This window comes from Kogia breviceps, chromosome 5, assembly GCF_026419965.1.
Source record: "Kogia breviceps isolate mKogBre1 chromosome 5, mKogBre1 haplotype 1, whole genome shotgun sequence".
NCBI lineage: Eukaryota > Metazoa > Chordata > Mammalia > Artiodactyla > Physeteridae > Kogia > Kogia breviceps.
In genome coordinates, this window is record NC_081314.1 from 24928102 (window position 1) to 24998216 (window position 70115).

Sequence of the window (70115 nt, forward strand, 5' to 3'; positions counted from 1 at the left end):
CTTCTGACAGCTTGTCTTTCCGTTTGAGAAACCATGAGCCCTTTTCCTGCAGGGAAAAATGTCCGTTTTCTGTTCTTCTTTTGCACACGGTGACGTGCCTTCACGGCTGGTGTTAGGCCTTTACCCACTCGAGGGAGGGCAGCTTCCCATTCACTTTGGAGATGGCACTCCTGCAGCGCTGTGGGCCATGACTGTGCTTCGCAGAGTGCAAACTACCATCTCCATTCGAAGAGAACACGCACGTATTGGGAAGTCTCTGTTCTCTGGGAGATGTGTGTGGTGCTACTGCCCCGGTGTATGGGGTGGCTCACTGGCCACTAGCAATGTTTCTGTTCACCACTGTGGGGCAAACGTCGGGCAGCTAAGCTCACTTGGGAAGTACAAGTGCCAGAGTTCCTTTCTGGGGCACCATCAAGAGATCACATTCGTAGCATGCAGGTACTGCTCTCCTCCTAAGCTGTGCATTCGCAGCCAGCTTCAAGGTGTTAAGTTTGTGGATAGACTCTGGGGGAGAGGCCGCTGGAGAAGGCCTCTGCTTCTATGCCCTTTGAGAAGGCTGCTTTGAGGAACCTCTTACCCTAGCCTCTGCCAAGTACATCCTTCTGCCTCTCTCCAATACTGACTTACTTCTGACAGCTTGTCTTTCCGTTTGAGAAAACAAGAGCCCTTTTCCTGCAGGGAAAAATGTCCGTTTTCTGTTCTTCTTTTGCACACGGTGACGTGCCATCAGGGCTGGTGTTAGGCCTTTACCCACTCGAGGGAGGGCAGCTTTCCATTCACTTTGGAGATGGCACTCCTGCAGCGCTGTGGGTCATGACTGTGCTTCGCACACTGCAAACTACCCTCTCCATTCGAAGAGAACACGCACGGATTGGGAAGTCTCTGTTCTCTGGGAGATGTGTGTGGTGCTACTGCCCCGGTGTATGGGGTGGCTCACTGGCCACTAGCAATGTTTCTGCTCGCCACTGTGGGTCAAACTTTGTGCAGCTAAGCTCACTTGGGAAGTACAAGTGCCAGAGTTCCTTTCTGGGGCACCATCAAGAGATCACATTCGTAGCATGCAGGTACTGCTCTCCTCCTAAGCTGTGCATTCGCTGCCAGCTTCAAGGTGTTCCTTTTGTGTATAGACTCTGGGGGAGAGGCCGCTGGAGAAGGCCTCTGCTTCTATGCCCTTTGAGAAGTCTGCTTTGAGGAACCTCTTACCCTAGCCTCTGCCAAGTACAGCCTTCTGCCACTCTCCAATACTGACTTACTTCTGACAGCTTGTCTTTCCTTTTGAGAAAACAAGAGCCCTTTTCCTGCAGGGACAAATGTCCGATTTCTGTTCTTCTTTTGAACACGGTGACGTGCCTTCACGGCTGATGTTAGGCCTTTTCCCACTCTAGGGAGGGCAGCTTCCCGCTCACTTTGGAGATGGCACTCCTGCAGCGCTGTGGGCCATGACTGTCCTTCGCAGACTGCAAACTACCATCTCCATTCGAAGAGAACACGCACGGATTGGGAAGTCTCTGTTCTCTGGGAGATGTTTGTGGTGCTACTGCCCCGGTGTATGGGGTGGCTCACTGGCCACTAGCAATGTTTCTGCTCGCCACTGTGCGGCAAACGTCGGGCAGCTAAGCTCACTTGGGAAGTACAAGTGCCAGAGTTCCTTTCTGGGGCACCATCAAGAGATCACATTCGTAGCATGCGGGTACTGCTCTCCTCCTAAGCTGTGCATTCGCAGCCAGCTTCAAGGTGTTCCTTTGGTGGATAGACTCTGATGGAGAGTCCGCTGGAGAAGGCCTCTGCTTCTATGCCCTTTGGGAAGGCTGCTTTGAGGAACCTCTTACCCTAGCCTCTGCCAAGTACAGCCTTCTGCCTCTCTCCAATACTGACTTACTTCTGACAGCTTGTCTTTCCGTTTGAGAAACCGAGAGCCCTTTTCCTGCAGGGAAAAATGTTCGTTTTCTGTTCTTCTTTTGCACACGGTGACGTGCCATCAGGGCTGCTGTTAGGCCTTTACCCACTCGAGGGACGGCAGCTTCCCATTCTCTTTGGAGATGGCACTCCTGCAGCGCTGTGGGCCATGACTGTGCTTCGCAGACTGCAAACTACCCTCTCCATTTGAAGAGAACACGCACGGATAGGGAAGTCTCTGTTCGCTGGGAGATGTGTGTGCTGCTACTGCCCCGGTATATGGGGTGGCTCACTGGCCACTAGAAATGTTTCTGCTCGCCACTGAGGGGCAAACTCTGTTCAGCTAAGCTCACTTGGGAAGTACAAGTGCCAGAGTTCCTTTCTGGGGCACCATCAAGAGATCACATTCGTAGCATGCGGGTACTGCTCTCCTCCTAAGCTGTGCATTCGCAGCCAGCTTCAAGGTGTTCCTTTGGTGGATAGACTCTGGTGGAGAGGCCGCTGGAGAAGGCCTCTGCTTCTATGCCCTTTGAGAAGGCTGCTTTGAGGAACCTCTTACCCTAGCCTCTGCCAAGTACAGCCTTCTGCCTCTCTCCAATACTGACTTACTTCTGACAGCTTGTCTTTCCGTTTGAGAAACCGAGAGCCCTTTTCCTGCAGGGAAAAATGTTCGTTTTCTGTTCTTCTTTTGCACACGGTGACGTGCCATCAGGGCCGGTGTTAGGCCTTTACCCACTCGAGGGACGGCAGCTTCCCATTCACTTTGGAGATGGCACTCCTGCAGCGCTGTGGGCCATGACTGTGCTTCGCAGACTGCAAACTACCCTCTCCATTCGAAGAGAACACGCACGGATTGGGAAGTCTCTGTTCTCTGGGAGATGTGTGTGGTGCTACTGCCCCGGTGTATCCGGTGGCTCACTGGCCACTAGCAATGTTTCTGCTCGCCACTGTGGGGCAAACGTTGTGCAGCTAAGCTCACTTGGGAAGTACAAGTGCCAGAGTTCCTTTCTGGGGCACCATCAAGAGATCAAATTCGTAGCATGCGGGTACTGCTTTCTTCCTAAGCTGTGCATTCGCAGCCAGCTTCAAGGTGTTCCTTTTGTGGACTCTGGTGGAGAGGCCGCTGGAGAAGGCCTCTGCTTCTATGCCCTTTGAGACGGCTGCTTTGAGGAACCTCTTACCCTAGCCTCTGCCAAGTACAACCTTCTGCCTCGCTCCAATACTGACTTACTTCTGACAGCTTGTCTTTCCGTTTGAGAAACCGAGAGCCCTTTTCCTGCAGGGAAAAATGTTCGTTTTCTGTTCTTCTTTTGCACACGGTGACGTGCCATCAGGGCTGGTGTTAGGCCTTTACCCACTCGAGGGAGGGCAGCTTCCCATTCACTTTGGAGATGGCACTCCTGCAGCGCTGTGGGTCATGACTGTGCTTCGCAGACTGCAAACTACCCTCTCCATTCGAAGAGAACACGCACGGATAGGGAAGTCTCTGTTCTCTGGGAGATGTGTGTGGTGCTACTGCCCCGGTGTATCGGGTGGCTCACTGGCCACTAGCAATGTTTCTGTTCGCCACTGTGGGGCAAACGTCGGGCAGCTAAGCTCACTTGGGAAGTACAAGTGCCAGAGTTCCTTTCTGGGGCACCATCAAGAGATCACATTCGTAGCATGCGGGTACTGCTCTCCTCCTAAGCTGTGCATTCGCAGCCAGCTTCAAGGTGTTCCTTTGGTGGATAGACTCTGGTGGAGAGGCCTCTGGAGAAGGCCTCTGCTTCTATGCCCATTGAGAAGGCTGCTTTGAGGAAACTCTTACCCTAGCCTCTGCCAAGTACAGCCTTCTGCCTCTCTCCAATACTGACTTACTTCTGACAGCTTGTCTTTCCGTTTGAGAAACCGAGAGCCCTTTTCCTGCAGGGAAAAATGTTCGTTTTCTGTTCTTCTTTTGCACACGGTGACGTGCCATCAGGGCTGGTGTTAGGCCTTTACCCACTCGAGGGACGGCAGCTTCCCATTCACTTTGGAGATGGCACTCCTGCAGCGCTGTGGGCCATGACTGTGCTTCGCAGACTGCAAACTACCCTCTCCATTCGAAGAGAACACGCACGGATTGGGAAGTCTCTGTTCTCTGGGAGATGTGTGTGGTGCTACTGCACCGGTGTATGGGGTGGCTCACTGGCCACTAGCAATGTTTCTGTTCGCCACTGTGGGGCAAACGTCGGGCAGCTAAGCTCACTTGGGAAGTACAAGTGCCAGAGTTCCTTTCCGGGGGGGCCATCAAGAGATCACATTCGTAGCATGCGGGTACTGCTCTCCTCCTAAGCTGTGCATTCGCAGCCAGCTTCAAGGTGTTCCTTTTGTGGACTCTGGTGGAGAGGCCGCTGGAGAAGGCCTCTGCTTCTATGCCCTTTGAGAAGGCTGCTTTGAGGAACCTCTTACCCTAGCCTCTGCCAAGTACAACCTTCTGCCTCTCTCCAATACTGACTTACTTCTGACAGCTTGTCTTTCCGTTTGAGAAACCAAGAGCCCTTTTCGTGCAGGGAAAAATGTCCGTTTTCTGTTCTTCTTTTGCACACGGTGACGTGCCATCAGGGCTGGTGTTAGGCCTTTACCCACTCGAGGGAGGGCAGCTTCCCATTCACTTTGGAGATGGCACTCCTGCAGCGCTGTGGGCCATGACTGTGCTTCGCAGACTGCAAACTACCCTCTCCATTTGAAGAGAACACGCACGGATAGGGAAGTCTCTGTTCGCTGGGAGATGTGTGTGCTGCTACTGCCCCGGTATATGGGGTGGCTCACTGGCCACTAGCAATGTTTCTGCTCGCCACTGAGGGGCAAACTCTGTTCAGCTAAGCTCACTTGGGAAGTACAAGTGCCAGAGTTCCTTTCTGGGGCACCATCAAGAGATCACATTCGTAGCATGCGGGTACTGCTCTCCTCCTAAGCTGTGCATTCGCAGCCAGCTTCAAGGTGTTCCTTTGGTGGATAGACTCTGGTGGAGAGGCCGCTGGAGAAGGCCTCTGCTTCTATGCCCTTTGAGAAGGCTGCTTTGAGGAACCTCTTACCCTAGCCTCTGCCAAGTACAGCCTTCTACCTCTCTCCAATACTGACTTACTTCTGACAGCTTGTCTTTCCGTTTGAGAAACCGAGAGCCCTTTTCCTGCAGGGAAAAATGTCCGTTTTCTGTTCTTCTTTTGCACACGGTGACGTGCCATCAGGGCTGGTGTTAGGCCTTTACCCACTCGAGGGAGGGCAGCTTCCCATTCACTTTGGAGATGGCACTCCTGCAGCGCTGTGGGCCATGACTGTGCTTCGCAGACTGCAAACTACCCTCTCCATTCGAAGAGAACACGCACGGATTGGGAAGTCTCTGTTCTCTGGGAGATGTGTGTGGTGCTACTGCCCCGGTGTATGGGGTGGCTCACTGGCCACTAGCAATGTTTCTGTTCGCCACTGTGGGGCAAACGTCGGGCAGCTAAGCTCACTTGGGAAGTACAAGTGCCAGAGTTCCTTTCTTGGGCACCATCAAGAGATCACATTCGTAGCATGCGGGTACTGCTCTCCTCCTAAGCTGTGCATTCGCAGCCAGCTTCAAGGTGTTCCTTTGGTGGATAGAAGCTGGTGGAGAGGCCGCTGGAGAAGGCCTCTGATTTTATGCCCTTTGAGAAGGCTGCTTTGAGGAAACTCTTACCCTAGCCTCTGCCAAGTACAGCCTTCTGCCTCTCTCCAATACTGACTTACTTCTGACAGCTTGTCTTTCCGTTTGAGAAACCGAGAGCCCTTTTCCTGCAGGGAAAAATGTCCGTTTTCTGTTCTTCTTTTGCACACGGTGACGTGCCATCAGGGCTGGTGTTAGGCCTTTACCCACTCGAGGGAGGGCAGCTTCCCATTCACTTTGGAGATGGCACTCCTGCAGCGCTGTGGGCCATGACTGTGCTTCGCAGACTGCAAACTACCATCTCCATTCGAAGAGAACACGCACGGATTGGGAAGTCTCTGTTCTCTGGGAGATGTGTGTGCTGCTACTGCCCCGGGGTATGGGGTGGCTCACTGGCCACTAGCAATGTTTCTGTTCGCCACTGTGGGGCAAACGTTGGGCAGCTAAGCTCACTTGGGAAGTACAAGTGCCAGAGTTCCTTTCTGGGGCACCATCAAGAGATCACATTCGTAGCATGCGGGTACTGCTCTCCTCCTAAGCTGTGCATTCGCAGCCAGCTTCAAGGTGTTCCTTTGGTGGATAGACTCTGATGGAGAGTCCGCTGGAGAAGGCCTCTGCTTCTATGCCCTTTGGGAAGGCTGCTTTGAGGAACCTCTTACCCTAGCCTCTGCCAAGTACAGCCTTCTGCCTCTCTCCAATACTGACTTACTTCTGACAGCTTGTCTTTCCATTTGAGAAACCGAGAGCCCTTTTCCTGCAGGGAAAAATGTTCGTTTTCTGTTCTTCTTTTGCACACGGTGACGTGCCATCAGGGCTGGTGTTAGGCCCTTACCCACTCGAGGGACGGCAGCTTCCCATTCTCTTTGGAGATGGCACTCCTGCAGCGCTGTGGGCCATGACTGTGCTTCGCAGACTGCAAACTACCCTCTCCATTTGAAGAGAACACGCACGGATAGGGAAGTCTCTGTTCGCTGGGAGATGTGTGTGGTGCTACTGCCCCGGTGTATCCGGTGGCTCACTGGCCACTAGCAATGTTTCTGCTCGCCACTGTGGGGCAAACGTTGTGCAGCTAAGCTCACTTGGGAAGTACAAGTGCCAGAGTTCCTTTCTGGGGCACCATCAAGAGATCACATTCGTAGCATGCGGGTACTGCTCTCCTCCTAAGCTGTGCATTCGCAGCCAGCTTCAAGTTGTTCCTTTGGTGGATAGACTCTGGTGGAGAGGCCGCTGGAGAAGGCCTCTGATTTTATGCCCTTTGAGAAGGCTGCTTTGAGGAAACTCTTACCCTAGCCTCTGCCAAGTACAGCCTTCTGCCTCTCTCCAATACTGACTTACTTCTGACAGCTTGTCTTTCCGTTTGAGAAACCGAGAGCCCTTTTCCTGCAGGGAAAAATGTCCGTTTTCTGTTCTTCTTTTGCACACGGTGACGTGCCATCAGGGCTGGTGTTAGGCCTTTACCCACTCGAGGGAGGGCAGCTTCCCATTCACTTTGGAGATGGCACTCCTGCAGCGCTGTGGGCCATGACTGTGCTTCGCAGACTGCAAACTACCATCTCCATTCGAAGAGAACACGCACGGATTGGGAAGTCTCTGTTCTCTGGGAGATGTGTGTGCTGCTACTGCCCCGGGGTATGGGGTGGCTCACTGGCCACTAGCAATGTTTCTGTTCGCCACTGTCGGGCAAACGTCGGGCAGCTAAGCTCACTTGGGAAGTACAAGTGCCAGAGTTCCTTTCTGGGGCACCATCAAGAGATCACATTCGTAGCATGCGGGTACTGCTCTCCTCCTAAGCTGTGCATTCGCAGCCAGCTTCAAGGTGTTCCTTTGGTGGATAGACTCTGATGGAGAGGCCGCTGGAGAAGGCCTCTGCTTCTATGCCCTTTGGGAAGGCTGCTTTGAGGAACCTCTTACCCTAGCCTCTGCCAAGTACAGCCTTCTGCCTCTCTCCAATACTGACTTACTTCTGACAGCTTGTCTTTCCGTTTGAGAAACCGAGAGCCCTTTTCCTGCAGGGAAAAATGTTCGTTTTCTGTTCTTCTTTTGCACACGGTTACGTGCCATCAGGGCTGGTGTTAGGCCTTTACCCACTCGAGGGACGGCAGCTTCCCATTCACTTTGGAGATGGCACTCCTGCAGCGCTGTGGGCCATGACTGTGCTTCGCAGACTGCAAACTACCCTCTCCATTTGAAGAGAACACGCACGGATAGGGAAGTCTCTGTTCGCTGGGAGATGTGTGTGCTGCTACTGCCCCGGTATATGGGGTGGCTCACTGGCCACTAGCAATGTTTCTGCTCGCCACTGAGGGGCAAACTGTGTTCAGCTAAGCTCACTTGGGAAGTACAAGTGCCAGAGTTCCTTTCTGGGGCACCATCAAGAGATCACATTCGTAGCATGCGGGTACTGCTCTCCTCCTAAGCTGTGCATTCGCAGCCAGCTTCAAGGTGTTCCTTTGGTGGATAGACTCTGGTGGAGAGGCCGCTGGAGAAGGCCTCTGCTTCTATGCCCTTTGAGAAGGCTGCTTTGAGGAACCTCTTACCCTAGCCTCTGCCAAGTACAGCCTTCTGCCTCTCTCCAATACTGACTTACTTCTGACAGCTTGTCTTTCCGTTTGAGAAACCGAGAGCCCTTTTCCTGCAGGGAAAAATGTTCGTTTTCTGTTCTTCTTTTGCACACGGTGACGTGCCATCAGGGCTGGTGTTAGGCCTTTACCCACTCGAGGGAGGGCAGCTTCCCATTCACTTTGGAGATGGCACTCCTGCAGCGCTGTGGGCCATGACTGTGCTTCGCAGACTGCAAACTACCCTCTCCATTCGAAGAGAACACGCACGGATTGGGAAGTCTCTGTTCTCTGGGAGATGTGTGTGGTGCTACTGCCCCGGTGTATGGGGTGGCTCACTGGCCACTAGCAATGTTTCTGTTCGCCACTGTGGGGCAAACGTCGGGCAGCTAAGCTCACTTGGGAAGTACAAGTGCCAGAGTTCCTTTCCGGGGGGGCCATCAAGAGATCACATTCGTAGCATGCGGGTACTGCCCTCCTCCTAAGCTGTGCATTCGCAGCCAGCTTCAAGGTGTTCCTTTTGTGGACTCTGGTGGAGAGGCCGCTGGAGAAGGCCTCTGCTTCTATGCCCTTGAGAAGGCTGCTTTGAGGAACCTCTTACCCCAGCCTCTGCCAAGTACAACCTTCTGCCTCTCTACAATACTGACTAACTTCTGACAGCTTGTCTTTCCGTTTGAGAAACCAAGAGCCCTTTTCGTGCAGGGAAAAGTGTCCGTTTTCTGTTCTTCTTTTGCACACGGTGACGTGCCATCAGGGCTGGTGTTAGGCCTTTACCCACTCGAGGGAGGGCAGCTTCCCATTCACTTTGGAGATGGCACTCCTGCAGCGCTGTGGGTCATGACTGTGCTTCGCAGACTGCAAACTACCCTCTCCATTCGAAGAGAACACGCACGGATTGGGAAGTCTCTGTTCTCTGGGAGATGTGTGTGGTGCTACTGCCCCGGTGTATCGGGTGGCTCACTGGCCACTAGCATTGTTTCTGTTCACCACTGTGGGGCAAACGTCGGGCAGCTAAGCTCACTTGGGAAGTACAAGTGCCAGAGTTCCTTTCTGGGACACCATCAAGAGATCACATTCGTAGCATGCAGGTACTGCTCTCCTCCTAAGCTGTGCATTTGCAGCCAGCTTCAAGGTGTTCCTTTGGTGGATAGACTCTGGTGGAGAGGCCGCTGGAGAAGGACTCTGCTTCTATGCCCTTTGAGAAGGCTGCTTTGAGGAACCTCTTACCCTAGCCTCTGCCAAGTACAGCCTTCTGCCTCTCTCCAATACTGACTTACTTCTGACAGCTTGTCTTTCCGTTTGAGAAACCGAGAGCCCTTTTCCTGCAGGGAAAAATGTTCGTTTTCTGTTCTTCTTTTGCACACGGTGACGTGCCATCAGGGCTGGTGTTAGGCCTGTACCCACTCGAGCGACGGCAGCTTCCAATTCACTTTGGAGATGGCACTCCTGCAGCGCTGTGGGCCACGACTGTGCTTCGCAGACTGCAAACTACCCTCTCCATTCGAAGAGAACACGCACGGATTGGGAAGTCTCTGTTCTCTGGGAGATGTGTGTGGTGCTACTGCCCCGGTGTATGGGGTGGCTCACTGGCCACTAGCAATGTTTCTGTTCGCCACTGTGGGGCAAACGTCGGGCAGCTAAGCTCACTTGGGAAGTACAAGTGCCAGAGTTCCTTTCTGGGGCACCATCAAGAGATCACATTCGTAGCATGCGGGTACTGCTCTCTTCCTAAGCTGTGCATTCGCAGCCAGCTTCAAGGTGTTCCTTTTGTGGACTCTGGTGGAGAGGCCGCTGGAGAAGGCCTCTGCTTCTATGCCCTTTGAGAAGGCTGCTTTGAGGAACCTCTTACCCTAGCCTCTGCCAAGTACATCCTTCTGCCTCTCTCCAATACTGACTTACTTCTGACAGCTTGTCTTTCCGTTTGAGAAACCAAGAGCCCTTTTCGTGCAGGGAAAAATGTCCGTTTTCTGTTCTTCTTTTGCACACGGTGACGTGCCATCAGGGCTGGTGTTAGACCTTTCCCCACTCGAAGGAGGGCAGCTTCCCATTCACTTTGGAGATGGCACTCCTGCAGCGCTGTGGGTCATGACTGTGCTTCGCAGACTGCAAACTACCCTCTCCATTCGAAGAGAACACGCACGGATTGGGAAGTCTCTGTTCTCTGGGAGATGTGTGTGGTGCTACTGCCCCGGTGTATCGGGTGGCTCACTGGCCACTAGCAATGTTTCTGCTCGCCACTGAGGGGCAAACTCTGTTCAGCTAAGCTCACTTGGGAAGTACAAGTGCCAGAGTTCCTTTCTGGGGCACCATCAAGAGATCACATTCGTAGCATGCGGGTACTGCTTTCCTCCTAAGCTGTGCATTTGCAGCCAGCTTCAAGGTGTTCCTTTTGTGGACTCTGGTGGAGAGGCCGCTGGAGAAGGCCTCTGCTTCTATGCCCTTTGAGAAGGCTGCTTTGAGGAACCTCTTACCCTAGCCTCTGCCAAGTACAACCTTCTGCCTCTCTCCAATACTGACTTACTTCTGACAGCTTGTCTTTCCGTTTGAGAAACCATGAGCCCTTTTCCTGCAGGGAAAAATGTCCGTTTTCTGTTCTTCTTTTGCACACGGTGACGTGCCATCAGGGCTGGTGTTAGGCCTTTACCCACTCGAGGGAGGGCAGCTTCCCATTCACTTTGGAGATGGCACTCCTGCAGCGCTGTGGGCCATGACTGTGCTTCGCAGACTGCAAACTACCATCTCCATTCGAAGAGAACACGCACGGATTGGGAAGTCTCTGTTCTCTGGGAGATGTGTGTGCTGCTACTGCCCCGGTGTATGGGGTGGCTCACTGGCCACTAGCAATGTTTCTGTTCGCCACTGTGGGGCTAACGTCGGGCAGCTAAGCTCACTTGGGAAGTACAAGTGCCAGAGTTCCTTTCTTGGGCACCATCAAGAGATCACATTCGTAGCATGCGGGTACTGCTCTCCTCCTAAGCTGTGCATTCGCAGCCAGCTTCAAGGTGTTCCTTTGGTGGATAGAAGCTGGTGGAGAGGCCGCTGGAGAAGGCCTCTGATTTTATGCCCTTTGAGAAGGCTGCTTTGAGGAAACTCTTACCCTAGCCTCTGCCAAGTACAGCCTTCTGCCTCTCTCCAATACTGACTTACTTCTGACAGCTTGTCTTTCCGTTTGAGAAACCGAGAGCCCTTTTCCTGCAGGGAAAAATGTCCGTTTTCTGTTCTTCTTTTGCACCCGGTGACGTGCCTTCACGGCTGGTGTTAGGCCTTTACCCACTCGAGGGAGGGCAGCTTCCCATTCACTTTGGAGATGGCACTCCTGCAGCGCTGTGGGCCATGACTGTGCTTCGCAGACTGCAAACTACCCTCTTCATTCGAAGAGAACACGCACGGATTGGGAAGTCTCTGTTCTCTGGGAGATGTGTGTGTTGCTACTGCCCCGGTGTATGGGGTGGCTCACTGGCCACTAGCAATGTTTCTGTTCGCCACTGTGGGGCAAACGTCGGGCAGCTAAGCTCACTTGGGAAGTACAAGTGCCAGAGTTCCTTTCTTGGGCACCATCAAGAGATCACATTCGTAGCATGCGGGTACTGCTCTCCTCCTAAGCTGTGCATTCGCAGCCAGCTTCAAGGTGTTCCTTTGGTGGATAGAAGCTGGTGGAGAGGCCGCTGGAGAAGGCCTCTGATTTTATGCCCTTTGAGAAGGCTGCTTTGAGGAAACTCTTACCCTAGCCTCTGCCAAGTACAGCCTTCTGCCTCTCTCCAATACTGACTTACTTCTGACAGCTTGTCTTTCCGTTTGAGAAACCGAGAGCCCTTTTCCTGCAGGGAAAAATGTCCGTTTTCTGTTCTTCTTTTGCACCCGGTGACGTGCCTTCACGGCTGGTGTTCGGCCTTTACCCACTCGAGGGAGGGCAGCTTCCCATTCACTTTGGAGATGGCACTCCTGCAGCGCTGTGGGCCATGACTGTGCTTCGCAGACTGCAAACTACCATCTCCATTCGAAGAGAACACGCACGGATTGGGAAGTCTCTGTTCTCTGGGAGATGTGTGTGCTGCTACTGCCCCGGGGTATGGGGTGGCTCACTGGCCACTAGCAATGTTTCTGTTCGCCACTGTGGGGCAAACGTCGGGCAGCTAAGCTCACTTGGGAAGTACAAGTGCCAGAGTTCCTTTCTGGGGCACCATCAAGAGATCACATTCGTAGCATGCGGGTACTGCTCTCCTCCTAAGCTGTGCATTCGCAGCCAGCTTCAAGGTGTTCCTTTGGTGGATAGACTCTGATGGAGAGTCCGCTGGAGAAGGCCTCTGCTTCTATGCCCTTTGGGAAGGCTGCTTTGAGGAACCTCTTAACCTAGCCTCTGCCAAGTACAGCCTTCTGCCTCTCTCCAATACTGACTTACTTCTGACAGCTTGTCTTTCCGTTTGAGAAACCGAGAGCCCTTTTCCTGCAGGGAAAAATGTTCGTTTTCTGTTCTTCTTTTGCACACGGTGACGTGCCATCAGGGCTGGTGTTAGGCCTTTACCCACTCGAGGGACGGCAGCTTCCCATTCACTTTGGAGATGGCACTCCTGCAGCGCTGTGGGCCATGACTGTGCTTCGCAGACTGCAAACTACCCTCTCCATTTGAAGAGAACACGCACGGATAGGGAAGTCTCTGTTCGCTGGGAGATGTGTGTGCTGCTAATGCCCCGGTATATGGGGTGGCTCACTGGCCACTAGCAATGTTTCTGCTCGCCACTGAGGGGCAAACTCTGTTCAGCTAAGCTCACTTGGGAAGTACAAGTGCCAGAGTTCCTTTCTGGGGCACCATCAAGAGATCACATTCGTAGCATGCGGGTACTGCTCTCCTCCTAAGCTGTGCATTCGCAGCCAGCTTCAAGGTGTTCCTTTGGTGGATAGACTCTGGTGGAGAGGCCGCTGGAGAAGGCCTCTGCTTCTATGCCCTTTGAGAAGGCTGCTTTGAGGAACCTCTTACCCTAGCCTCTGCCAAGTACAGCCTTCTGCCTCTCTCCAATACTGACTTACTTCTGACAGCTTGCCTTTCCGTTTGAGAAACCGAGAGCCCTTTTCCTGCAGGGAAAAATGTTCGTTTTCTGTTCTTCTTTTGCACACGGTGACGTGCCATCAGGGCTGGTGTTATGCCTTTACCCACTCGAGGGAGGGCAGCTTCCCATTCACTTTGGAGATGGCACTCCTGCAGCGCTGTGGGTCATGACTGTGCTTCGCAGACTGCAAACTACCCTCTCCATTCGAAGAGAACACGCACGGATAGGGAAGTCTCTGTTCTCTGGGAGATGTGTGTGGTGCTATTGCCCCGGTGTATCGGGTGGCTCACTGGCCACTAGCAATGTTTCTGTTCGCCACTGTGGGGCAAACGTCGGCAGCTAAGCTCACTTGGGAAGTACAAGTGCCAGAGTTCCTTTCTGGGGCACCATCAAGAGATCACATTCGTAGCATGCGGGTACTGCTCTCCTCCTAAGCTGTGCATTCGCAGCCAGCTTCAAGGTGTTCCTTTGGTGGATAGAAGCTGGTGGAGAGGCCGCTGGAGAAGGCCTCTGATTTTATGCCCTTTGAGAAGGCTGCTTTGAGGAAACTCTTACCCTAGCCTCTGCCAAGTACAGCCTTCTGCCTCTCTCCAATACTGACTTACTTCTGACAGCTTGTCTTTCCGTTTGAGAAACCGAGAGCCCTTTTCCTGCAGGGAAAAATGTCCGTTTTCTGTTCTTCTTTTGCACACGGTGACGTGCCATCAGGGCTGGTGTTAGGCCTTTACCCACTCGAGGGAGGGCAGCTTCCCATTCACTTTGGAGATGGCACTCCTGCAGCGCTGTGCGCCATGACTGTGCTTCGCAGACTGCAAACTACCATCTCCATTCGAAGAGAACACGCACGGATTGGGAAGTCTCTGTTCTCTGGGAGATGTGTGTGCTGCTACTGCCCCGGGGTATGGGGTGGCTCACTGGCCACTAGCAATGTTTCTGTTCGCCACTGTGGGGCAAACGTCGGGCAGCTAAGCTCACTTGGGAAGTACAAGTGCCAGAGTTCCTTTCTGGGGCACCATCAAGAGATCACATTCGTAGCATGCGGGTACTGCTCTCCTCCTAAGCTGTGCATTCGCAGCCAGCTTCAAGGTGTTCCTTTGGTGGATAGACTCTGATGGAGAGTCCGCTGGAGAAGGCCTCTGCTTCTATGCCCTTTGGGAAGGCTGCTTTGAGGAACCTCTTACCCTAGCCTCTGCCAAGTACAGCCTTCTGCCTCTCTCCAATACTGACTTACTTCTGACAGCTTGTCTTTCCGTTTGAGAAACCGAGAGCCCTTTTCCTGCAGGGAAAAATGTTCGTTTTCTGTTCTTCTTTTGCACACGGTGACGTGCCATCAGGGCTGCTGTTAGGCCTTTACCCACTCGAGGGACGGCAGCTTCCCATTCTCTTTGGAGATGGCACTCCTGCAGCGCTGTGGGCCATGACTGTGCTTCGCAGACTGCAAACTACCCTCTCCATTTGAAGAGAACACGCACGGATAGGGAAGTCTCTGTTCGCTGGGAGATGTGTGTGCTGCTACTGCCCCGGTATATGGGGTGGCTCACTGGCCACTAGAAATGTTTCTGCTCGCCACTGAGGGGCAAACTCTGTTCAGCTAAGCTCACTTGGGAAGTACAAGTGCCAGAGTTCCTTTCTGGGGCACCATCAAGAGATCACATTCGTAGCATGCGGGTACTGCTCTCCTCCTAAGCTGTGCATTCGCAGCCAGCTTCAAGGTGTTCCTTTGGTGGATAGACTCTGGTGGAGAGGCCGCTGGAGAAGGCCTCTGCTTCTATGCCCTTTGAGAAGGCTGCTTTGAGGAACCTCTTACCCTAGCCTCTGCCAAGTACAGCCTTCTGCCTCTCTCCAATACTGACTTACTTCTGACAGCTTGTCTTTCCGTTTGAGAAACCGAGAGCCCTTTTCCTGCAGGGAAAAATGTTCGTTTTCTGTTCTTCTTTTGCACACGGTGACGTGCCATCAGGGCCGGTGTTAGGCCTTTACCCACTCGAGGGACGGCAGCTTCCCATTCACTTTGGAGATGGCACTCCTGCAGCGCTGTGGGCCATGACTGTGCTTCGCAGACTGCAAACTACCCTCTCCATTCGAAGAGAACACGCACGGATTGGGAAGTCTCTGTTCTCTGGGAGATGTGTGTGGTGCTACTGCCCCGGTGTATCCGGTGGCTCACTGGCCACTAGCAATGTTTCTGCTCGCCACTGTGGGGCAAACGTTGTGCAGCTAAGCTCACTTGGGAAGTACAAGTGCCAGAGTTCCTTTCTGGGGCACCATCAAGAGATCACATTCGTAGCATGCGGGTACTGCTTTCTTCCTAAGCTGTGCATTCGCAGCCAGCTTCAAGGTGTTCCTTTTGTGGACTCTGGTGGAGAGGCCGCTGGAGAAGGCCTCTGCTTCTATGCCCTTTGAGACGGCTGCTTTGAGGAACCTCTTACCCTAGCCTCTGCCAAGTACAACCTTCTGCCTCGCTCCAATACTGACTTACTTCTGACAGCTTGTCTTTCCGTTTGAGAAACCGAGAGCCCTTTTCCTGCAGGGAAAAATGTTCGTTTTCTGTTCTTCTTTTGCACACGGTGACGTGCCATCAGGGCTGGTGTTAGGCCTTTACCCACTCGAGGGAGGGCAGCTTCCCATTCACTTTGGAGATGGCACTCCTGCAGCGCTGTGGGTCATGACTGTGCTTCGCAGACTGCAAACTACCCTCTCCATTCGAAGAGAACACGCACGGATAGGGAAGTCTCTGTTCTCTGGGAGATGTGTGTGGTGCTACTGCCCCGGTGTATCGGGTGGCTCACTGGCCACTAGCAATGTTTCTGTTCGCCACTGTGGGGCAAACGTCGGGCAGCTAAGCTCACTTGGGAAGTACAAGTGCCAGAGTTCCTTTCTGGGGCACCATCAAGAGATCACATTCGTAGCATGCGGGTACTGCTCTCCTCCTAAGCTGTGCATTCGCAGCCAGCTTCAAGGTGTTCCTTTGGTGGATAGACTCTGGTGGAGAGGCCTCTGGAGAAGGCCTCTGCTTCTATGCCCATTGAGAAGGCTGCTTTGAGGAAACTCTTACCCTAGCCTCTGCCAAGTACAGCCTTCTGCCTCTCTCCAATACTGACTTACTTCTGACAGCTTGTCTTTCCGTTTGAGAAACCGAGAGCCCTTTTCCTGCAGGGAAAAATGTTCGTTTTCTGTTCTTCTTTTGCACACGGTGACGTGCCATCAGGGCTGGTGTTAGGCCTTTACCCACTCGAGGGACGGCAGCTTCCCATTCACTTTGGAGATGGCACTCCTGCAGCGCTGTGGGCCATGACTGTGCTTCGCAGACTGCAAACTACCCTCTCCATTCGAAGAGAACACGCACGGATTGGGAAGTCTCTGTTCTCTGGGAGATGTGTGTGGTGCTACTGCACCGGTGTATGGGGTGGCTCACTGGCCACTAGCAATGTTTCTGTTCGCCACTGTGGGGCAAACGTCGGGCAGCTAAGCTCACTTGGGAAGTACAAGTGCCAGAGTTCCTTTCCGGGGGGGCCATCAAGAGATCACATTCGTAGCATGCGGGTACTGCTCTCCTCCTAAGCTGTGCATTCGCAGCCAGCTTCAAGGTGTTCCTTTTGTGGACTCTGGTGGAGAGGCCGCTGGAGAAGGCCTCTGCTTCTATGCCCTTTGAGAAGGCTGCTTTGAGGAACCTCTTACCCTAGCCTCTGCCAAGTACAACCTTCTGCCTCTCTCCAATACTGACTTACTTCTGACAGCTTGTCTTTCCGTTTGAGAAACCAAGAGCCCTTTTCGTGCAGGGAAAAATGTCCGTTTTCTGTTCTTCTTTTGCACACGGTGACGTGCCATCAGGGCTGGTGTTAGGCCTTTACCCACTCGAGGGAGGGCAGCTTCCCATTCACTTTGGAGATGGCACTCCTGCAGCGCTGTGGGCCATGACTGTGCTTCGCAGACTGCAAACTACCCTCTCCATTTGAAGAGAACACGCACGGATAGGGAAGTCTCTGTTCGCTGGGAGATGTGTGTGCTGCTACTGCCCCGGTATATGGGGTGGCTCACTGGCCACTAGCAATGTTTCTGCTCGCCACTGAGGGGCAAACTCTGTTCAGCTAAGCTCACTTGGGAAGTACAAGTGCCAGAGTTCCTTTCTGGGGCACCATCAAGAGATCACATTCGTAGCATGCGGGTACTGCTCTCCTCCGAAGCTGTGCATTCGCAGCCAGCTTCAAGGTGTTCCTTTGGTGGATAGACTCTGGTGGAGAGGCCGCTGGAGAAGGCCTCTGCTTCTATGCCCTTTGAGAAGGCTGCTTTGAGGAACCTCTTACCCTAGCCTCTGCCAAGTACAGCCTTCTACCTCTCTCCAATACTGACTTACTTCTGACAGCTTGTCTTTCCGTTTGAGAAACCGAGAGCCCTTTTCCTGCAGGGAAAAATGTCCGTTTTCTGTTCTTCTTTTGCACACGGTGACGTGCCATCAGGGCTGGTGTTAGGCCTTTACCCACTCGAGGGAGGGCAGCTTCCCATTCACTTTGGAGATGGCACTCCTGCAGCGCTGTGGGCCATGACTGTGCTTCGCAGACTGCAAACTACCCTCTCCATTCGAAGAGAACACGCACGGATTGGGAAGTCTCTGTTCTCTGGGAGATGTGTGTGGTGCTACTGCCCCGGTGTATGGGGTGGCTCACTGGCCACTAGCAATGTTTCTGTTCGCCACTGTGGGGCAAACGTCGGGCAGCTAAGCTCACTTGGGAAGTACAAGTGCCAGAGTTCCTTTCTTGGGCACCATCAAGAGATCACATTCGTAGCATGCGGGTACTGCTCTCCTCCTAAGCTGTGCATTCGCAGCCAGCTTCAAGGTGTTCCTTTGGTGGATAGAAGCTGGTGGAGAGGCCGCTGGAGAAGGCCTCTGATTTTATGCCCTTTGAGAAGGCTGCTTTGAGGAAACTCTTACCCTAGCCTCTGCCAAGTACAGCCTTCTGCCTCTCTCCAATACTGACTTACTTCTGACAGCTTGTCTTTCCGTTTGAGAAACCGAGAGCCCTTTTCCTGCAGGGAAAAATGTCCGTTTTCTGTTCTTCTTTTGCACACGGTGACGTGCCATCAGGGCTGGTGTTAGGCCTTTACCCACTCGAGGGAGGGCAGCTTCCCATTCACTTTGGAGATGGCACTCCTGCAGCGCTGTGGGCCATGACTGTGCTTCGCAGACTGCAAACTACCATCTCCATTCGAAGAGAACACGCACGGATTGGGAAGTCTCTGTTCTCTGGGAGATGTGTGTGCTGCTACTGCCCCGGGGTATGGGGTGGCTCACTGGCCACTAGCAATGTTTCTGTTCGCCACTGTGGGGCAAACGTTGGGCAGCTAAGCTCACTTGGGAAGTACAAGTGCCAGAGTTCCTTTCTGGGGCACCATCAAGAGATCACATTCGTAGCATGCGGGTACTGCTCTCCTCCTAAGCTGTGCATTCGCAGCCAGCTTCAAGGTGTTCCTTTGGTGGATAGACTCTGATGGAGAGTCCGCTGGAGAAGGCCTCTGCTTCTATGCCCTTTGGGAAGGCTGCTTTGAGGAACCTCTTACCCTAGCCTCTGCCAAGTACAGCCTTCTGCCTCTCTCCAATACTGACTTACTTCTGACAGCTTGTCTTTCCATTTGAGAAACCGAGAGCCCTTTTCCTGCAGGGAAAAATGTTCGTTTTCTGTTCTTCTTTTGCACACGGTGACGTGCCATCAGGGCTGGTGTTAGGCCCTTACCCACTCGAGGGACGGCAGCTTCCCATTCTCTTTGGAGATGGCACTCCTGCAGCGCTGTGGGCCATGACTGTGCTTCGCAGACTGCAAACTACCCTCTCCATTTGAAGAGAACACGCACGGATAGGGAAGTCTCTGTTCGCTGGGAGATGTGTGTGGTGCTACTGCCCCGGTGTATCCGGTGGCTCACTGGCCACTAGCAATGTTTCTGCTCGCCACTGTGGGGCAAACGTTGTGCAGCTAAGCTCACTTGGGAAGTACAAGTGCCAGAGTTCCTTTCTGGGGCACCATCAAGAGATCACATTCGTAGCATGCGGGTACTGCTCTCCTCCTAAGCTGTGCATTCGCAGCCAGCTTCAAGTTGTTCCTTTGGTGGATAGACTCTGGTGGAGAGGCCGCTGGAGAAGGCCTCTGATTTTATGCCCTTTGAGAAGGCTGCTTTGAGGAAACTCTTACCCTAGCCTCTGCCAAGTACAGCCTTCTGCCTCTCTCCAATACTGACTTACTTCTGACAGCTTGTCTTTCCGTTTGAGAAACCGAGAGCCCTTTTCCTGCAGGGAAAAATGTCCGTTTTCTGTTCTTCTTTTGCACACGGTGACGTGCCATCAGGGCTGGTGTTAGGCCTTTACCCACTCGAGGGAGGGCAGCTTCCCATTCACTTTGGAGATGGCACTCCTGCAGCGCTGTGGGCCATGACTGTGCTTCGCAGACTGCAAACTACCATCTCCATTCGAAGAGAACACGCACGGATTGGGAAGTCTCTGTTCTCTGGGAGATGTGTGTGCTGCTACTGCCCCGGGGTATGGGGTGGCTCACTGGCCACTAGCAATGTTTCTGTTCGCCACTGTCGGGCAAACGTCGGGCAGCTAAGCTCACTTGGGAAGTACAAGTGCCAGAGTTCCTTTCTGGGGCACCATCAAGAGATCACATTCGTAGCATGCGGGTACTGCTCTCCTCCTAAGCTGTGCATTCGCAGCCAGCTTCAAGGTGTTCCTTTGGTGGATAGACTCTGATGGAGAGGCCGCTGGAGAAGGCCTCTGCTTCTATGCCCTTTGGGAAGGCTGCTTTGAGGAACCTCTTACCCTAGCCTCTGCCAAGTACAGCCTTCTGCCTCTCTCCAATACTGACTTACTTCTGACAGCTTGTCTTTCCGTTTGAGAAACCGAGAGCCCTTTTCCTGCAGGGAAAAATGTTCGTTTTCTGTTCTTCTTTTGCACACGGTTACGTGCCATCAGGGCTGGTGTTAGGCCTTTACCCACTCGAGGGACGGCAGCTTCCCATTCACTTTGGAGATGGCACTCCTGCAGCGCTGTGGGCCATGACTGTGCTTCGCAGACTGCAAACTACCCTCTCCATTTGAAGAGAACACGCACGGATAGGGAAGTCTCTGTTCGCTGGGAGATGTGTGTGCTGCTACTGCCCCGGTATATGGGGTGGCTCACTGGCCACTAGCAATGTTTCTGCTCGCCACTGAGGGGCAAACTGTGTTCAGCTAAGCTCACTTGGGAAGTACAAGTGCCAGAGTTCCTTTCTGGGGCACCATCAAGAGATCACATTCGTAGCATGCGGGTACTGCTCTCCTCCTAAGCTGTGCATTCGCAGCCAGCTTCAAGGTGTTCCTTTGGTGGATAGACTCTGGTGGAGAGGCCGCTGGAGAAGGCCTCTGCTTCTATGCCCTTTGAGAAGGCTGCTTTGAGGAACCTCTTACCCTAGCCTCTGCCAAGTACAGCCTTCTGCCTCTCTCCAATACTGACTTACTTCTGACAGCTTGTCTTTCCGTTTGAGAAACCGAGAGCCCTTTTCCTGCAGGGAAAAATGTTCGTTTTCTGTTCTTCTTTTGCACACGGTGACGTGCCATCAGGGCTGGTGTTAGGCCTTTACCCACTCGAGGGAGGGCAGCTTCCCATTCACTTTGGAGATGGCACTCCTGCAGCGCTGTGGGCCATGACTGTGCTTCGCAGACTGCAAACTACCCTCTCCATTCGAAGAGAACACGCACGGATTGGGAAGTCTCTGTTCTCTGGGAGATGTGTGTGGTGCTACTGCCCCGGTGTATGGGGTGGCTCACTGGCCACTAGCAATGTTTCTGTTCGCCACTGTGGGGCAAACGTCGGGCAGCTAAGCTCACTTGGGAAGTACAAGTGCCAGAGTTCCTTTCCGGGGGGGCCATCAAGAGATCACATTCGTAGCATGCGGGTACTGCCCTCCTCCTAAGCTGTGCATTCGCAGCCAGCTTCAAGGTGTTCCTTTTGTGGACTCTGGTGGAGAGGCCGCTGGAGAAGGCCTCTGCTTCTATGCCCTTGAGAAGGCTGCTTTGAGGAACCTCTTACCCCAGCCTCTGCCAAGTACAACCTTCTGCCTCTCTACAATACTGACTAACTTCTGACAGCTTGTCTTTCCGTTTGAGAAACCAAGAGCCCTTTTCGTGCAGGGAAAAGTGTCCGTTTTCTGTTCTTCTTTTGCACACGGTGACGTGCCATCAGGGCTGGTGTTAGGCCTTTACCCACTCGAGGGAGGGCAGCTTCCCATTCACTTTGGAGATGGCACTCCTGCAGCGCTGTGGGTCATGACTGTGCTTCGCAGACTGCAAACTACCCTCTCCATTCGAAGAGAACACGCACGGATTGGGAAGTCTCTGTTCTCTGGGAGATGTGTGTGGTGCTACTGCCCCGGTGTATCGGGTGGCTCACTGGCCACTAGCATTGTTTCTGTTCACCACTGTGGGGCAAACGTCGGGCAGCTAAGCTCACTTGGGAAGTACAAGTGCCAGAGTTCCTTTCTGGGACACCATCAAGAGATCACATTCGTAGCATGCAGGTACTGCTCTCCTCCTAAGCTGTGCATTTGCAGCCAGCTTCAAGGTGTTCCTTTGGTGGATAGACTCTGGTGGAGAGGCCGCTGGAGAAGGACTCTGCTTCTATGCCCTTTGAGAAGGCTGCTTTGAGGAACCTCTTACCCTAGCCTCTGCCAAGTACAGCCTTCTGCCTCTCTCCAATACTGACTTACTTCTGACAGCTTGTCTTTCCGTTTGAGAAACCGAGAGCCCTTTTCCTGCAGGGAAAAATGTTCGTTTTCTGTTCTTCTTTTGCACACGGTGACGTGCCATCAGGGCTGGTGTTAGGCCTGTACCCACTCGAGCGACGGCAGCTTCCAATTCACTTTGGAGATGGCACTCCTGCAGCGCTGTGGGCCACGACTGTGCTTCGCAGACTGCAAACTACCCTCTCCATTCGAAGAGAACACGCACGGATTGGGAAGTCTCTGTTCTCTGGGAGATGTGTGTGGTGCTACTGCCCCGGTGTATGGGGTGGCTCACTGGCCACTAGCAATGTTTCTGTTCGCCACTGTGGGGCAAACGTCGGGCAGCTAAGCTCACTTGGGAAGTACAAGTGCCAGAGTTCCTTTCTGGGGCACCATCAAGAGATCACATTCGTAGCATGCGGGTACTGCTCTCTTCCTAAGCTGTGCATTCGCAGCCAGCTTCAAGGTGTTCCTTTTGTGGACTCTGGTGGAGAGGCCGCTGGAGAAGGCCTCTGCTTCTATGCCCTTTGAGAAGGCTGCTTTGAGGAACCTCTTACCCTAGCCTCTGCCAAGTACATCCTTCTGCCTCTCTCCAATACTGACTTACTTCTGACAGCTTGTCTTTCCGTTTGAGAAACCAAGAGCCCTTTTCGTGCAGGGAAAAATGTCCGTTTTCTGTTCTTCTTTTGCACACGGTGACGTGCCATCAGGGCTGGTGTTAGACCTTTCCCCACTCGAAGGAGGGCAGCTTCCCATTCACTTTGGAGATGGCACTCCTGCAGCGCTGTGGGTCATGACTGTGCTTCGCAGACTGCAAACTACCCTCTCCATTCGAAGAGAACACGCACGGATTGGGAAGTCTCTGTTCTCTGGGAGATGTGTGTGGTGCTACTGCCCCGGTGTATCGGGTGGCTCACTGGCCACTAGCAATGTTTCTGCTCGCCACTGAGGGGCAAACTCTGTTCAGCTAAGCTCACTTGGGAAGTACAAGTGCCAGAGTTCCTTTCTGGGGCACCATCAAGAGATCACATTCGTAGCATGCGGGTACTGCTTTCCTCCTAAGCTGTGCATTTGCAGCCAGCTTCAAGGTGTTCCTTTTGTGGACTCTGGTGGAGAGGCCGCTGGAGAAGGCCTCTGCTTCTATGCCCTTTGAGAAGGCTGCTTTGAGGAACCTCTTACCCTAGCCTCTGCCAAGTACAACCTTCTGCCTCTCTCCAATACTGACTTACTTCTGACAGCTTGTCTTTCCGTTTGAGAAACCAAGAGCCCTTTTCGTGCAGGGAAAAATGTCCGTTTTCTGTTCTTCTTTTGCACACGGTGACGTGCCATCAGGGCTGGTGTTAGGCCTTTACCCACTCGAGGGAGGGCAGCTTCCCATTCACTTTGGAGATGGCACTCCTGCAGCGCTGTGGGTCATGACTGTGCTTCGCAGACTGCAAACTACCCTCTCCATTCGAAGAGAACACGCACGGATTGGGAAGTCTCTGTTCTCTGGGAGATGTGTGTGGTGCTACTGCCCCGGTGTATCGGGTGGCTCACTGGCCACTAGCATTGTTTCTGTTCACCACTGTGGGGCAAACGTCGGGCAGCTAAGCTCACTTGGGAAGTACAAGTGCCAGAGTTCCTTTCTGGGGCACCATCAAGAGATCACATTCGTAGCATGCAGGTACTGCTCTCCTCCTAAGCTGTGCATTTGCAGCCAGCTTCAAGGTGTTCCTTTGGTGGATAGACTCTGGTGGAGAGGCCGCTGGAGAAGGACTCTGCTTCTATGCCCTTTGAGAAGGCTGCTTTGAGGAACCTCTTACCCTAGCCTCTGCCAAGTACAGCCTTCTGCCTCTCTCCAATACTGACTTACTTCTGACAGCTTGTCTTTCCGTTTGAGAAACCGAGAGCCCTTTTCCTGCAGGGAAAAATGTTCGTTTTCTGTTCTTCTTTTGCACACGGTGACGTGCCATCAGGGCTGGTGTTAGGCCTTTACCCACTCGAGGGAGGGCAGCTTCCAATTCACTTTGGAGATGGCACTCCTGCAGCGCTGTGGGCCACGACTGTGCTTCGCAGACTGCAAACTACCCTCTCCATTCGAAGAGAACACGCACGGATTGGGAAGTCTCTGTTCTCTGGGAGATGTGTGTGGTGCTACTGCCCCGGTGTATGGGGTGGCTCACTGGCCACTAGCAATGTTTCTGTTCGCCACTGTGGGGCAAACGTCGGGCAGCTAAGCTCACTTGGGAAGTACAAGTGCCAGAGTTCCTTTCTTGGGCACCATCAAGAGATCACATTCGTAGCATGCGGGTACTGCTCTCCTCCTAAGCTGTGCATTCGCAGCCAGCTTCAAGGTGTTCCTTTGGTGGATAGACTCTGATGGAGAGGCCGCTGGAGAAGGCCTCTGCTTCTATGCCCTTTGAGAAGGCTGCTTTGAGGAACCTCTTACCCTAGCCTCTGCCAAGTACAGCCTTCTGCCTCTCTCCAATACTGACTTACTTCTGACAGCTTGTCTTTCCATTTGAGAAACCGAGAGCCCTTTTCCTGCAGGGAAAAATGTTCGTTTTCTGTTCTTCTTTTGCACACGGTGACGTGCCATCAGGGCTGGTGTTAGGCCTTTACCCACTCGAGGGAGGGCAGCTTCCCATTCACTTTGGAGATGGCACTCCTGCAGTGCTGTGGGTCATGACTGTGCTTCGCAGACTGCAAACTACCCTCTCCATTCGAAGAGAACACGCACGGATTGGGAAGTCTCTGTTCTCTGGGAGATGTGGGTGGTGCTACTGCCCCGGTGTATCGGGTGGCTCACTGGCAAATAGCAATGTTTCTGCTCGCCACTGAGGGGCAAACTCTGTTCAGCTAAGCTCACTTGGGAAGTACAAGTGCCAGAGTTCCTTTCTGGGGCACCATCAAGAGATCACATTCGTAGCATGCGGGTACTGCTCTCCTCCTAAGCTGTGCATTCGCAGCCAGCTTCAAGGTGTTCCTTTTGTGGACTCTGGTGGAGAGGCCGCTGGAGAAGGCCTCTGCTTCTATGCCCTTTGAGAAGGCTGCTTTGAGGAACCTCTTACCCTAGCCTCTGCCAAGTACATCCTTCTGCCTCTCTCCAATACTGACTTACTTCTGACAGCTTGTCTTTCCGTTTGAGAAACCAAGAGCCCTTTTCGTGCAGGGAAAAATGTCCGTTTTCTGTTCTTCTTTTGCACACGGTGACGTGCCATCAGGGCTGGTGTTAGGCCTTTCCCCACTCGTGGGAGGGCAGCTTCCCATTCACTTTGGAGATGGCACTCCTGCAGCGCTGTGGGTCATGACTGTGCTTCGCAGACTGCAAACTACCCTCTCCATTCGAAGAGAACACGCACGGATTGGGAAGTCTCTGTTCTCTGGGAGATGTGTGTGGTGCTACTGCCCCGGTGTATCGGGTGGCTCACTGGCCACTAGCAATGTTTCTGCTCGCCACTGTGGCGCAAACTTTGTGCAGCTAAGCTCACTTGGGAAGTACAAGTGCCAGAGTTCCTTTCTGGGGCACCATCAAGAGATCACATTCGTAGCATGCGGGTACTGCTCTCCTCCTAAGCTGTGCATTCGCAGCCAGCTTCAAGGTGTTCCTTTTGTGTATAGACCCTGGTGGAGAGGCCGCTGGAGAAGGCCTCTGCTTCTATGCCCTTTGAGAAGGCTGCTTTGAGGAACCTCTTACCCTAGCCTCTGCCAAGTACAGCCTTCTGCCTCTCTCCAATACTGACATACTTCTGACAGCTTGTCTTTCCGTTTGAGAAACCGAGAGCCCTTTTCCTGCAGGGAAAAATGTTCGTTTTCTGTCCTTCTTTTCACACGGTGACGTGCCATCAGGGATGGTGTTAGGCATTTACCCACGCGAGGGAGGGCAGCTTCCCATTCACTTTGGAGATGGCACTCCTGCAGCGCTGTGGGCCATGACTGTGCTTCGCAGACTGCAAACTACCCTCTCCATTCGAAGAGAACACGCACGGATTGAGAAGTCTCTGTTCTCTGGGAGATGTGTGTGGTGCTACTGCCCCGGTGTATGGGGTGGCTCACTGGCCACTAGCAATGTTTCTGCTCGCCACTGTGGGGCAAACGTTGTGCAGCTAAGCTCACTTGGGAAGTACAAGTGCCAGAGTTCCTTTCTGGGGCACCATCAAGAGATCACATTCGTAGCATGCGGGTACTGCTTTCCTCCTAAGCTGTGCATTCGCAGCCAGCTTCAAGGTGTTCCTTTTGTGGATAGACTCTGGTGGAGAGGCCGCTGGAGAAGGCCTCTGCTTCTATGCCCTTTGAGAAGGCTGCTTTGAGGAACCTCTTACCCTAGCCTCTGCCAAGTACAGCCTTCTGCCTCTCTCCAATACTGACTTAATTCTGACAGCTTGACTTTCCGTTTCAGAAACCATGAGCCCTTTTCTTGCAGGGAAAAATGTCCGTTTTCTGTTCTTCTTTTGCACACGGTGACGTGCCTTCACGGCTGGTGTTAGGCCTTTACCCACTCGAGGGAGGGCAGCTTCCCATTCACTTTGGAGATGGCACTCCTGCAGCGCTGTGGGCCATGACTGTGCTTCGCAGACTGCAAACTACCATCTCCATTCGAAGAGAACACGCACGGATTGGGAAGTCTCTGTTCTCTGGGAGATGTGTGTGGTGCTACTGCCCCGGTGTATCGGGTGGCTCACTGGCCACTAGCAATGTTTCTGCTCTCCACTGTGTGTCAAACTTTGTGCAGCTAAGCTCACTTGGGAAGTACAAGTGCCAGAGTTCCTTTCTGGGGCACCATCAAGAGATCGCATTTGTAGCATGCGGTTACAGCTTTCCTCTTAAGCTGTGCATTCAGAGCCAGCTTCAAGGTGTTCCTTTTGTGTATAGACTCTGGTGGAGAGGCCGCTGGAGAAGGCCTCTGCTTCTATGCCCTTTTAGAAGGCTGCTTTGTGGAACCTCTTACCCTAGCCTCTGCCAAGTACAGCCTTCTGCCTCTCTCCAATACTGACTTACTTCTGACAGCTTGTCTTTCCGTTTGAGAAACCAAGAGCCCTTTTCCTGCAGGGAAAAATGTCCGTTTTCTGTTCTTCTTTTGCACATGGTGACGTGCCATCAGGGCTGTTGTTAGCCCTTTACCCACTCGAGGGAGGGCAGCTTCCCATTCACTTTGGAGATGGCACTCCTGCAGCGCTGTGGGCCATGACTGTGCTTCGCAGATTGCAAACTACCCTATCCATTCGAAGAGAACACGAACGGATTGGGAAGTCTGTGTTCTCTGGGAGATGTGTGTGCTGCTAATGCCACGGTGTATGGGGTGGCTCACTGGCCACTAGCAATGTTTCTGCTCGCCACTGTGGGGCAAACTCTGTTCAGCTAAGCTCACTTGGGAATTACAAGTGCCAGAGTTCCTTTCTGGGGCACCATCAAGAGATCACATTCGTAGCATGTGGGTACTGCTCTCCTCCTAAGCTGTGCATTCGCAGCCAGCTTCAAGGTGTTCCTTTGGTGGATAGACTCTGGTGGAGAGGCCGCTGGAGAAGGCCTCTGCTTCTATGCCCTTTGAGAAGGCTGCTTTGAGGAACCTCTTACCCTAGCCTCTGCCAAGTACAGCCTTCTGCCTCTCTCCAATACTGACTTACTTCTGACAGCTTGTCTTTCCGTTTGAGAAAACAAGAGCCCTTTTCCTGCAGGGAAAAATGTCCGTTTTCTGTTCTTCTTTTGCACACGGTGACGTGCCATCAGGGCTGGTGTTAGGCCTTTACCCACTCGAGGGAGGGCAGCTTCCCATTCACTTTGGAGATGGCACTCCTGCAGCGCTCTGGGTCATGACTGTTGTTCGCATACTGCAAACTACCCTCTCCAATCGAAGAGAACACGCACGGATTGGGAAGTCTCTGTTCTTTGGGAGATGTGTGTGGTGCTACTGCCCCGGTGTATCGGCTGGCTCACTGGCCACTAGCAATGTTTCTGCTCGCCACTGTGGGGCAAACTTTGTGCAGATAAGCTCACTTGGGAAGTACAAGTGCCAGAGTTCCTTTCTGGGGCACCATCAAGAGATCACATTCGTAGCATGCGGGTACTGCTTTCCTCCTAAGCTGTGCATTCGCAGCCAGCTTCAAGGTGTTCCTTTTGTGGATAGACTCTGGTGGAGAGGCCGCTGGAGAAGGCCTCTGCTTCTATGCCCTTTGAGAAGGCTGCTTTGAGGAAACTCTTACCCTAGCCTCTGCCAAGTACAGCCTTCTGCCTCTCTCCAATACTGACTTAATTCTGACAACTTGACTTTCCGTTTGAGAAACCATGAGCCCTTTTCTTGCAGGGAAAAATGTCCGTTTTCTGTTCTTCTTTTGCACACGGTGACGTGCCTTCACGGGTGGTGTTAGGCCTTTACCCACTCGAGGGAGGGCAGCTTCCCATTCACTTTGGAGATGGCACTCCTGCAGCGCTGTGGGCCATGACTGTGCTTCGCAGACTGCAAACTAGCCTCTCCATTCGAAGAGAACACGCACGGATTGGGAAGTCTGTGTTCTCTGGGAGATGTGTGTGGTGCTACTGCCCCGGTGTATGGGGTGGCTCACTGGCCACTAGCAATGTTTCTGCTCTCCACTGTGTGTCAAACTTTGTGCAGCTAAGCTCACTTGGGAAGTACAAGTGCCAGAGTTCCTTTTTGGGGCACCATCAAGAGATCGCATTTGTAGCATGTGGTTACAGCTTTCCTCCTAAGCTGTGCATTCAGAGCCAGCTTCAAGGTGTTCCTTTTGTGGATAGACTCTGGTGGAGAGGCCGCTGGAGAAGGCCTCTGCTTCTATGCCCTTTGAGAAGGCTGCTTTGAGGAACCTCTTACCCTAGCCTCTGCCAAGTACATCCTTCTGCCTCTCTCCAATACTGACTTATTTCTGACAGCTTGTCTTTCCGTTTGAGAAAACAAGAGCCCTTTTCCTGCAGGGAAAAATGTCCGTTTTCTGTTCTTCTTTTGCATATGGTGACGTGCCATCAGGGCTGGTGTTAGTCCTTTACCCACTCGAGGGAGGGCAGCTTCCCATTCACTTTGGAAATGGCACTCCTGCAGCGCTGTGGGCCATGACTGTGCTTCGCAGACTGCAAACTACCTTCTCCATTCGAAGAGAACACACACGGATTGGGAAGTCTCTGTTCTCTGGGAGATGTGTGTGGTGCTACTGCCCCGGTGTATCGGGTGGCTCACTGATCACTAGCAATGTTTCTGCTCGCCACTGTGGGGCAAACGTTGTGCAGCTAAGCTCACTTGGGAAGTACAAGTGCCAGAGTTCCTTTCTGGGGCACCATTAAGAGATCACATTCGGAGCATGCGGGTTCTGCTCTCCTCCTAAGCTGTGCATTCGCCGCCAGCTTCAAGGTGTTCCTTTTGTGTATAGACTCTCGTGGAGAGGCCGCTGGAGAAGGCCTCTGCTTCTATGCCCTTTGAGAAGGCTCCTTTGAGGAAACTCTTACCCTAGCCTCTGCCAAGTACAGCCTTCTGCCTCTCTCCAATACTGACTTACTTCTGACACCTTGTCTTTCCGTTTGAGAAACCATGAGCCCTTTTCCTGCAGGGAAAAATGTCCGTTTTCTGTTCTTCTTTTGCACACGGTGACGTGCCTTCACGGCTGGTGTTAGGCCTTTACCCACTCGAGGGAGGCCAGCTTCCCATTCACTTTGGAGATGGCACTCCTGCAGCGCTGTGGGCCATGACTGTGCTTCGCAGACTGCCAACTACCATCTCCATTTGAAGAGAACACGCACGGATTGGGAAGTCTGTGTTCTCTGGGAGATGTGTGTGCTGCTACTGCCCCGGTGTATGGGGTGGCTCACTGGCCACTAGCAATGTTTCTGCTCGCCACTGTGGGGCAAACTCTGTTCAGCTAAGCTCACTTGGGAAGTACAAGTGCCAGAGTTCCTTTCTGGGGCACCATCAAGAGATCACATTCGTAGCATGCGGGTACTGCTTTCCTCCTAAGCTGTGCATTCGCAGCCAGCTTCAAGGTTTTCCTTTGGTGGATAGACTCTGGTGGAGAGGCCGCTGGAGAAGGCCTCTGCTTCTATGCCCTTTGAGAATGCTGCTGTGAGGAACCTCTTACCCTAGCCTCTGCCAAGTACAGCCTTCTGCCTCTCTCCAATACTGAATTACTTCTGACAGCTTGTCTTTCCGTTTGAGAAACCGAGAGCCCTTTTCCTGCAGGGAAAAATGTTCGTTTTCTGTTCTTCTTTTGCACACGGTGACGTGCCATCAGGGCTGCTGTTAGGCCTTTACCCACTCGAGGGAGGGCAGCTTCCCATTCACTTTGGAGATGGCACTCCTGCAGCGCTGTGGGCCATGACTGTGCTTCGCAGACTGAAAACTACCCTCTCCATTCGAAGAGAATACGCACGGATTGGGAAGTCTCTGTTCTCTGGGAGATGTGTGTGGTGCTACTGCCCCGGTGTATGGGGTGGCTCACTGGCCACTAGCAATGTTTCTGCTCGCCACTGTGGGGCAAACGTTGTGCAGCTAAGCTCACGTGGGAAGTACAAGTGCCAGAGTTCCTTTCTGGGGCACCATCAAGTGATCACATTCGTAGCATGCGGGTACTGCTCTCCTCCTAAGCTGTGCATTCGCAGCCAGCTTCAAGGTGTTCCTTTTGTGGATAGACTCTGGTGGAGAGGCCGCTGGAGAAGGCCTCTGCTTCTATGCCCTTTGAGAAGGCTGCTTTGAGGAACCTCTTACCCTAGCCTCTGCCAAGTACAGCCTTCTGCCTCTCTCCAATACTGACGTACTTCTGACAGCTTGTCTTTCCGTTTGAGAAACTGAGAGCCCTTTTCCTACAGGGAAAAATGTCCGTTTTCTGTTCTTCTTTTGCACACGGTGACGTGCCTTCAGGGCTGGTGTTAGGCCTTTACCCACTCGAGGGAGGGCAGCTTCCCATTCACTTTGGAGATGGCACTCCTGCAGCGATGTGGGCCATGACTGTGCTTCGCAGACTGCAAACTACCCTCTCCATTCGAAGAGAACACGCACGGATTGGGAAGTCTCTGTTCTCAGGGAGATGTGTGTGAATCTACTGCCCCGGTGCATGGGGTGGCTCACTGGCCACTAGCAATGTTTCTGCTCCCCACTGTGGGGCAAACTCTGTTCCGCTAAGCTCACTAAGGAAGTGCAAGTGCCAGAGTTCCTTTCCTGGGCACCATCAAGGGATCACATTCGTAGCATGGGGGTATTGCTCTCCTTCTAAACTGTGCATTCGATGCCAGCTTCAAGGTGTTCATTTTGTGGATAGACTCTTGTGGAGAGGCCGCTGGAGAAGGCCTCTGCTTCTATGCCCTTTGAGAAGGCTGCTTTGAGGAACCTCTTACCTTAGCCTCTGCCAAGTACAGCCTTCTGCCTCTCTCCAATACTGATTTACTTCTGACAGCTTTTCTTTCCGTTTGAGAAACCAAGAGATCTTTTCGTGCAGGGAAAAATGTCCGTTTTCTGTTCTTCTTTTGCACACGGTGACGTTCTTTCAGGGCTGGTATAAGGCTTTTACCCACTCGAGGGAGGGCAGCTTCCCATTCACTTTGGAGATGGCACTGCTGCAGAGCTGTGGGCCATGACTGTGCTTCGCAGACTGCAAACTACCTTCTCCATTCGAAGAGAACACGCACGGATTGGGAAGTCTCTGTTCTATGGGAGATGTGTGTGTTGCTACTGCCCCGGTGTATGGGGTGGCTCACTGGCCACTAGCAATGTTTCTGCTCGCCACTGTGGGGCAAACGTTGTGCAGCTAAGCTCACTTGGGAAGTACAAGTGCCAGAGTTCCTTTCTGGGGCACCATCAAGAGATCACATTCGAAGCATGCGGGTACTGCTTTCCTCCTAAGCTGTGCATTCGCAGCAAGCTTCAAGGTGTTCCTTTTTTGTATAGACACTGGTGGAGAGGCCGCTGGAGAAGGCCTCTGCTTCTATGCCCTTTTAGAAGGCTGCTTTCAGGAACCTCTTACCCTAGCCTCTGCCAAGTACAGCCTTCTGCCTCTCTCCAATACTGACTTACTTCTGACAGCGTGTCTTTCCGTTTGAGAAACCAAGAGCCCTTTTCCTGCAGGGAAAATTGTCCGTTTTCTGTTCTTCTTTTGCACACGGTGACGTGCTTTCAGGGCTGGTGTTAGGTTTTACCCACTCGAGGGAGGGCAGCTTCCGATTCTCTCTGGAGATGGCACTCCTGCAGCGCTGTGGGCCATGACTGTGCTTCGCAGACAGTAAACTACCCTCTCCATGCGAACAGGGCCCGCACGGAATGGGAAGTCTCTGTTCTCTGGGAGATGTGTGTGGTGCTACTGCCCCGGTGTATGGGGTGGCTCACTGGCCACTAGCAATGTTTCTGCTCGCCACTGTGGGGCAAACGTTGTGCAGCTAAGCTCACTTGGGAAGTACAAGTGCCAGAGTTCCTTTCTGGGGCACCATCCAGAGATCACATTCGTAGCATGCGGGCACTGCTTTCCTCCAAAGCTGTGCATTCGCAGCCAGCTTCAAGGTGTTCCTTTTGTGGATCGACTCTGGTGGAGAGGCCGCTGGAGAAGGCCTCTGCTTCTATGCCATTTGAGAAGGCGCCTTTGAGGAACCTCTTACCCTAGCCTCTGCCAAGTACAGCCTTCTGCCTCTCTCCAATACTGACTTACTTCTGACATCTTGACTTTCCGTTTGAGAAAGTTCGAGAGCCATTCTCCTGCAGGGAAAAATGTTCGTTTTCTGTTCTTCTTTTGCACACGGTGACATGCCTTCACGGCTGGTGTTAGGCCTTTACCCACTCGAGGGAGGGCAGCTTCTGATTCTCTTTGGAGATGGCACTCCTGCAGCGCTGTGGGCCATGACTGTGCTTCGCAGACAGTAAACTACCCTCTCCATTCGAGGGCACGCACGGAATGGGAAGACTCTGCTCTCTGGGAGAAGTGTGTGGTGCTACAGCGCCGGTGTATTGGGTGGCACAGTGGCCACTAGCAATGTTTCTGCTCACCACTGTGGGGCAAAGTCTGTTCAGCTAAGCTCACTTGGGAAGTACAAGTGCCAGAGTTCCTTTCTGGTGCACCATCAAGGGATCACATTCGTAGCATGCGGGTACTGCTTTCCTCCTAAGTTGTGCATTCGAAGCCAGCTTCAAGGTGTTCCTTTTGTGGATCGACTCTGGTGGAGAGGCCGCTGGAGAAGGCCTCTGCTTCTATGCCATTTGAGAAGGCGGCTTTGAGGAACCTCTTACCCTAGCCTCTGCCAAGTACAGCCTTCGGCCTCTCTCCAATACTGACTTACTTCTGACAGCTTGTCTCTCCGTTTGAGGAACCAAGAAACCTTTTCCTGCAGGGAAAAATGTCCGTTTTCTGTTCTACTTTTGCACACGGTGAAGTGCCTTCACGGCTGGTGTTAGGCCTTTACCCACTCTAGGGACGGCAGCTTCCCATTCACTTTGGAGATGGCACTCCTGCAGCGCTGTGGTCCATGACTGTGCTTCGCAGACTGCAAACTACCCTCTCCATTCGAAGAGAACACTCACGGATTGGGAGGTCTCTGTTCTCTGGGGGATGTGTGTGGTGCTACTGCCCCGGTGTATGGGGTGGCTCACTGGCCACTAGCAATATTTCTGCTCGCCACTGTGGGGCAAACGTTGTGCAGCTAAGCTCACTTGGGAAGTACAAGTGCCAGAGTTCCTTTCTGGGGCACCATCAAGAGATCACATTCGTAGCATGCGGGTACTGCTTTCTTCCTAAGCTGTTCATTCGCAGCCAGATTCAAGGTGTTCATTTTGTGGATAGACTCTCGTGGAGAGGCCGCTGGAGAAGGTCTCTGCTTCTATGCCCTTTGAAAAGGCTGCTTTGAAGAACCTCTTACCTTAGCTTCTGCCAAGTACAGCCTTCTGCCTCTCTCCAATACTGACTAACTTCTGACAACGTGTCTTTCCGTTTGAGAAACCAAGAGCCCTTTTCCTGCAGGGAAAATTGTCCGTTTTCTGTTCTTCTTTTGCACACGGTGACGTGCTTTCAGGGCGGGTGTTAGGTTTTACCCACTCGAGGGAGGGCAGCTTCCGATTCTCTCTGGAGATGGCACTCCTGCAGCGCTGTGGGCCATGACTGTGCTTCGCAGACAGTAAACTACAGTCTCCATGCGAACAGGGCCCGCACGGAATGGGAAGTCTCTGTTCTCTGGGAGATGTGTGTGGTGCTACTGCCCCGGTGTATGGGGTGGCTCACTGGCCACTAGCAATGTTTCTGCTCGCCACTGTGGGGCAAACGTTGTGCAGCTAAGCTCACTTGGGAAGTACAAGTGCCAGAGTTCCTTTCTGGGACACCATCAAGAGATCACATTCGTAGCATGCGGGTACTGCTCTCCTACTAAGTGGTGCATTCGCCGCCAGCTTCAAGGTGTTCCTTTTGTGGATAGACTCTGGTGGAGAGGCTGCTGGAGAAGGCCTCTGCTTCTATGCCCTTTGAGAAGGCTGCTTTGAAGAACCTCTTACCCTAGCCTCTGCCAAGTACAGCATTCTGCCTCTCTCCAATACTGACTTACTTCTGACAGTTTGTCTTTCCGTTTGAGAAACCAAGAGCCCTTTTCCTGCAGGGAAAAATGTCCGTTTTCTGTTCTTCTTTTGCACACGGTGACGTGCCTTCACGGCTGCTGTTAGGCCTTTACCCACTCGAGGGAGGCCAGCTTCCCATTCACTTTGGAGATGGCACTCCTGCAGCGCTGTGGGCCATGACTGTGCTTCGCAGACTGCAAACTACCTTGTCCATTCGAAGAGAACACGCACGGATTGCGAAGTCTCTGTTCTCTGGTAGATGTGTGTGGTGCTACTGCCCTGGAGTATGGGGTGTCTCACTGGCCACTAGCAATGTTTCTGCTCGTCACTGTGGGGCAAACGTTGTGCAGCTAAGCTCATTGGGAAATACAAGTGCCAGAGTTCCTTTCTGGGGCACCATCGAGAGATCACATTCGTAGCATGCGGGTACTGCTTTCCTCCTAAGCTGTGCATTCGCAGCCAGCTTCAAGGTGTTCCTTTTGTGGATATTCTCTGGGGGAGAGGCCGCTGGAGAAGGCCTCTGCTTCTATGCCCTTTGAGAAGGCTGCTTTGAGGAACCTCTTACCCTAGCCTCTGCCAAGTACAGCCTTCTGCCTCTCTCCAATACTGACTTACTTCTGACATCTTGACTTTCCGTTTGAGAAAGTTCGAGAGCCGTTTTCCTGCAGGGAAAAATGTTCGTTTTCTGTTCTTCTTCTGCACACGGTGACATGCCTTCACGGCTGGTGTTAGGCCTTTACCCACTCGAGGGAGTGCAGCTTCTGATTCTCTTTGGATATGGCACTCCTGCAGCGCTGTGGGCCATGACTTTGCTTCGCAGACAGTAAACTACCCTCTCCATTCGAGGGCACGCACGGAATGGGAAGACTCTGCTCTCTGGGAGAAGTGTGTGGTGCTACAGCGCGGGTGCATTTGGTGGCTCACTGGCCACTAGCAATGTTTCTGCTCTCCACTGTGGGGCAAACTCTGTTCAGCTAAGCTCACTTGGGAAGTGCAAGTGCCAGAGTTCCTTTCTGGGGCACCATCAAGGGATCACATTCGTAGCATGGGGGTATTGCTCTCCTTCTAAACTGTGCATTCGATGCCAGCTTCAAGGTGTTCCTTTTGTGGATAGACTCTTGTGGAGAGGCCGCTGGAGAAGGCCTCTGCTTCTATGCCCTTTGAGAAGGCTGCTTTGAGGAACCTCTTACCCTAGCCTCTGCCAAGTACAGCCTTCTGCCTCTCTCCAATACTGACTTACTTCTGACAGCTTGTCTCTCCGTTTGAGAAACCAAGAGCCCTTTTCCTGCAGAGAAAAATGTCCGTTTTCTGTTCTTCTTTTGCACACGGTGACGTGTCTTCACGGCTGGTGTTAGGCCTTTACCCACTCGAGGGAGGGCAACTTCTCATTCACTTTGGAGATGGCACTCCTGCAGCGCTGTGGGCCATGACTGTGCTTCGCAGACTGCAAACTACCTTGTCCATTCGAAGAGAACACGAACGGATTGGGAAGTCTGTGTTCTCTGGGAGATGTGTGTGGTGCTACTGCCCCAGTGTAGGAGGTGGCTCACTGGCCACTAGCAATGTTTCTGCTCGCCACTGTGGGGCAAACGTTGTGCAGCTAAGCTCACTTGGGAAGTACAAGTGCCAGACTTCCTTTCTGGGGCACCATCAAGAGATCACATTCGTAGGATGCGGGTATTGCTTTCCTCCTAAGTTGTGATTTCGCAGCCAGCTTCAAGGTGTTCCTTTTGTGGATCGACTCTGGCGGAGAGGCCGCTGGAGAAGGCCTCTGCTTCTATGCCCTTAGAGAAAGCTGCTTTGAGGAACCTCTTACCCTAGCCTCTGCCAAGTACAGCCTTCTGCCTCTCTCCAATACTGACTTACTTCTGACATCTTGACTTTCCGTTTGAGAAAGTTCGAGAGCCGTTTTCCTGCAGAGAAAAATGTCCGTTTTCTGTTCTACTTTTGCACACGGTGAAGTGCCTTCACGGCTGGTGTTAGGCCTTTACCCACTCGAGGGAGGGCAGCTTCCCATTCACTTTGGAGATGGCACTCCTGCAGCGCTGTGGGCCATGACTGTGCTTCGCAGACTGCAAACTACCCTCTCCATTCGAAGAGAACACTCACGGATTGGGAGGTCTCTGTTCTCTGGGGGATGTGTGTGGTGCTACTGCCCCGGTGTATGGGGTGGCTCACTGGCCACTAGCAATGTTTCTGCTCGCCACTGTGGGGCAAACGTTGTGCAGCGAAGCTCACTTGGGAAGTACAAGTGCCAGAGTTCCTTTCTGGGGCACCATCAAGAGATCACATTCCTAGCATGCGGGTACTGCTTTCCTCCTAAGCTGTGCATTCGCAGCAAGCTTCAAGGTGTTCCTTTTGTGGATAGACTCTGGTGGAGAGGCCGCTGGAGAAGGCCTCTGCTTCTATGCCCTTTGAGAAGGCTACCTTGAGGATCCTCTTACCCTAGCCTCTGCAAAGTACAGCCTACAGCCTCTCTCCAATACTGACTTACTTCTGACAGCTTGTCTTTCCGTTTGAGAAACCGAGAGCCCTTTTCCTGCAGGGAAAAATGTTCGTTTTCTGTTCTTCTTTTGCACACGGTGACATTCCTTCACGGCTGGTGTTAGGCCTTTACCCACTCGAGGGACGGCAGCTTCCCATTCACTTTGGACATGGCACTCCTGCAGCGCTGTGGGCCATGACTGTGCTTCGCAGACTGCAAAATACCCTCTCCATTCGAAGAGAACACGCACGGATTGGGAAGTCTCTGTTCTCTGGGAGATGTGTGTGGTGTTACTGCCCCGTGTATGGGGTGGCTCACTAGCCACTAGCAATGTTTCTGCTCGCCACTGTGGGGCAAACGTTGTGCAGCTAAGCTCACTTGGGAAGTACAAGTGCCAGACTTCCTTTCTGGGGCACCATCAAGAGATCACATTCGTAGGATGCGGGTATTGCTTTCCTCCTAAGCTGTGCATTCGCAGCCAGCTTCAAGGTGTTCCTTTTGTGTATAGACTCTGGTGGAGAGGCCGCTGGAGAAGGCCTCTGCTTCTATGCCCTTTGAGAAGGCTGATTTGAGGAACCTCTTACCCTAGCCTCTGCCAAGTACAGCCTTCTGCCTCTCTCCAATACTGGCTTACTTCTGACATCTTGACTTTCCGTTTGAGAAAGTTCGAGAGCCGTTTTCCTGCAGGGAAAAATGTTCGTTTTCTGTTCTTCTTTTGCACACGGTGACATGCCTTCACGGCTGGTGTTAGGCCTTTACCCACTCGAGGGAGGGCAGCTTCTGATTCTCTTTGGAGATGGCACTCCTGCAGCGCTGTGGGCCATGACTGTGCTTCGCAGACAGTAAACTACCCTCTCCATTCGGGTGCACGCACGGAATGGGAAGACTCTGCTCTCTGGGAGAAGTGTGTGGTGCTACAGCGCGGGTGCATTTGGTGGCTCACTGGCCACTAGCAATGTTTCTGCTCTCCATTGTGGGGCAAACTCTGTTCAGCTAAGCTCAATTGGGAAGTGCAAGTGTCAGAGTTCCTTTCTGGGGCACCATCAAGAGATCACATTCGTAGCATGCGGGTACTGCTTTCCTCCTAATCTGTGCATTCGCAGCCAGCTTCAAGGTGTTCCTTTTGTGGATAGACTCTGGTGGAGAGGCCGCTGGAGAAGGCCTCTGCTTCTATGCCGTTTGAGAAGGCTGCTTTGAGGAACCTCTTACCCTAGCCTCTGCCAAGTACAGCCTTCTGCCTCTCTCCAATACTGACTTACTTCTGACAGCTTGTCTCTCCGTTTGAGAAACCAAGAGCCCTTTTCCTGCAGGGAAAAATGTCCGTTTTCTGTTCTTCTTTTGCACACGGTGACGTGCCATCAGGGCTGGTGTTAGGCCTTTCCCCACTCGAGGGAGGGAAGCTTCCGATTCTCTCTGGATATGGCACTCCTGCAGCGCTGTGGGCCAAGACTCTCCTTCGCAGACAGTAAACTACCCTCTCCATTCGAACAGGGCACGCACGGAATGGGAAGGATCTGTTCTCTGGGAGAAGTGTGTGGTGCTACAGCGCCGGTGTATTGGGTGGCTCACTGGCCACTAGCAATATTTCTGCTCGTCACTGTGGGGCAAACTCTGTTCAGCTAAGCTCACTTGGGAAGTACAAGTGCCAGAGTTCCTTTCTGGGGCACCATCAAGGGATCACATTCGTAGCATGCGGGTACTGCTTTCCTCCTAAGCTGTGCATTCGCAGCCAGCTTCAAGGTGTTCCTTTTGTGCATAGACTCTGCTGGAGAGGCCGCTGGAGAAGGCCTCTGCTTCTATGCCCTTTGAGAAGGCTGCTTTGAGGAACCTCTTACCCTAGCCTCTGCCAAGTACAGCCTTCTGCCTCTCTCCAATACCGACTTACTTCTGACAGCTTGTCTTTCCGTTTGAGGAACCAAGAGCCCTTTTCCTGCAGGGAAAAACGTCCGTTATCTGTTCTACTTTTGCACACGGTGAAGTGCCTTCACGGCTGGTGTTAGGCCTTTACCCACTCTAGGGAGGGCCGCTTCCCATTCACTTTGGAGATGGCACTCCTGCAGCACTGTGGGCCATGACTGTGCTTCGCAGACTGCAAACTACCCTCTCCATTCGAAGAGAACACGCACGGATTGGGAAGTCTCTGTTCTCTGGGAGATGTGTATGGTGCTACTGCCCCGGTGTATTGGGTGGCTCACTGGCCACTAGCAATGTTTCTGCTCGCCACTGTGGGGCAAACCCTGTTGAGCTAAGCACAATAAGGAAGTGCAAGTGCCAGAGTTCCTTTCTGGGGCACCATCAAGAGATCACATTCGTAGCATGGGGGTATTGCTCTCCTTCTAAACTGTGCATTCGATGCCAGCTTCAAGGTGTTCCTTTTGTGGATAGACTCTTGTGGAGAGGCCGCTGGAGAAGGCCTCTGCTTCTATGCCCGTTGAGAAGGTTGCTTTGAGGATCATCTTACCCTAGCCTCTGCCAAGTACAGCCCTCTGCCTCTCTCCAATACTGACTTACTTCTGACAGCTTGTCTCTCCGTTTGAGAAACCAAGAGCCCTTTTACTGCAGAGAAAAATGTCCGTTTTCTGTTTTTCTTTTGCACACGGTGACGTGTCTTCACGGCTGGTGTTAGGCCTTTACCCACTCGAGGGAGGGCAACTTCTCATTCACTTTGGAGATGGCACTCCTGCAGCGCTGTGGGCCATGACTGTGCTTCGCAGACTGCAAACTACCTTGTCCATTCGAAGAGAACACGAACGGATTGGGAAGTCTGTGTTCTCTGGGAGATGTGTGTGGTGCTACTGCCCCGGTGTATGAGGTGGCTCACTGGCCACTAGCAATGTTTCTGCTCGCCACTGTGGGACAAACGTTGTGCAGCTAAGCTCACTTGGGAAGTACAAGTGCCAGAGTTCCTTTCTGGGGCACCATCCAGAGATCACATTCGTAGCATGCGGGTACTGCTTTCCTCCAAAGCTGTGCATTCGCAGCCAGCTTCAAGTTGTTCCTTTTGTGGATCGACTCTGGTGGAGAGGCCGCTGGAGAAGGCCTCTGCTTCTATGCCCTTAGAGAAGGCTGCTTTGAGGAACCTCTTACCCTAGCCTCTGCCAAGTACAGCCTTCTGCCTCTCTCCAATACTGACTTACTTCTGACATCTTGACTTTCCGTTTGAGAAAGTTCGAGAGCCATTTTCCTGCAGGGGAAAATGTTCGTTTTCTCTTCTTCTTTTGCACACGGTGACATGCCTTCACGGCTGGTGTTAGGCCTTTACCCACTCGAGGGAGGGCAGCTTCTGATTCTCTTTGGAGATGGCACTCCTGCAGCGCTGTGGGCCATGACTGTGCTTCGCAGACAGTAAACTACCCTCTCCATTCGAGGGCACGCACGGAATGGGAAGACTCTGCTCTCTGGGAGAAGTGTGTGGTGCTACAGCGCCGGTGTATTTGGTGGCACAGTGGCCACTAGCAATGTTTTTGCTCACCACTGTGGGGCAAACTCTGTTCAGCTAAGCTCACTTGGGAAGTACAAGTGCCAGAGTTCCTTTCTGGGGCACCATCAAGGGATCACATTCGTAGCATGCGGGTACTGCTTTCCTCCTAAGTTGTGCATTCGCAGGCAGGTTGAAGGTGAGAATTTTGTGGATAGAGTCTCGTGGGGATGCAGGCTAAGCTCACTTGCTAAGTACAAGTGCCAGAGTTACTTTCCGGGACACCATCAAGAGATGAAATTCGTAGCATATGGGTACTGCTTTCCTCCTAAGCTGTGCATTCGCAGCCAGCTTGAAGGTGTTCATTTGTTGGATAGAGTCTCGTGGGGATGCCGGCTAAGTTAACTTCGGTAGTACAAGTGCCAGAGTTCCTTTCCGGGGCACCATCAAGAGATCAAATTCGTAGCATGCGGGTAAAGCTTTCCTCCTAAGCTGTGCATTCGCAGGCAGGTTGAAGGTGGTCATTTTGTGGATAGAGTCTTGTGGGGATGCCGGCTAAGCTCACTTGGGAAGTACAAGTGCCAGAGTTCCGTTCCGGGGCACCATCAAGAGATCAAATTCGTAGCATGCGGGTAAAGCTTTCCTCCTAACCTGTGCATTCGCAGGCAGCTTCAAGGTGTGTTTTTGTGGTTACACTCTCGTTGAGAGGCCAGCTAAGCTCACTTGAGAAGTACAAGTGCCAGAGTTCCTTTCCGGGGCACCATCAAGAGATCAAATTCGTAGCATGCGGGTACTGCTTTTCTCCTAAGCTGTGCATTCGCAGGCAGCTTGAAGGTGTTGATTTTTTGGATAGAGTCTCGTGGGGTTGCTGGCTAAGTTAACTTGAGAAGTACAAGTGCCAGAGTTCCTTTCCGGGGCACCATCAAGAGATCAAATTCGTAGCATGAGGGTAAAGCTTTCCTCCTAAGCTGTGCATTCCCAGGTAGCTTCAAGGTGTTTTTTTGTGGTTACACTCTCATGGAGAGGCCGGCAAAGCTCACTTGAGAAGTTCAAGTGCCAGCGTTCCTTTCCGGTGCACCTTCAAGACATCAAATTCGTAGCATGCGGGTAAAGGTTTCCTCCTACACTGTGCATTCGCAGGCAGGTTGAAGGTGATCATTTTGTGGATAGAGTCTCGTGGGGATGCCGGCTAAGCTCACTTGGGAAGTACAAGTGCCAGAGTTACTTTCCGGGGCACCTTCAAGACATCAAATTCGTAGCAGGCGGGTAAGGTTTCCTCCTAAACTGTGCATTCGCAGGCAGGTTCAAGGTGTTCCTTTTGTGGTTAGACTCTCGTGGAAATGCCAGCTAAGCTCACTTGAGAAGTACAAGTGCCAGAGTTCCTTTCCGGGGCACCATCAAGAGATCAAATTCGTAGCATGCGGGTACTGCTTTCCTCCAAAGCTGTGCATTCGCAGGCAGCTTCAAGTTGTTGTTTTCTGGTTACACTCTCGTGGAGAGGCCGTCTAAGCTCACTTGAGAAGTACAAGTGCCAGAGTTCCTTTCCGGGACACCATCAAGAGATGAAATTCGTAGCATGTGGGTACTGCTTTCCTCCTAAGCTGTACATTCGCAGCCAGCTTGAAGGTGTTCATTTGTTGGATAGAGTCTCGTGGGGATGCCGGCTAAGGTAACTTGGGTAGTACAAGTGCCAGAGTTCCTTTCCGGGGCACCATCAAGAGATCAAATTCGTAGCATGCGGGTACTGCTTTCCTCCTAAGCTGTGCATTCGCAGCCAGCTTGAAGGTGTTCATTTTTTGGATAGAGTCTCGTGGGGATGCAGGCTAAGCTCACTTGGGAAGTACAAGTGCCAGAGTTCCTTTCCGGGGCACCATCAAGAGATCAAATTCGTAGCATGCGGGTAAAGCTTTCCTCCTAAGGTGTGCATTGGCAGGCAGCTTCAAGGTGTTTTTTTGTGGTTACACTCTCGTGGAGAGGCCGGCTAAGCTCACTTGGGAAGTACAAGTGCCAGATTTCCGTTCCGGGGCACCATCAAGAGATCAAATTCGTAGCATGCGCGTAAAGCTTTCCTCCTAAGCTGTGCATTCGCAGGTAGCTTCAAGGTGTTTTTTTGTGGTTACACTCTCATGGAGAGGCCGGCAAAGCTCTCTTGAGAAGTTCAAGTGCCAGCGTTCCTTTCCGGGGCACCTTCAAGACATCAAATTCGTAGCATGCGGGTAAAGCTTTCCTCCTACACTGTGCATTCGCAGGCAGGTTGAAGGTGATCATTTTGTGGATAGAGTCTCGTGGGGATGCCGGCTAAGCTCACGTGGGAAGTACAAGTGCCAGAGTTACTTTCCGGGGCACCTTCAAGACATCAAATTCGTAGCAGGCGGGTAAGTTTTCCTCCTAAACTGTGCATTCGCAGGCAGGTTGAAGGTGGTCATTTTGTGGATAGAGTCTCGTGGGGATGCCGGCTAAGCTCACTGGGGAAGTACGAGTGCCAGAGTTCCGTTCCGGGGCACCATCAAGAGATCAAATTCGTAGCATGCGGGTAAAGCTTTCCTCCTAACCTGTGCATTCGCAGGCAGCTTCAAGGTGTGTTTTTGTGGTTATACTCTCGTGGAGAGGCCAGCTAAGCTACCTTGAGAAGTACAAGTGCCACAGTTCCTTTCCGGGGCACCATCAAGAGATCAAATTCGTAGCATGTGGGTAAAGCTTTCCTCCTAAGTTGTGCATTCGCAGGCAGCTTCAAGTTGTTGTTTTGTGGTTACACTCTCGTGGACAGGCCGGCTAAGCTCACTTGAGAAGTACAAGTGCCAGAGTTCCTTTCCGGGGCACCATCAAGAGATCAAATTCGTAGCATGCGGTTTCTGCTTTCCTCCTAAGCTGTGCATTCGCAGCCAGCTTGAAGGTGTTCATTTTTTGGATAGAGTCTCGTGGGGATGCCGGGTAAGTTAACTTGGGAAGTACAAGTGCCAGAGTTCCTTTCCGGGGCACCATCAAGAGATCAAATTCGTAGCATGCGGGTAAAGCTTTCCTCCTAAGCTGTGCATTCGCAGGTAGCTTCAAGGTGTTGTTTTGTGGTTACACTCTCGTGGAGAGGCTGGCGAAGCACACTTGAGAAGTTCAAGTGCCAGAGTTCCTATCCGGGGCACCTTCAAGACATCAAATACGTAGCATGCGGGCAAAGATTTCCTCCTACACTGTGCATTCGCAGGCAGGTTGAAGGTGATCATTTTGTGGATAGAGTCTCGTGGGGATGCCGGCTACGCTCACTTGGGAAGTAAAAGTGCCAGAGTTCCTTTCCAGGGCACCATCAAGAGATCAAATTCGTAGCATGCGGGTAAAGCTTTCCTCCTACACTGTGCATTCGCAGGCAGGCTGAAGGTGAGAATGTTGTGGATAGAGTCTCGTGGGGATGCAGGCTAAGCTCACTTGGGAAGTACAAGTGCCAGAGTTACTTTCCGGGACACCATCAAGAGATGAAATTCGTAGCATATGGGTACTGCTTTCCTCCTAAGCTGTGCATTCGCAGCCAGCTTGAAGGTGTTCATTTGTTGGATAGAGTCTCGTGGGGATGCCGGCTAAGTTAACTTGGGTAGTACAAGTGCCAGAGTTCCTTTCCGGGGCACCATCTAGAGATCAAATTCGTAGCATGCGGGTAAAGCTTTCCTCCTAACCTGTGCATTCGCAGGCAGCTTCAAGGTGTGTTTTTGTGGTTACACTCTCGTGGAGAGGCCAGCTAAGCTCACTTGAGAAGTACAAGTGCCAGAGTTCCTTTCCGGGGCACCATCAAGATATCAAATTCGTAGCATGCGGGTACTGCTTTCCTCCTAAGCTGTGCATTCGCAGGCAGGTTGAAGGTGGTCATTTTGTGGATAGAGTCTCGTGGGGATGCCGGCTAAGCTCACTTGGGAAGTAAAAGTGCCAGAGTTCCGTTCCGGGGCACCATCAAGAGATCAGATTCGTAGCATGCGGGTAAAGCTTTCCTCCTAACCTGTGCATTCACAGGCAAGTTCAAGGTGTGTTTTTGTGGTTACACTCTCGTGGAGAGGCCAGCTAAGCTCACTTGAGAAGTACAAGTGCCAGAGTTCCTTTCCGGGGCACCATCAAGTGATCAAATTCGTCGCATGCGGGTACTGCTTTTCTCCTAAGCTGTGCATTCGCAGGCAGCTTGAAGGTGTTGATTTTTTGGATAGAGTCTTGTGGGGATGCCGGCTATGTTAACTTGAGAAGTACAAGTGCCAGAGTTCCTTTCCGGGGCACCATGAAGAGATCAAATTCGTAGCATGCGGTTAAAGCTTTCCTCCTAAGCTGTGCATTCGCAGGGAGCTTCACGGTGTTTTTTTGTGGTTACACTCTCATGGAGAGGCCGGCAAAGCTCACTTGAGAAATTCAAGTGCCACCGTTCCGTTCCGGGGCACCTTCAAGACATCAAATTTGTAGCATGCGGGTAAAGCTTTCCTCCTACACTGTGCATTCGCAGGCAGGTTGAAGGTGATCATTTTGTGGATAGAGTCTCGTGGGGATGCCGGCTAAGCTCACTTGGGAAGTACAAGTGCCAGAGTTACTTTCCGGGGCACCTTCAAGACATCAAATTCGTAGCAGGCGGGTAAGGTTTCCTCCTAAACTGTGCATTCGCAGGCAGGTTCAAGGTGTTCCTTTTGTGGTTAGAGTCTCGTGGGGATGCCGGCTAAGCTCACTCGGGTAGTACAAGTGCCAGAGTTCCTTTCCGGTGCACCATCAAGAGATCAAATTCGTAGCATGCGGGTACTGCTTTCCTCCTAAGCTGTGCATTCGCAGGCAGCTTCAAGTTGTTGTTTTGTGGTTACACTCTCGTGGAGAGGCCGGCTAAGCTCACTTGAGAAGTACAAGTGCCAGAGTTCCTTTCCGGGACACCATCAAGAGATGAAATTCGTAGCATGTGGGTACTGCTTTCCTGCTAACCTGTGCATTCACAGGCAGCTTCAAGGTGTGTTATTGTGGTTACACTCTCATGGAGAGGCCAGCTAAGCTCACTTGAGAAGTACAAGTGCCAGAGTTCCTTTCCGGGGCACCATAAAGAGATCAAATTCGTAGCATGAGGGTACTGCTTTTCTCCTAAGCTGTGCATTCGCAGGCAGCTTGAAGGTGTTGATTTTTTGGATAGAGTCTCGTGGGGATGCCGGCTAAGTTAACTTGAGAAGTACAAGTGCCAGAGTTCCCTTCCGGGACACCATCAAGAGATCAAATTCGTAGCAGGCGGGTAAAGCTTTCCTCCTAAGCTGTGCATTCGCAGGTAGCTTCAAGGTGTTTTTCTGTGGTTACACTCTCATGGAGAGGCCGGCAAAGCTCACTTGAGAAGTTCAAGTGCCAGCGTTCCTTTCCGGGGCACCTTCAAGACATCAAATTCGTAGCATGCGGGTAAAGATTTCCTCCTACACTGTCCATTCGCAGGCAGGTTGAAGGTGATCATTTTGTGGATTGAGTCTCGTGGGGTTGCCGGCTAAGCTCACTTGGGAAGTACAAGTGCCAGAGTTACTTTCCGGGGCACCTTCAAGACATCAAATTCGTAGCAGGCGGGTAAGGTTTCCTCCTAAACTGTGCAATCGCAGGCAGGTTCAAGGTGTTCCTTTTGTGGTTAGACTCTCGTGGAAATGCCAGCTAAGCTCACTTGAGAAGTACAAGTGCCAGAGTTCCTTTCCGGGGCACCATCAAGAGATCAAGTTCGTAGCATGCGGGTACTGCTTTCCTCCTAAGCTGTGCATTCGCAGGCAGCTTCAAGTTGTTGTTATGTGGTTACACTCTCGTGGAGAGGTCGGCTAAGCTCACTTGAGAAGTACAAGTGCCAGAGTTCCTTTCCGGGGCACCATCAAGAGATCAAATTCGAAGCATGCGGGTACTGTTTTCCTCCAAACCTGTGCATTCGCAGGCAGGTTGAAGGTGGTCATTTTGTGGATAGAGTCTCGTGGGGATGCCGGCTAAGCTCACTTGGGAAGTACAAGTGCCAGAGTTCCGTTCCGGGGCACCATCAAGAGATCAAATTCGTAGCATGCGGGTAAAGCTTTCCTCCTAACCTGTGCATTCGCAGGCAGCTTCAAGGTGTGTTTTTGTGGTTACACTCTCGTGGAGAGGCCAGCTAAGCTCACTTGAGAAGTACAAGTGCCAGAGTTCCTTTCCGGGGCACCATCAAGAGGTCAAATTCGTAGCATGCGGTTACTGCTTTTCTCCTAAACTGTGCATTCGCAGGCAGCTTGAAGGTGTTGATTTTTTGGAAAGACTCTCGTGGGGATGCCGGCTAAGTTAACTTGAGAAGTACAAGTGCCAGTGTTCCTTTCCGTGGCACCATCAAGAGATCAAATTCGTAGCATGCGGGTAAAGATTTCCTCCTAAGCTGTGCATTCGCAGGTAGCTTCAAGGTGTTTTTTTGTGGTTACACTCTCATGGAGAGGCTGGCAAAGCTCACTTGAAAAGTTCAAGTGCCAGAGTTCCTTTCCGGGGCACCTTCAAGACATCAAATTCGTAGCATGCGGGTAAAGCTTTCCTCCTAAGGTGTGCATTCGCAGGCAGATTCAAGTTGTTGTTATGTGGTTACACTCTCGTGGGGATGCCGGCTCAGCTCACTTGGGAAGTACAAGTGCCAGAGTTACTTTCCAGGACACCTTCAAGACATCAAATTCGTAGCAGGCGGGTAAGGTTTCCTCCTAAACTGTGCATTCGCAGGCAGGTTCAAGGTGTTCCTTTTGTGGTTAGACTCTCGTGGAAATACCAGCTAAGCTCACTTGAGAAGTACAATTGCCAGAGTTCCTTTCCGGGGCACCATCAAGAGATCAAATTCGTAGCATGCGGGTACTGCTTTCCTCCTAAGCTGTGCATTCGCAGCCAGCTTGAAGGTGTTCATTTGTTGGATAGAGTCTCGTGGGGATGCCGGCTAAGTTAACTTGGGTAGTACAAGTGCCAGAGTTCCTTTCCGAGGCACCATCATGGGATCAAATTCGTAGCATGCGGGTGAAGCTTTCCTCCTAAGCTGTGCATTCGCAGGCAGGTTGAAGGTGGTCATTTTGTGGATAGAGTCTCGTGGGGATACCGGCTAAGCTCACTTGGGAAGTACAAGTGCCAGAGTTACTTTCCGGGGCACCTTCAAGACGTCAAATTCGTAGCAGGCGGGTAAGGTTTCCTCCTAAACTGTGCATTCGCAGGCAGGTTCAAGGTGTTCCTTTTGTGGTTAGACTCTCGTGGAAATGCCAGCTAAGCTCACTTGAGCAGTACCAGTGCCAGAGTAACTTTCCCGGGGCACCATCAAGAGATCAAATTCGTAGCATGCGGTTATTGCTTTCCTCCTAAGCTGTGCATTCGCAGCCAGCTTGAAGGTGTTCATTTTTTGGATAGAGTCTCGTGGGGATGCCGGCTAAGTTAACTTGGGAAGTACAAGTGCCAGAGTTCCTTTCCGGAGCACCATCAAGAGATCAAATTCGTAGCATGCGGGTACTCCTTTCCTCCTAAGCTGTGCATTCGCAGCCAGCTTGAAGGTGTTCATTTTTTGGATAGAGTCTCGTGGGGATGCCGGCTAAGGTAACATGGGAAGTACAAGTGCCAGAGTTCCTTTCCGGGGCACCATCAAGAGATCAAATTCGTAGCATGCGGGTAAAGCTTTCCTGCTAATCTGTGCATTCGCAGGCAGCATCAAGGGGTTTTTTTGTGGTTACACTCTCGTGGAGAGGCCGGCTAAGCTCACTTGAGAAGTACAAGTGCCAGAGCTCCTTTCCGGGGCACCATCAAGTGATCAAATTCGTAGCATGCGGGTAAAGCTTTCCTCCTATCCTGTGCATTCGCAGGCAGCTTCAAGGTGTGTTTTTGTGGTTACACTTTCGTGGAGAGGCCAGCTAAGCTCACTTGAGAAGTTCAAGTGCCAGCGTTCCTTTCCGGGGCACCTTCAAGACATCAAATTCGTAGCATGCGGGTAAAAGCTTTCCACCTACACTGTGCATTCGCAGGCAGGTTGAAGGTGATCATTTTGTGGATAGAGTCTCGTGGGGATGCCGGCTAAGCTCACTTGGGAAGAACAAGTGCCAGAGTTTCTTTCCGGGGCACCTTCAAGACATCAAATTCGTAGCAGGCGGGTAAGGTTTCCTCCTAAACTGTGCATTCGCAGGCAGGTTCAAGGTGTTCCTTTTTTGGTTAGACTCTCGTGGAAATGCCAGCTAAGCTCACATGAGAAGTACAAGTGCCAGAGTTCCTTTCCGGGGCACCATCAAGAGATCAAATTCGTAGCATGCGGGTACTGCTTTCCTCCTAAGCTGTGCATTCACAGGCAGCTTCCAGTTGTTGTTTTGTGGTTACACTCTCGTGGAGAGGCCGGCTAAGCTCACTTGAGAAGTACAAGTGCCAGAGTTCCTTTCCGGGACACCATCAAGAGATGAAATTCGTAGCATGTGGGTACTGCTTTCCCCCTAAGCTGTGCATTCGCAGCCAGCTTGAAGGTGTTCATTTGTTGGATAGAGTCTCGTGGGGATGCCGGCTAAGTTAACTTGGGTAGTACAAGTGCCAGAGTTCCTTTCCGGGGCACCATCAAGAGATCAAATTCGTAGCATGCGGGTACTGCTTTCCTCCTAAGCTGTGCATTCGCAGGCAGCTTGAAGGTGTTCATTTTTTGGATAGAGTCTCGTGGGGATGCCGGCTAAGTTAACTTGAGAAGTACAAGTGCCAGAGTTCCTTTCTGGGGCACCATCAAGAGATCAAATTCGTAGCATGCGGGTAAAGCTTTCCTCCTAAGGTGTGCATTCGCAGGCAGATTCAAGTTGTTGTTATGTGGTTACACTCTCGTGGAGAGGCCAGCTAAGCTCACTTGGGAAGTACAAGTGCCAGAGTTCCTTTCCGGGGCACCATCAAGAGATCAAATTCGTAGCATGCGGGTACTGATTTTCTCCTAAGCTGTGCATTCGCAGGCAGCTTGAAGGTGTTGATTTTTTGGAAAGAGTCTCGTGGGGATGCCGGCTAAGTTAACTTGAGAAGTACAAGTGCCAGAGTTCCTTTCCGGGACACCATCAAGAGATCAACTTCGTAGCATGCGGGTAAAGATTTCCTCCTAAGCTGTGCATTCGCAGGTAGCTTCAAGGTGTTTTTTTGTGGTTACACTCTCATGGAGAGGCCGGCAAAGCTCACTTGAAAAGTTCAAGTGTCAGAGTTCCTTTCCGGGGCACCTTCAAGACATCAAATTCGTAGCATGCGGGTAAAGCTTTCCTCCTACACTGTTCATTCGCAGGCAGGTTGAAGGTGATCATTTTGTGGATAGAGTCTCGTGGGGATGCCGGCTCAGCTCACTTGGGAAGTACAAGTGCCAGAGTTACTTTCCGGGGCACCTTCAAGACATCAAATTCGTAGCAGGCGGGTAAGGTTTCCTCCTAAACTGTGCATTCGCAGGCAGGTTCAAGGTGTTCCTTTTGTGGTTAGACTCTCGTGGAAATGCCAGCTAAGCTCACTTGAGAAGTACAAGTGTCAGAGTTCCTTTCCGGGGCACCATCAAGAGATCAAATTCGTAGCATGGGGGTACTGCTTTCCTCCTAAGCTGTGCATTCGCAGGCAGCTTCAAGTTGTTGTTATGTGGTTACACTCTCGTGGAGAGGCCGGCTAAGCTCACTTGAGAAGTACAAGTGCCAGAGTTCCTTTCGGGGGTACCATCAAGAGATCAAATTCGCAGCATGTGGGTACTGCTTTCCTCCTAAGCTGTGCATTCGCAGCCAGCTTGAAGGTGTTCATTTGTTGGATAGAGTCTCGTGGGGATGCCAGCTAAGTTAACTTGGGTAGTACAAGTGCCAGAGTTCCTTTCCGGGGCACCATCAAGAGATCAAATTCCTAGCATGCGGGTAAAGCTTTCCTCCTAAGCTGTGCATTCGCAGGCAGGTTGAAGGTGGTCATTTTGTGGATAGAGTCTCGTGGGGATGCCGCCTAAGCTCACTTGGGAGGTACAAGTGCCAGAGTTACTTTCCGGGGCACCTTCAAGACATCAAATTCGTAGCAGGCGGGTAAGGTTTCCTCCTAAACTGTGCATTCGCAGGCAGGTTCAAGGTGTTCCTTTTGTGGTTAGACTCTCGTGGAAATGCCACCTAAGCTCACTTGAGCAGTACCAGTGCCAGAGTAACTTTCCGGGGCACCATCAAGAGATCAAATTCGTAGCATGCGGGTACTGCTTTCCTCCTAAGCTGTGCATTCGCAGCCAGCTTGAAGGTGTTCATTTTTTGGATAGAGTCTCGTGGGGATGCCGGCTAAGTTAACTTGGGAAGTACAAGTGCCAGAGTTCCTTTCCGGGGCACCATGAAGAGATCAAATTCGTAGCATGCGGGTAAAGCTTTCTTCCTAAGCTGTGCATTCACAGGTAGCTTCAAGGTGTTGTTTTGTGGTTACACTCTCGTGGAGAGGCCGTCGAAGCACACTTGAGAATTTCAAGTGCCAGAGTTCCTTTCCGGGGCACCTTCAAGACATCAAATTCGTAGCATGCGGGTAAAGCTTTCCTCCTACACTGTGCATTCGCAGGCAGGTTGAAGGTGGTCATTTTGTGGATAGAGTCTCGTGGGGATGCTGGCTAAGTTAACATGGGTAGTACAAGTGCCAGAGTTCCTTTCCGGGGCACCATCAAGAGATCAAATTCGTAGCATGCGGGTAAAGCTTTCCTCCTAAGGTGTGCATTCGCAGGCAGCTTCAAGTTGTTGTTATGTGGTTATACTCTCGTGGAGAGGCCAGCTAAGCTCACTTGGGAAGTACAAGTGCGAGAGTTCCGTTCCGGGGCACCATCAAGAGATCAAATTCGTAGCATGCGGGTAAAGCTTTCCTCCTAACCTGTGCATTCGCAGGCAGCTTCAAGGTGTGTTTTTGTGGTTACACTCTCGTGGAGAGGCCAGCTAAGCTCACTTGAGAAGTACAAGTGCCAGAGTTCCTTTCCGGGGCACCATCAAGAGATCAAATTCGTAGCATGCGGGTACTGATTTTCTCCTAAGCTGTGCATTCGCAGGCAGCTTGAAGGTGTTGATTTTTTGGATAGAGTCTCGTGGGGATGCCGGCTAAGTTAACTTGAGAAGTACAAGTGCCAGAGTTCCTTTCCGGGACACCATCAAGACATCAAATTCGTAGCAGGCGGGTAAAGCTTTCCTCCTAAGCTGTGCATTCGCAGGGAGCTTCAAGGTGTTTTTTTGTGGTTACACTCTCATGGAGAGGCCAGCTAAGCTCACTTGAGAAGTACAAGTGCCAGAGTTCCTTTCCGGGGCACCATCAAGAGATCAAATTCGTAGCATGCGGGTACTGCGTTTCTCCTAAGCTGTGCATTCGCAGGCAGCTTGAAGGTGTTGATTTTTTGGATAGAGTCTCGTGGGGATGCCGGCTAAGTTAACTTGAGATGTACAAGTGCCAGAGTTCCTTTCCGGGACACCATCAAGACATCAAATTCGTAGCAGGCGGTTAAAGCTTTCCTCCTAAGCTGTGCATTCGCAGGGAGCTTCAAGGTGTTTTTTTGTGGTTACACTCTCATGGAGAGGCCGGCAAAGCTCAGTTGAGAAGTTCAAGTGCCAGCGTTCCTTTCCGGGGCACCTTCAAGACATCAAATTCGTAGCATGCGGGTAAAGATTTCCTCCTACACTGTGCATTCGCAGGCAGGTTGAAGGTGATCATTTTGTGGATTGAGTCTCGTGGGGATGCCGGCTAAGCTCACTTGGGAAGTACAAGTGCCAGAGTTACTTTCCGGGGCACCTTCAAGACATCAAATTCGTAGCAGGCGGGTAAGGTTTCCTCCTAAAGTGTGCATTCGCAGGCAGGTTCAAGGTGTTCCTTTTGTGGTTAGACTCTCGTGGAAATGCCAGCTAAGCTCACTTGAGAAGTACAAGTGCCAGAGTTCCTTTCCGGGGCACCATCAAGAGATCAAGTTCGTAGCATGCGGGTACTGCTTTCCTCCTAAGCTGTGCATTCACAGGCAGCTTCAAGTTGTTGTTATGTGGTTACACTCTCGTGGAGAGGCCGGCTAAGCTCACTTGAGAAGTACAAGTGCCAGAGTTCCTTTCCGGGGCACCATCAAGAGATCAAATTCGAAGCATGCGGGTACTGTTTTCCTCCAAAGCTGTGCATTCGCAGGCAGGTTGAAGGTGGTCATTTTGTGGATAGAGTCTCGTGGGGATGCCGGCTAAGCTCACTTGGGAAGTACAAGTGCCAGAGTTCCGTTCCGGGGCACCATCAAGAGATCAAATTCGTAGCATGCGGGTAAAGCTTTCCTCCTAACCTGTGCATTCGCAGGCAGCTTCAAGGTGTGTTTTTGTGGTTACACTCTCGTGGAGAGGCCAGCTAAGCTCACTTGAGAAGTACAAGTGCCAGAGTTCCTTTCCGGGGCACCATCAAGAGGTCAAATTCGTAGCATGCGGTTACTGCTTTTCTCCTAAGCTGTGCATTCGCAGGCAGCTTGAAGGTGTTGATTTTTTGGAAAGACTCTCGTGGGGATGCCGGCTAAGTTAACTTGAGAAGTACAAGTGCCAGTGTTCCTTTCCGTGGCACCATCAAGAGATCAAATTCGTAGCATGCGGGTAAAGATTTCCTCCTAAGCTGTGCATTCGCAGGTAGCTTCAAGGTGTTTTTTTGTGGTTACACTCTCATGGAGAGGCCGGCAAAGCTCACTTGAAAAGTTCAAGTGCCAGAGTTCCTTTCCGGGGCACCTTCAAGACATCAAATTCGTAGCATGCGGGTAAAGCTTTCCTCCTACACTGTGCATTCGCAGGCAGGTTGAAGGTGATCATTTTGTGGATAGAGTCTCGTGGGGATGCCGGCTCAGCTCACTTGGGAAGTACAAGTGCCAGAGTTACTTTCCGGGGCACCTTCAAGACATCAAATTCGTAGCAGGCGGGTAAGGTTTCCTCCTAAACTGTGCATTCGCAGGCAGGTTCAAGGTGTTCCTTTTGTGGTTAGACTCTCGTGGAAATGCCAGCTAAGCTCACTTGAGAAGTACAAGTGCCAGAGTTCCTTTCCGGGGCACCATCAAGAGATCAAATTCGTAGCATGCGGGTACTGCTTTCCTCCAAAGCTGTGCATTCGCAGCCAGCTTGAAGGTGTTCATTTGTTGGATAGAGTCTCGTGGGGATGCCGGCTAAGTTAACTTGGGTAGTACAAGTGCCAGAGTTCCTTTCCGGGGCACCATCATGGGATCAAATTCGTAGCATGCGGGTAAAGCTTTCCTCTTAAGCTGTGCATTCGCAGGCAGGTTGAAGGTGGTCATTTTGTGGATAGAGTCTCGTGGGGATCCCGGCTAAGCTCACTTTGGAAGTACAAGTGCCAGAGTTACTTTCCGGTGCACCTTCAAGACATCAAATTCGTAGCAGGCGGGTAAGGTTTCCTCCTAAACTGTGCATTCGCAGGCAGGTTCAAGGTGTTCCTTTTGTGGTTAGACTCTCGTGGAAATGCCAGCTAAGCTCACTTGAGCAGTACCAGTGCCAGAGTAACTTTCCGGGGCACCATCAAGAGATCAAATTCGTAGCATGCGGTTATTGCTTTCCTCCTAAGGTGTGCATTCGCAGCCAGCTTGAAGGTTTTCATTTTTTGGATAGAGTCTCGTGGGGATGCCGGCTAAGTTAACTTGGGAAGTACAAGTGCCAGAGTTCCTTTCCGGAGCACCATCAAGAGATCAAATTCGTAGCATGCGGGTACTGCTTTCCTCCTAAGCTGTGCATTCGCAGCCAGCTTGAAGGTGTTCATTTTTTGGATAGAGTTTCGTGGGGATGCCGGCTAAGGTAACATGGGAAGTACAAGTGCCAGAGTTCCTTTCCGGGGCACCATCAAGAGATCAAATTCGTAGCATGCGGGTAAAGCTTTCTTCCTAAGCTGTGTATTCACAGGTAGCTTCAAGGTGTTGTTTTGTGGTTACACTCTCGTGGAGAGGCCGGCGACTCTCACTTGAGAAGTTCAAGTTCCAGAGTTCCTTTCCGGGGCACCTTCAAGACATCAAATTCGTAGCATGCGGGTAAAGCTTTCCTCCTAACCTGTGCATTCGCAGGCAGGTTGAAGGTGATCATTTTGTGGAAAGAGTCTCGTGGGGATGCCGGCTAAGCTCACATGGGAAGTACAAGTGCCAGAGTTCCGTTCCGGGGCACCATCAAGAGATCAAATTCGTAGCATGCGGGTAAAGCTTTCCTGCTAATCTGTGCATTCGCAGGCAGCTTCAAGGGGTTTTTTTGTGGTTACACTCTCGTGGAGAGGCCGGCTAAGCTCACTTGAGAAGTACAAGTGCCAGAGTTCCTTTCCGGGGCACCATCAAGAGATCAAATTCGTAGCATGCGGGTAAAGCTTTCCTCCTAACCTGTGCATTCGCAGGCAGCTTCAAGGTGTGTTTTTGTGGTTACACTCTCGTGGAGAGGCCAGCTAAGCTCACTTTAGAAGTTCAAGTGCCAGCGTTCCTTTCCGGGGCACCTTCAAGACATCAAATTCGTAGCATGCGGGTAAAAGCTTTCCACCTACACTGTGCATTCGCAGGCAGGTTGAAGGTGATCATTTTGTGGATAGAGTCTCGTGGGGATGCCGGCTAAGCTCACTTGGGAAGTACAAGTGCCAGAGATACTTTCCGGGGCACCTTCAAGACAACAAATTCGTAGCAGGCGGGTAAGGTTTCCTCCTAAACTGTGCATTCGCAGGCAGGTTCAAGGTGTTCCTTTTGTGGTTAGACTCTCGTGGAAATGCCAGCTAAGCTCACTTGAGAAGTACAAGTGCCAGAGTTCCTTTCCGGGGCACCATCAAGAGATCAAATTCGTAGCATGCGGGTACTGCTTTCCTCCTAAGCTGTGCATTCACAGGCAGCTTCCAGTTGTTGTTTTGTGGTTACACTCTCGTGGAGAGGCCGGCTAAGCTCACTTGAGAAGTACAAGTGCCAGAGTTCCTTTCCGGGACACAATCAAGAGATGAAATTCGTAGCATGTGGGTACTGCTTTCCTCCTAAGCTGTGCATTCGCAGCCAGCTTGAAGGTGTTCATTTGTTGGATAGAGTCTCATGGGGATGCCGGCTAAGTTAACTTGGGTAGTACAAGTGCCAGAGTTCCTTTCCGGGGCACCATCAAGAGATCAAATTCGTAGCATGCGGATACTGCTTTCCTCCTAAGCTGTGCATTCGCAGGCAGCTTGAAGGTGTTCATTTTTTGGATAGAGTCTCGTGGGGATGCCGGCTAAGTTAACTTGAGAAGTACAAGTGCCAGAGTTCCTTTCTGGGGCACCATCAAGTGATCAAATTCGTAGCATGCGGGTAAAGCTTTCCTCCTAAGGTGTGCATTCGCAGGCAGCTTCAAGTTGTTGTTATGTGGTTACACTCTCGTGGAGAGGCCAGCTAAGCTCACTTGGGAAGTACAAGTGCGAGAGTTCCGTTCCGGGGCACATTCAAGAGATCAAATTCGTAGCATGCGGGTAAAGCTTTCCTCCTAACCTGTGCATTCGCAGGCAGCTTCAAGGTGTGTTTTTGTGGTTACACTCTCGTGGAGAGGCCAGCTAAGCTCACTTGAGAAGTACAAGTGCCAGAGTTCCTTTCCGGGGCACCATCAAGAGATCAAATTCGTAGCATGCGGGTACTGCTTTTCTCCTAAGCTGTGCATTCGCAGGCAGCTTGAAGGTGTTGATTTTTTGGATAGAGTCTCGTGGGGATGCCGGCTAAGTTAACTTGAGAAGTACAAGTGCCAGAGTTCCTTTCCGGGACACCATCAAGACATCAAATTCGTAGCAGGCGGGTAAAGCTTTCCTCCTAAGCTGTGCATTCGCAGGGAGCTTCAAGGTGTTTTTTTGTGGTTACACTCTCATGGAGAGGCCGGCAAAGCTCAGTTGAGAAGTTCAAGTGCCAGCGTTCCTTTCCGGAGCACCTTCAAGACATCAAATTCGTAGCATGCGGGTAAAGCTTTCCACCTACACTGTGCATTCGCAGGCAGGTTGAAGGTGATCATTTTGTGGATAGAGTCTCGTGGGGATGCCGGCTAAGCTCACTTGGGAAGTACAAGTGCCAGAGTTACTTTCCGGGGCACCTTCAAGACATCAAATTCGTAGCAGGCGGGTGAGGTTTCCTCCTAAACTGTGCATTCGCAGGCAGGTTCAAGGTGTTCCTTTTGTGGTTAGACTCTCGTGGAAATGCCAGCTAAGCTCACTTGACAAGTACAAGTGCCAGAGTTCCTTTCCGGTGCACCATCAAGGGATCAAATTCGTAGCATGCGGGTACTGCTTTCCTCCTAAGCTGTGCATTCGCAGGCAGCTTCAAGTTGTTGTTATGTCGTTACACTCTCGTGGAGAGGCCGGCTAAGCTCACTTGAGAAGTACAAGTGCCAGGGTTCCTTTCCGGGGTACCATCAAGAGATCAAATTCGTAGCATGTGGGTACTGCTTTCCTCCTAAGCTGTGCATTCGCAGCCAGATTGAAGGTGTTCATTTGTTGGATAGAGTCTCGTGGGGATGCCGGCTAAGTTAACTTGGGTAGTACAAGTGCCAGAGTTCCTTTCCGGGGCACCATCAAGAGATCAAATTCGTAGCATGCGGGTACTGCTTTCCTCCTAAGCTGTGCATTCGCAGGCAGGTTGAAGGTGGTCATTTTGTGGATAGAGTCTCGTGGGGATGCCGGCTAAGCTCACTTGGGAAGTACAAGTGCCAGAGTTTCGTTCCGGGGCACCATCAAGAGATCAAATTCGTAGCATGCGGGTAAAGCTTTCCTCCTAACCTGTGCATTCGCAGGCAGCTTCAAGGTGTGTTTTTGTGGTTACACTCTCGTGGAGAGGCCAGCTAAGCTCACTTGAGAAGTACAAGTGCCAGAGTTCCTTTCCGGGGCACCATCAAGAGATCAAATTCGTAGCATGCGGGTACTGCTTTTCTCCTACGCTGTGCATTCGCAGGCAGGTTGAAGGTGTTGATTTTTTGGAAAGAGTCTCGTGGGGATGCCGGCTAAGTTAACTTGAGAAGTACAAGTGCCAGTGTTCCTTTCCGTGGCACCATCAAGAGATCAAATTCGTAGCATGCGGGTAAAGATTTCCTCCTAAGCTGTGCATTCGCAGGTAGCTTCAAGGTGTTTTTTTGTGGTTACACTCTCATGGAGAGGCCGGCAAAGCTCACTTGAAAACTTCAAGTGCCAGAGTTCCTTTCCGGGGCACCTTCAAGACATCAAATTCGTAGCATGCGGGTAAAGCTTTCCTCCTACACTGTTCATTCGCAGGCAGGTTGAAGGTGATCATTTTGTGGATAGAGTCTCGTGGGGATGCCGGCTCAGCTCACTTGGGAAGTACAAGTGCCAGAGTTACTTTCCGGGGCACCTTCAAGACATCAAATTCGTAGCAGGCGGGTAAGGTTTCCTCCTAAACTGTGCATTCGCAGGCAGGTTCAAGGTGTTCCTTTTGTGGTTAGACTCTCGTGGAAATGCCAGCTAAGCTCACTTGAGAAGTACAAGTGTCAGAGTTCCTTTCCGGGGCACCATCAAAAGATCAAATTCGTAGCATGCGGGAACTGCTTTCCTCCTAAGCTGTGCATTCGCAGGCAGCTTCAAGTTGTTGTTATGTGGTTACACTCTCGTGGAGAGGCCGGCTAAGCTCACTTGAGAAGTACAAGTGCCAGAGTTCCTTTCCGGGGCACCATCAAGAGATCAAATTCCTAGCATGCGGGTAAAGCTTTCCTCCTAAGCTGTGCATTCGCAGGCAGGTTGAAGGTGGTCATTTTGTGGATAGAGTCTCGTGGGGATGCCGCCTAAGCTCACTTGGGAGCTACAAGTGCCAGAGTTACTTTCCGGGGCACCTTCAAAACATCAAATTCGTAGCAGGCGGGTAAGGTTTCCTCCTAAACTGTGCATTCGCAGGCAGGTTCAAGGTGTTCCTTTTGTGGTTAGACTCTCGTGGAAATGCCAGCTAAGCTCACTTGAGCAGTACCAGTGCCAGAGTAACTTTCCGGGGCACCATCAAGAGATCAAATTCGTAGCATGCGGGTACTGCTTTCCTCCTAAGCTGTGCATTCGCAGCCAGCTTGAAGGTGTTCATTTTTTGGATAGAGTCTCGTGGGGATGCCGGCTAAGTTAACTTGGGAAGTACAAGTGCCAGAGTTCCTTTCCGGGGCACCATGAAGAGATCAAATTCGTAGCATGCGGGTAAAGCTTTCTTCCTAAGCTGTGCATTCACAGGTAGCTTCAAGGTGTTGTTTTGTGGTTACACTCTCGTGGAGAGGCCGGGGAAGCACACTTGAGAATTTCAAGTGCCAGAGTTCCTTTCCGGGGCACCTTCAAGACATCAAATTCGTAGCATGCGGGTAAAGCTTTCCTCCTACACTGTGCATTCGCAGGCAGGTTGAAGGTGGTCATTTTGTGGATAGAGTCTCGTGGGGATGCCGGCTAAGTTAACTTGAGAAGTACAAGTGCCAGAGTTCCTTTCTGGGGCACCATCAAGAGATCAAATTCGTAGCATGCGGGTAAAGCTTTCCTCCTAAGGTGTGCATTCGCAGGCAGCTTCAAGTTGTTGTTATGTGGTTACACTCTCGTGGAGAGGCCAGCTAAGCTCACTTGGGAAGTACAAGTGCCAGAGTTCCGTTCCGGGGCACCATCAAGAGATCAAATTCGTAGCATGCGGGTAAAGTTTTCCTCCTAACCTGTGCATTCGCAGGCAGCTTCAAGGTGTGTTTTTGTGGTTACACTCTCGTGGAGAGGCCAGCTAAGCTCACTTGAGAAGTACAAGTGCCAGAGTTCCTTTCCGGGGCACCATCAAGAGATCAAATTCGTAGCATGCGGGTACTGCTTTTCTCCTAAGCTGTGCATTCACAGGCAGCTTGAAGGTGTTGATTTTTTGGATAGAGTCTCGTGGGGATGCCGGCTAAGTTAACTTGAGAAGTACAAGTGCCAGAGTTCCTTTCCGGGGCACCTTCAAAACATCAAATTCGTAGTATGCGTGTAAAGCTTTCCTCCTACACTGTGCATTCGCAGGCAGGTTGAAGGTGATCATTTTGTAGATAGAGTATCGTGGGGATGCCAGCTAAGCTCACTTGGGAAGTACAAGTGCCAGAGTTCCTTTCCGGGGCACCTTCAAGACATCAATTTCGTAGCAGGCGGGTAAGGTTTCCTCCTAAACTGTGCATTCGCAGGCAGGTTCAAGGTGTTCCTTTTGTGGTTAGACTGTCGTGGAAATGCCAGCTAAGCTCACTCGGGAAGTACAAGTGCCAGAGTTCCTTTCTGGGGCACCATCAAGAGATCAAATTCGTAGCATGCGGGTACTGCTTTCCTCCTAAGCTGTGCATTCACAGGCAGCTTGAAGGTGTTCATTTTGTGGATAGAGTCTCGTGAGGATGCCGGCTGAGCTCACTTGGGAAGTACAAGTGCCAGAGTTCCTTTCCGGGGCACCATCAAGAGATCAAATACGTAGCATGCGGGTAAAGCTTTCCTCCTAAGCTGTGCATTTGCAGGCAGCTTCAAGTTGTTGTTTTGTGGTTACACTCTCGTGGAGAGGCCGGCTAAGCTCACTTGAGAAGTACAAGTGCCAGAGTTCCTTTCCGGGGCACCATCAAGAAATCAAATTCGTAGCATGCGGGTACTGCTTTCCTCCTAAGCTGTGCATTCGCAGCCAGCTAGAAGGTGTTCATTTTTTGGATAGAGTCTCGTGGGGATGCCGGCTAAGTTAACTTGGGAAGTTCAAGTGCCAGAGTTCCTTTCCGGGGCACCATGAAGAGATCAAATTCGTAGCATGCGGGTAAAGCTTTCCTCCTAAGTGTGCATTCGCAGGTAGCTTAAAGGTGTTGTTTTGAGGTTACACTCTCCTGGAGAGGCCAGCGAAGCTCAATTGAGAAGTTCAAGAGCCAGAGTTCCTTTCCGGGGCACCTTCAAGACATCAAATTAGTAGCATGCGGGTAAAGCTTTCCTCCTACACTGTGCATTCGCAGGCAGGTTGAAGGTGATCATTTTGTGGATAGAGTCTCGTGGGGATGCCGGCTAAGCTCACTTGGGAAGTACAAGTGCCAGAGTTACTTTCCAGGGCACCTTCAAGACATCAAATTCGTAGCAGGCGGGTAAGGTTTCCTCCTAAACTGTTCATTCTCAGGCAGGTTCAAGGTGTTCCTTTTGTGGTTAGACTCTCGTGGAAATGTCAGGTAAGCTCACTTGAGAAGTACAAGTGCCAGAGTTCCTTTCCGGTGCACCATCAAGAGATCAAATTCGTAGCATGCGGGTACTGCTTTCCTACTAAGCTGTGCATTCGCAGGCAGCTTCAAGTTGTTGTTATGTGCTTACACTCTCGTGGAGAGGCCAGCTAAGCTCACTTTAGAAGTACAAGTGCCAGAGTTCCTTTCCAGGGTACCATCAAGAGATCAAATTCGTAGCATGTGGGTACTGCTTTCCTCCTAAGCTGTGCATTTGCAGCCAGCTTGAAGGTGTTCATTTGTTGGATAGAGTCTCGTGGGGATGCCGGCTAAGTTAACTTGGGTAGTACAACTGCCAGAGTTCCTTTCCGGGGCACCATCAAGAGATCAAATTCGTAGCATGCGGGTAAAGCTTTCCTCCTATGCTGTGCATTCGCAGGCAGGTTGAAGGTGGTCATTTTGTGGATAGAGTCTCGTGGGGATGCCGGCTAAGCTCACTTGGGATGTACAAGTGCCAGAGTTCCGTTCCGGGGCACCATCAAGAGATCAAATTCGTAGCATGCGGGTAAAGCTTTCCTCCTAACCTGTGCATTCGCAGGCAGCTTCAAGGTGTGTTTTTGTGGTTACACTCTCGTGGAGAGGCCAGCTAAGCTCACTTGAGAAGTACAAGTGCCAGAGTTCCTTTCCGGGGCACCATCAAGAGATCAAATTCGTAGCATGCGGGTACTGCTTTTCTCCTAAGCTGTGCATTTGCAGGCAGCTTGAAGGTGTTGATTTTTTGGAAAGAGCCTCGTGGGGATGCCGGCTAAGTTAACTTGAGAAGTACAAGTGCCAGTGTTCCTTTCCGTGGCACCATCAAGAGATCAAATTCGTAGCATGCGGGTAAAGATTTCCTCCTAAGCTGTGCATTCGCAGGTAGCTTCAAGGTGTTTTTTTGTGGTTACACTCTCATGGAGAGGCCGGCAAAGCTCACTTGAAAAGTTCAAGTGCCAGAGTTCCTTTCCGGGGCACCTTCAAGACATCAAATTCGTAGCATGCGGGTAAAGCTATCCTCCTACACTGTGCATTCGCAGGCAGGTTGAAGGTGATCATTTTGTGGATAGAGTCTCGTGGGGATGCCGGCTAAGCTCACTTGGGAAGTACAAGTGCCAGAGTTCCGTTCCGGGGCACCATCAAGAGATCAAATTCGTAGCATGCGGGTAAAGCTTTCCTGCTAATCTGTGCATTCGCAGGCAGCTTCAAGGTGTTTTTTTGTGGTTACACTCTCGTGAAGAGGCCGGCTAAGCTCACTTGAGAAGTACAAGTGCCAGAGTTCCTTTCCGGGGCACCATAAAGATATCAAATTCGTAGCATGCGGGTACTGCTTTCCTCCTAAGCTGTGCATTCACAGGCAGCTTGAAGGTGTTCATTTTTTGGATAGAGTCTCGTGGCGATGCCGGCTAAGTTAACTTGAGAAGTACAAGTGCCAGAGTTCCTTTCCGGGGCACCATCAAGAGATCAAATTCGTAGCATGCGGGTAAAGCTTTCCTCCTAAGCTGTGCATTCGCAGGTAACTTCAAGGTGTTGTTTTGTGGTTACACTCTCGTGGAGAGGCCGGCTAAGCTCACTTGAGAAGTACAAGTGCCAGAGTTCCTTTCCGGGGCACCATCAAGAGATCAAATTCGTAGCATGCGGGTACAGCTTTCCTCCTAAGCTGTGCATTCGCAGGCAGGTTCAAGGTGTTCCTTTTGTGGTTAGACTCTCGTGGAAATGCCAGCTAAGCTCACTTGAGAAGTACAAGTGCCAGAGTTCCTTTCCGGGGCACCATCAAGAGATCAAATTCGTAGCATGCGGGTACTGCTTTCCTCCTAAGCTGTGCATTCGCAGGCAGCTTGAAGGTGTTCATTTTTTGGATAGAGGCTCGTGGGGATGCCGGCTAAGTTAACTTGGGAAGTACAAGTGCCAGAGTTCCTTTCCGGGGCACCATCAAGAGATCAAATTCGTAGCATGCGGGTAAAGCTTTCCTGCTAATCTGTGCATTCGCAGGCAGCTTCAAGGTGTTTTTTTGTGGTTACACTCTCGTGAAGAGGCCGGCTAAGCTCACTTGAGAAGTACAAGTGCCAGAGTTCCTTTCCGGGGCACCATAAAGATATCAAATTCGTAGCATGCGGGTACTGCTTTCCTCCTAAGCTGTGCATTCACAGGCAGCTTGAAGGTGTTCATTTTTTGGATAGAGTCTCGTGGCGATGCCGGCTAAGTTAACTTGAGAAGTACAAGTGCCAGAGTTCCTTTCCGGGGCACCATCAAGAGATCAAATTCGTAGCATGCGGGTAAAGGTTTCTTCCTAATCTGTGCATTCGCAGGTAGCTTCAAGGTGTTGTTTTGTGGTTACACTCTCGTGGAGAGCCCGGCGAAGCACACTTGAGAAGTTCAAGTGCCAGAGTTCCTTTCCGGGGCACCATCAAGACATCAAATTCGTAGCATGCGTGTAAAGCTTTCCTCCTACACTGTGCATTCGCAGGCAGGTTGAAGGTGATCATTTTGTGGATAGAGTCTCGTGGGGATGCCGGCTAAGCTCACTTGGGAAGTACAAGTGCCAGAGTTCCGTTCCGGGGCACCATCAAGAGATCAAATTCGTAGCATGCGGGAAAAGCTTTCCTGCTAATCTGTGCATTCGCAGGCAGCTTCAAGGTGTTTTTCTGTGGTTACACTCTCGTGGAGAGGCCGGCTAAGCTCACTTGAGAAGTACAAGTGCCAGAGTTCCTTTCCGGGGCACCATCAAGAGATCAAATTCGTAGCATGCGGGTAAAGCTTTCCTCCTAACCTGTGCATTCGCAGGCAGCTTCAAGGTGTGATTTTGTGGTTACACTCTCGTGGAGAGGCCAGCTAAGCTCACTTGAGGAGTACAAGTGCCAGAGTTACCTTCCGGGGCACCTTCAAGACATCAAATTCGTAGCAGGCGGGTAAGGTTTTCTCCTAAACTGTGCATTCGCAGGCAGGTTCAAGGTGTTCCTTTTGTGGTTAGACTGTCGTGGAAATGCCAGCTAAGCTCACTCGGGAATTACAAGTGCCAGAGTTCCTTTCCGGGGCACCATCAAGAGATCAAATTCGTAGCATGCGTGTACTGCTTTCCTCCTACACTGTGCATTCCCAGGCAGGTTGAAGGTGATCATTTTGTGGATAGAGTCTCGTGGGGATGCCGGCTAAGCTCACTTGGGAAGTACAAGTGCCAGAGTTTCGTTCCGGGGCACCATCAAGAGATCAAATTCGTAGCATGCGGGTAAAGCTTTCCTCCTAACCTGTGCATTCGCAGGCAGCTTCAAGGTGTGTTTTTGTGGTTACACTCTCGTGGAGAGGCCAGCTAAGCTCACTTGAGGAGTACAAGTGCCAGAGTTCCTTTCCGGGGCACCATCAAGAGATCAAATTCGTAGCATGCGGGTACTGCTTTTCTCCTAAGCTGTGCATTCGCAGGCAGCTTGAAGGTGTTGATTTTTTGGAAAGAGTCTCGTGGGGATGCCGGCTAAGTTAACTTGAGAAGTACAAGTGCCAGTGTTCCTTTCCGTGGCACCATCAAGAGATCAAATTCGTAGCATGCGGGTACTGCTTTCCTCCTAAGCTGTGCATTCGCAGGCAGCTTCAAGTTGTTATTATGTGGTTACACTCTCGTGGAGAGGCCGGCTAAGCTCACTTGAGAAGTACAAGTGCCAGAGTTCCTTTCCGGGGTACCATCAAGAGATCAAATTCGTAGCATGTGGGTACTGCTTTCCTCCTAAGCTGTGCATTCGCAGCCAGCTTGAAGGTGTTCATTTGTTGGATAGAGTCTCGTGGGGTTGCCAGCTAAGTTAACTTGGGTAGTACAAGTGCCAGAGTTCCTTTCCAGGGCACCATCAAGAGATCAAATTCCTAGCATGCGGGTAAAGCTTTCCTCCTAAGCTGTGCATTCGCAGGCAGGTTGAAGGTGGTCATTTTGTGGATAGAGTCTCGTGGGGATGCCGGCGAAGCTCACTTGAGAAGTACAAGTGCCAGAGTTCCTTTCTGGGGTAACATCAAGAGATCAAATTCGTAGCATGTGGGTACTGCTTTCCTCCTAAGCTGTGCATTCGCAGCCAGATTGAAGGGGTTCATTTGTTGGATAGAGTCTCGTGGGGATGCCGGCTAAGTTAACTTGGGTAGTACAAGTGCCAGAGTTCCTTTCCGGGGCACCATCAAGAGATCAAATTCGTAGCATGCGGGTACTGCTTTCCTCCTAAGCTGTGCATTCGCAGGCAGGTTGAAGGTGGTCATTTTGTGGATAGAGTCTCGTGGGGATGCCGGCTAAGCTCACTTGGGAAGTACAAGTGCCAGAGTTTCGTTCCGGGGCACCATCAAGAGATCAAATTCGTAGCATGCGGGTAAAGCTTTCCTCCTAACCTGTGCATTCGCAGGCAGCTTCAAGGTGTGTTTTTGTGGTTACACTCTCGTGGAGAGGCCAGCTAAGCTCACTTGAGAAGTACAAGTGCCAGAGTTCCTTTCCGGGGCACCATCAAGAGATCAAATTCGTAGCATGCGGGTACTGATTTTCTCCTAAGCTGTGCATTCGCAGGCAGCTTGAAGGTGTTGATTTTTTGGAAAGAGTCTCGTGGGGATGCCGGCTAAGTTAACTTGAGAAGTACAAGTGCCAGTGTTCCTTTCCGTGGCACCATCAAGAGATCAAATTCGTAGCATGCGGGTAAAGATTTCCTCCTAAGCTGTGCATTCGCAGGTAGCTTCAAGGTGTTTTTTTGTGGTTACACTCTCATGGAGAGGCCGGCAAAGCTCACTTGAAAAGTTCAAGTGTCAGAGTTCCTTTCCGGGGCACCTTCAAGACATCAAATTCGTAGCATGCGGGTAAAGCTTTCCTCCTACACTGTTCATTCGCAGGCAGGTTGAAGGTGATCATTTTGTGGATAGAGTCTCGTGGGGATGCCGGCTCAGCTCACTTGGGAAGTACAAGTGCCAGAGTTACTTTCCGGGGCACCTTCAAGACATCAAATTCGTAGCAGGCGGGTAAGGTTTCCTCCTAAACTGTGCATTCGCAGGCAGGTTCAAGGTGTTCCTTTTGTGGTTAGACTCTCGTGGAAATGCCAGCTAAGCTCACTTGAGAAGTACAAGTGTCAGAGTTCCTTTCCGGGGCACCATCAAGAGATCCAATTCGTAGCATGGGGGTAGTGCTTTCCTCCTAAGCTGTGCATTCGCAGGCAGCTTCAAGTTGTTGTTATGTGGTTACACTCTCGTGGAGAGGCCGGCTAAGCTCACTTGAGAAGTACAAGTGCCAGAGTTCCTTTCCGGGGTACCATCAAGAGATCAAATTCGTAGCATGTGGGTAATGCTTTCCTCCTAAGCTGTGCATTCGCAGCCAGCTTGAAGGTGTTCATTTGTTGGATAGAGTCTCGTGGGGATGCCAGCTAAGTTAACTTGGGTAGTACAAGTGCCAGAGTTCCTTTCCGGGGCACCATCAAGAGATCAAATTCCTAGCATGCGGGTAAAGCTTTCCTCCTAAGCTGTGCATTCGCAGGCAGGTTGAAGGTGGTCATTTTGTGGATAGAGTCTCGTGGGGATGCCGCCTAAGCTCACTTGGGAGGTACAAGTGCCAGAGTTACTTTCCGGGGCACCTTCAAGACATCAAATTCGTAGCAGGCGGGTAAGGTTTCCTCCTAAACTGTGCATTCGCAGGCAGGTTCAAGGTGTTCCTTTTGTGGTTAGACTCTCGTGGAAATGCCACCTAAGCTCACTTGAGCAGTACCAGTGCCAGAGTAACTTTCCGGGGCACCATCAAGAGATCAAATTCGTAGCATGCGGGTACTGCTTTCCTCCTAAGCTGTGCATTCGCAGCCAGCTTGAAGGTGTTCATTTTTTGGATAGAGTCTCGTGGGGATGCCGGCTAAGTTAACTTGGGAAGTACAAGTGCCAGAGTTCCTTTCCGGGGCACCATGAAGAGATCAAATTCGTAGCATGCGGGTAAAGCTTTCTTCCTAAGCTGTGCATTCACAGGTAGCTTCAAGGTGTTGTTTTGTGGTTACACTCTCGTGGAGAGGCCCGCGAAGCACACTTGAGAATTTCAAGTGCCAGAGTTCCTTTCCGGGGCACCTTCAAGACATCAAATTCGTAGCATGCGGGTAAAGCTTTCCTCCTACACTGTGCATTCGCAGGCAGGTTGAAGGTGGTCATTTTGTGGATAGAGTCTCGTGGGGATGCTGGCTAAGTTAACTTGGGTAGTACAAGTGCCAGAGTTCCTTTCCGGGGCACCATCAAGAGATCAAATTCGTAGCATGCGGGTAAAGCTTTCCTCCTAAGGTGTGCATTCGCAGGCAGCTTCAAGTTGTTGTTATGTGGTTATACTCTCGTGGAGAGGCCAGCTAAGCTCACTTGGGAAGTACAAGTGCGAGAGTTCCGTTCCGGGGCACCATCAAGAGATCAAATTCGTAGCATGCGGGTAAAGCTTTCCTCCTAACCTGTGCATTCGCAGGCAGCTTCAAGGTGTGTTTTTGTGGTTACACTCTCGTGGAGAGGCCAGCTAAGCTCACTTGAGAAGTACAAGTGCCAGAGTTCCTTTCCGGGGCACCATCAAGAGATCAAATTCGTAGCATGCGGGTACTGATTTTCTCCTAAGGTGTGCATTCGCAGGCAGCTTGAAGGTGTTGATTTTTTGGATAGAGTCTCGTGGGGATGCCGGCTAAGTTAACTTGAGAAGTACAAGTGCCAGAGTTCCTTTCCGGGACACCATCAAGACATCAAATTCGTAGCAGGCGGGTAAAGATTTCCTCCTAAGCTGTGCATTCGCAGGGAGCTTCAAGGTGTTTTTTTGTGGTTACACTCTCATGGAGAGGCCAGCTAAGCTCACTTGAGAAGTACAAGTGCCAGAGTTCCTTTCCGGGGCACCATCAAGAGATCAAATTCGTAGCATGCGGGTACTGCTTTTCTCCTAAGCTGTGCATTCGCAGGCAGCTTGAAGGTGTTGATTTTTTGGATAGAGTCTCGTGGGGATGCCGGCTAAGTTAACTTGAGATGTACAAGTGCCAGAGTTCCTTTCCGGGACACCATCAAGACATCAAATTCGTAGCAGGCGGTTAAAGCTTTCCTCCTAAGCTGTGCATTCGCAGGGAGCTTCAAGGTGTTTTTTTGTGGTTACACTCTCATGGAGAGGCCGGCAAAGCTCAGTTGAGAAGTTCAAGTGCCAGCGTTCCTTTCCGGGGCACCTTCAAGACATCAAATTCGTAGCATGCGGGTAAAGATTTCCTCCTACACTGTGCATTCGCAGGCAGGTTGAAGGTGATCATTTTGTGGATTGAGTCTCGTGGGGATGCCGGCTAAGCTCACTTGGGAAGTACAAGTGCCAGAGTTACTTTCCGGGGCACCTTCAAGACATCAAATTCGTAGCAGGCGGGTAAGGTTTCCTCCTAAAGTGTGCATTCGCAGGCAGGTTCAAGGTGTTCCTTTTGTGGTTAGACTCTCGTGGAAATGCCAGCTAAGCTCACTTGAGAAGTACAAGTGCCAGAGTTCCTTTCCGGGGCACCATCAAGAGATCAAGTTCGTAGCATGCGGGTACTGCTTTCCTCCTAAGCTGTGCATTCACAGGCAGCTTCAAGTTGTTGTTATGTGGTTACACTCTCGTGGAGAGGCCGGCTAAGCTCACTTGAGAAGTACAAGTGCCAGAGTTCCTTTCCGGGACACAATCAAGAGATGAAATTCGTAGCATGTGGGTACTGCTTTCCTCCTAAGCTGTGCATTCGCAGCCAGCTTGAAGGTGTTCATTTGTTGGATAGAGTCTCGTGGGGATGCCGGCTAAGTTAACTTGGGTAGTACAAGTGCCAGAGTTCCTTTCCGGGGCACCATCAAGAGATCAAATTCGTAGCATGCGGATACTGCTTTCCTCCTAAGCTGTGCATTCGCAGGCAGCTTGAAGGTGTTGATTTTTTGGAAAGACTCTCGTGGGGATGCCGGCTAAGTTAACTTGAGAAGTACAAGTGCCAGTGTTCCTTTCCGTGGCACCATCAAGAGATCAAATTCGTAGCATGCGGGTAAAGCTTTCCTCCTAACCTGTGCATTCGCAGGCAGCTTCAAGGTGTGTTTTTGTGGTTACACTCTCGTGGAGAGGCCAGCTAAGCTCACTTGAGAAGTACAAGTGCCAGAGTTCCTTTCCGGGGCACCATCAAGAGGTCAAATTCGTAGCATGCGGTTACTGCTTTTCTCCTAAGCTGTGCATTCGCAGGCAGCTTGAAGCTGTTGATTTTTTGGAAAGACTCTCGTGGGGATGCCGGCTAAGTTAACTTGAGAAGTACAAGTGCCAGTGTTCCTTTCCGTGGCACCATCAAGAGATCAAATTCGTAGCATGCGGGTAAAGATTTCCTCCTAAGCTGTGCATTCGCAGGTAGCTTCAAGGTGTTTTTTTGTGGTTACACTCTCATGGAGAGGCCGGCAAAGCTCACTTGAAAAGTTCAAGTGCCAAAGTTCCTTTCCGGGGCACCTTCAAGACATCAAATTCGTAGCATGCGGGTAAAGCTTTCCTCCTACACTGTGCATTCGCAGGCAGGTTGAAGGTGATCATTTTGTGGATAGAGTCTCGTGGGGATGCCGGCTCAGCTCACTTGGGAAGTACAAGTGCCAGAGTTACTTTCCGGGGCACCTTCAAGACATCAAATTCGTAGCAGGCGGGTAAGGTTTCCTCCTAAACTGTGCATTCGCAGGCAGGTTCAAGGTGTTCCTTTTGTGGTTAGACTCTCGTGGAAATGCCAGCTAAGCTCACTTGAGCAGTACCAGTGCCAGAGTAACTTTCCGGGGCACCATCAAGAGATCAAATTCGTAGCATGCGGGTACTGCTTTCCTCCAAAGCTGTGCATTCGCAGCCAGCTTGAAGGTGTTCATTTGTTGGATAGAGTCTCGTGGGGATGCCGGCTAAGTTAACTTGGGTAGTACAAGTGCCAGAGTTCCTTTCCGGGGCACCATCATGGGATCAAATTCGTAGCATGCGGGTAAAGCTTTCCTCTTAAGCTGTGCATTCGCAGGCAGGTTGAAGGTGGTCATTTTGTGGATAGAGTCTCGTGGGGATCCCGGCTAAGCTCACTTGGGAAGTACAAGTGCCAGAGTTACTTTCCGGTGCACCTTCAAGACATCAAATTCGTAGAAGGCGGGTAAGGTTTCCTCCTAAACTGTGCATTCGCAGGCAGGTTCAAGGTGTTCCTTTTGTGGTTAGACTCTCGTGGAAATGCCAGCTAAGCTCACTTGAGCAGTACCAGTGCCAGAGTAACTCCGGGGCACCATCAAGAGATCAAATTCGTAGCATGCGGTTATTGCTTTCCTCCTAAGGTGTGCATTCGCAGCCAGCTTGAAGGTTTTCATTTTTTGGATAGAGTCTCGTGGGGATGCAGGCTAAGTTAACTTGGGAAGTACAAGTGCCAGAGTTCCTTTCCGGAGCACCATCAAGAGATCAAATTCGTAGCATGCGGGTACTGCTTTCCTCCTAAGCTGTGCATTCGCAGCCAGCTTGAAGGTGTTCATTTTTTGGATAGAGTTTCGTGGGGATGCCGGCTAAGGTAACATGGGAAGTACAAGTGCCAGAGTTCCTTTCCGGGGCACCATCAAGAGATCAAATTCGTAGCATGCGGGTAAAGCTTTCTTCCTAAGCTGTGTATTCACAGGTAGCTTCAAGGTGTTGTTTTGTGGTTACACTCTCGTGGAGAGGCCGGCGACTCTCACTTGAGAAGTTCAAGTTCCAGAGTTCCTTTCCGGGGCACCTTCAAGACATCAAATTCGTAGCATGCGGGTAAAGCTTTCCTCCTACACTGTGC